The sequence below is a fragment of the Ambystoma mexicanum genome, chromosome 3q (assembly GCF_040938575.1).
Source record: "Ambystoma mexicanum isolate Mex_15411 chromosome 3q, UKY_AmexF1_1, whole genome shotgun sequence".
NCBI classification, from domain to species: Eukaryota; Metazoa; Chordata; class Amphibia; order Caudata; family Ambystomatidae; genus Ambystoma; species Ambystoma mexicanum.
In genome coordinates, this window is record NC_090926.1 from 1,104,093,815 (window position 1) to 1,104,165,903 (window position 72,089).

Consider the following 72,089-nt stretch of genomic DNA (forward strand, 5'->3'; position numbering starts at 1 on the left):
GTATACCTATGCACCCAGAATGCAGCAGACACTTAGGTATGGCTAAGGGCCTGGCTGCGTGGTCTTCGCGCCTGCACCCAGCCTCTGTCACATTTCGCAAGGCTCTTGTCTGAATTAGGAACTTTTGAGGTGAGAATTGACGGTCCAGGGTAAGGGCAAAAGTGACCCTTACAATCTGCACTCCTGTCCTTTTTTAATGTACCTCAAAGTGTACATCTCATATATGCAGGTGCTTGTGTGGGGGCACTGTGGGCGTTTCAGCGGTGTCTGATAGTGAGCACTGGGAAGAATTGCCCGTCCCCCCATCAGTCCTTCCTATAATGGTATCATGCACATGTGTTATATATTCTGCAACTGCCCTGTCTCTCATTCCCCCACCTCTCTTATTTTTCCAGCCAATAAGGAGTGCCCCCCTCATAAAGGAACGATTCGTTCAGCAGGCCCATTGCTCGTCTGCCTCTCCATCGAAGCACTTGCCCATTCATTTTACCATATATGCTGAATTATGGGTGTTGGTTTGGTGAACAGATGGCAGGTGCATTATTGCAGAGGCATATAATCTCACACTGGGAGGGGGCTTGGACCCCATACATATTTCAGATAGTACCAACAGCAGGCAGGTTTTTGTATTTCTGATGATGCCCTGATGTGCTGTGATTGTGTTTTCCTTTCAAATGCCTGGCTAAGGCGGTAACATACCTGTGTATCTTGATTTGTCCAGCTTTGCTTCCTCCATGTCATAGATCAGGAAATTCCCCAGAAAGTGTCAGCTGTGCTCGTGTGAAGTCCTCTCCTTGTCCCAGGTGACAACAGAGCTGCCCTTTTCCATCCCATATACAAAGAGCCACTGTAACACCCTTTTAGAGCCAACTCCCCTCTTGCAAACCCCAACACAATACACGCACATAGGTTGGGTGGAAAGAAAAGCAAGGTTCTGTCATCATCACGGATTTGCAGGTTTCAGTTGTTGACATAACCCATCATTAAACCTGGAGGTTGTGAAACCATTTTTATTGACCCTGGTACATAGAGGATTATCGTGTCAATGTCTTCACTTCTGGGCCTATATAAGGTTGTGCTTGAGAGGTGCTCTGCAGATTCCTCAGGCTGAAGGACACTGAGGAATAGCCCAGGTATGCTCTCACTTTTCATATTTATTTTTTCTTGTAGGAAAGTCGTTCTGCAGAGTGCCAACCAGGCTCAGAAGTGCCCCTGGCCAATGCGAAGATAAGATTTCAGAACTAGAAAGGAATACAGGCAAAAGAGGAGTAGGAAAAAAAACTACAACTTGAGGCATAACAGTGATGAGCGCTATGGACGGTCACAGGCAGGTAACCGCCTTACCTGCGTGACATTCCATCAGGGCAGTGGGCCTGCAAACCACCTCATAGCCTCCAATATGCGGGGCCTGCCCCATCGGCAGGTAGAAAAGAAGCACTCTTGCCTTGTGGGTAATGATTATTTCCATATTAAAAATGTGTTTCCTATGTGTAGCCTTGGCTTAGTGTCAGTTCAGGATCAATACAACCAAATTACTTACACCTGGCCTAGCTACACGTTGATGATTTTAAAATAATGTATACTGTATATTACTTTTTAAGAACTCATTTCCTCCTCGCCCAGCATCATTGTCATATTTCTTACGAAATATTCACCCCCTCCCAACACAGGCGCCTGCTGCCACCCATTAATCAACATAGAAGGAGGACTAATTTTCTCCATTAGGCTTTAGTCCCTTTTCACTTGGTGTTATCATTAGTTCCTGTATAAAGAGGCAGCTGCTTAGAACCTCAGCCTGCAGTGTCGAGGCCACATCAAAACGAGCGAGTGGAGGAAAGCTAGACTAGACTGTGTAGAGGAAGACTAGGACTTGTATTACTGAATATTACATGTACGTGTATGGAGCTATGGCTGAAATCTGTGAAGATCAACTCACAGGCATGAATTCTTCCAGGCACCAGGGTGTGGGCAGTGGGTGCATGGTCGGGGCTCAGTTTAGAGTTGGCTAACCACCAGGATTGGCACAGGGTCTCAGTGTTTTCATGCCTTTTTTTGGGGTCGCCAGAGAAGAGGTTGGTATCTCTGGGATTGTAATGGCCGCTGATAAAATGTATTGCACTGGTCTGTGGTGGCAGCCTTCTCCCAGCAGTGATCACAGGATGCCTACGAGGGATAGGGACAGGTCCACAACACCGCTCTGGCAGCAAACGCCATAGCTTCCAATTTGGGCATTAAATACTTAACTCTTTGTTAACGCTTGGTGATAAGAAACGAGAGGCCATTTGATATTTTCTTTCCAGAAAGCCCAAATAATGCACCATTTCAATATCCAATGATGTGCATTATTGCTACACTCCAGTTCAGGTCATTTTTATCACATGTAGTATTCTTGAACGCTGACCATCAACAGCAAGTACTACCCAGAAGATATGTGGGGAAGTGATTAAGGGGCAGACAGGTCTAAACCCAGTCGTCCCCAGTTAGTGTGCAATGCGGGGCAAATAGTGTTATCTTACTGTGGCTTATCTACGAGGTGTTAATGACAATTCTATGAGTCCTGCTTATGCCATGAATAGATGATGTTCTAATAATATAACGGAATTAATTTGTGCAGCTGTTTTTAAATATGAACAAAGGAGGAATATTTATGTTTAACCAGAATGAACTAATGTACAGGTTTACAGATGCTGATACTAAATTGCAACCACTGGGTAATTTTCAGCAGAGTCCTCCATTAGAGAGAGAGAGAAAGAGAGGGAGAGAGACAAAGTGTGTGAGAGAAAGAGAGTATGTGAGAGAGCGAGAGTGTCTATGAGAGAGAGAGAGCGAGAGTGAGAGAGTGTGTGAGAGAGAAAGTGAGAGAGAGAGAGAGTGTGTGAGTGAGTGAGGGAGATCATGTGTGAGAGAGAGAGAGAAAGTGTGTGACAGAAAGAGAGACAGTGTGTGAGGGAGTGTGTGCGAGAGTGTGTGTGAGAGAGAAAGTGTGTGAGAGAGAGTATGGGAGAGCGAGAGAGTGTGTGTGTGTGAGAGAGAGAGAAATAGAAAGTGAGAGAGAGTTTGTGAGAGAGACAGAGAGAGGGAAAGTGTGTGTGTAAGAGAGAGAGTGTGTGTGTGAGAGAGAGAGTGTGAGAGAGAGAGAGATTGTGTGTGTGTGCCACTTTTCAGCTGAGGTGGGGCAGGGGCTTATAGGTGCTGCAAGGCGTGTGGGCACCACGGGCCGCAGAACTCAAAGGGGCGCATTTTCATTGAGATGTAACATACATTCCATGCGTAACACTCTATCATATGAGTGCTACATATGGAATTTACGTTGTGGCGCATTTTTGGTTGTTTGCATGTTGGAGAGGCGGTGTGTACCGTGGGTTACCCCCTTCCTTTGCGCCATGCAAATACTACAGCATTTGAACCTGCATGTAAGTTCATTCCGTATTGCGCCTTGAAACACTCTGTGTATAGGCACATTACAAATACCCAATCAATGAGTAAATGCTGGAGCAAATGCTGCGGATGCTTATGGAATCAGCCTGCTTTTACACCATCAAAAAGCAGGCGGATTCCAAAGGAATCCATTGCAAATGCTTTCTACCATGCGTAAATGGCAGGTAGTGTTTACTCATTTTGTACAGCAGAGTTCAAAAGGGTGGTGTGCAAACTTGTATGACACATTTTTACACTCTACATTTCCACAACGCTGTGCAAAAGTGGAAATGTATGCAGAGTCAACCTGCTTACGCAGAAGTGTACACGTAATAGATCGCCTTTTTTTTAATTTACAGGCAACTAAAACTATGCTCCTAAGGGGTTTTGATTTGCAAATGTTGGCAAGTGTGGCTCAGCCTTTCATGCTTCTGATATCTGCTCAATAAATGCCAGTGTGCAGGCAATTATACCAGATATTTCCAGCCTGCACACCAGAGATTTCCTTCTGAGCATGGACGACTCATCCTTTCAGCCTTCTGAAATTGATCAAATAATAAGCACAGGCTGAGGCTTGCGGGCGTGTGGCGCACTGTATAAGAATTCTAATAAATAAATAAAGCTGGTTCACAAGAACAGCTTTTATTACCTCTCAGCTCACAGGCACCGATTCTGTAATGTATCTGCAGTATATACAATGAAATTCTTAAACACATGGAACAGTTGTCGACCATATCTGCCAGCGCTAACTTTTGATTATCTCAGTATTTCACAGAGACATCCGACTGCTACAATGAAGTCTGCCTTATGCTTCTTAGTGGTGATTCTCGCGGGGTCCATGCACGCCTCCTGTAGCTGTAAACTTTGTGACATCCCGTATATGAAGGACTATATTAAAGAAATGGGTAAGTCTTGCTGATTGTACCGACCTCTTCAACCTGTGCCGTGGAATAGCAGTGGGGAATAGGAGTGTTTGAAAAGTCTCTTTTCCATGTGCAAACTGTTTTAAGATTGAATAATTAAGCTTTATAGACCTAGCTCGAGGGCCGTACTGGGAGTTAAGGACCCTGAAAACTAAGTTAAAGGCTCCAGCGTATTATTCAAGGTGGGAGGGGCAAAGCTTAGAAAAAGCCAGACCACATCTGCTAAGTGCAGCCAGTTGAAGACTGAAGGCAGTACACCCGAAAAAGGTAAGAAGTTGTGCTGTGGCGGTTGGTTTCATGTGTGACCGGGCAGCGACCCGGGTGAGTAGGAGAGCAGAGCTGCCATGGCGGCATCCACCCACCACATGATGCATCTAAAGAGTGGGGGAGAGGGTCGGGTGATTTAGGTGTCTGGTCCAGGTCTGTGAGGCGCGGCATGGGCAAGGAGAAGAGCCGCGCTTGCAGCATCGCTGTCAGTGCGGTGCTCCATGACGAGAGGGAGCGTGGCACTGAGAGCCATAGCTGCATGGCTATCAGTGCGGCAATCTCGTGATGAGAGGGAGCGCTGCTGAGAGAGCCATGCAGCGCTGGCAGCAAAACTGTCAGTGTGGTTTTTGCGTGATGAGGGAGCGTCATGATGAGACCCAGGTTCTCAGCGCATCAAGCGCGGGAGAATGGCGGGTCTTCCCTCATTGGCTAATCTCCAGCCTATATGAATTCTCAGAGCCATACCAGCTCATATAGCCTAGAAATTGGCCAATGGGGGAGTGCCACATCACTTATTATGATCTGTCGGTCAAGTCTACTGGGATATGGAACCCACAATCATCCAGCTGTGTAAATTACTCTATTGTTAATATGAGTTAGAATTGATTTACCAACATAGCTTTCAATATCGAAATACACAATAATTACGATTATGATGTAGGTAGTGTAAGGTCACATTACAGATATGGGTTCAATTACTATGAGGATGTACACATGGTGCATCAAGAATAGTCAACCAGATATTACCTCAGATCATAGTTCTTTGTGATTGTATAATTAACACATTAAGTATACATTAGAATAAAGGTTCCATAATATGCGACCCTCGCATATAGTGCTATTTCATTTTTCTCATTAGCGTAGGATTCAGGATGGGCAAGGATCTACACGTGTAGCCATATCAATATTCGCATAATGGAGTATGCCGCGCCACAGCCCTTAGTACTTCTATTTTCATAGTATAATGCCTGGCACAGGATTTACAGTCACTTTAGATTATAAAATTCCCAAATAATGTTGGGATGGTATTTTGTTAATAGGTATAATTGATTATATTAATCTCGCTAGGACATACTACTGGTGGGAGTGGTTATATTGCCACCGTTGGGATGAAATATGCAACTCTAGAGTCCACAGTATTTTCTCCATGCCCATCGTGTAACAGGTGACATCAAAATCAGTGCCAGGGTACCGGATCCTTCTATTGTTTGATGCAGGGGATCCAAGTAGACCAACATTAGGGCTCCCAGGTCATATAGAATAATACTCAGAGGTAATAATGGAGGATCTTCAATGTGTGGTACTCTAAAATTCTAAATTTGAAAACTTTATCTGGTGGTTGTGCCTGTTTTTTGTAGCTTATCCAACTGGATTCCCAGAGCATGATTTCTGAGTGAACCACTGGGGTCTTGCATAGGTTTACCAATTGAAATGTGATACACAGCAGGTGACACACATGATAGATGCACACGCTGCACAATGGACGAATTGCAGACATTAAACCAGATAAACTGTCAACATTTGTATTAGTTTTACGTTTATTGAGTGTGGACCTAGCTTTGGGAACAGTGGCGTAGCAGCAGTGCTAGTCTGGGGAACTCTGGGGATTTTCCAGTGGTCCTCTGCTCAATGGGCCTCTTTTGTGTGGGTACTCTGTTTTCGGCTACTCTTTCCCCTTTCGCCCATGCACCCCACCACCGTTCTTCCATCTCTCATCATCCCAATGAAGTAAAGAATGTGTTATAATGCTCCTGATATGTTGTTCCTCACTGTTAACAAATGTTATATATATATATTTGTGTTGTGTATTCCTTTTTCTGTTCCCTATCTCAGCACAAATTTGCTTTAGAATTTGCTATTTTGTCCCATTTTTCAAAACACTCTTGTGGGAGGAGCCAGCATATCTTACTTAGACGGTATGGGCTTGCTCACATGGTTAATATGGAGCCACTTTGAACAATGTTTCCATGGCCACTTTTGGTTCCTAGTCCACTCCTGGGTAGTGGGGGCCCTTCCAGCCCCTGCAGTGCAGAGAGCCCCGCTGGCGCATGTCCAAGGGTGGGAGCGCGGAGCTTCATCCCTCATCCTCACTAAAGTCAGGGTGAGGGCTGCAGCTGGCGGTCGCGCAGAGGATGTGCTCCGCATCTGGCTCTTGTGTTCACATCAGACAGGAGTAATTTGTATTTAATTATTTTATTGTTCGCTTGTTAGGCGCTTATACAGTAGAAAATACTGTTTCAACAAGCCCACAGGCCTGGGAGGGAGCCAGGGTTTGCGAATACATTAAAAACACAATATTTAAGAGCAGAGGGTGGCAAAAGGTAGAAGGGACAAACCTACTATGCCTTGTGAGTATTCAGAACGTCCAAGTGCGGCAAGGAGGAGAGGGTAAGTGCTGGGGAGTCCGAGCTCATGGGTGAGCCACAGATAGAGTTCTAGGAATGCTAATTGCTACACAGACTGGGGCTGTGGGAGGTGTAAGTGTGAAGCGCCAGGGCGGAGGGTGTGCAGATGCAAGTACTGTGGAAGACAGGAGCTGGGCAGAATTGGTGTGAGAGGTCAGGGCCCGAGGATGCATAAGGGCCCAGGTCACCGATCGCAGCAACTGTGGGATTAGCAGAGGAGAGAAGAAGGGAAGGAGGAGGAAAAGAGGAGCTTCTGGAATTTGAGAAGATCCTGCTCAAGGCGCAAAGGGAGGGGAGGCTATTCCATAGGAGGCAGCCCGCTGAGGAAAGTGAACAACCACCTACTCTCTGTTTGGCAAAATGCTTTACACACAAAGAGTTGGTGCCAGAGGAACCTAGTGGTTTAGAGGAAGAGTATTTAGTGAGATAAAGTTGAAGATAGTGTGGTCCCCGGGCCCAGAAACTCTTGTGGATGATGAAGAGGGATTTGAATTTAATCTGTTCAGCAACCGGAAGCCAGTGAAGACTTTTTAGTGCAGGAGAGATGCCGTCCCTGGTCTTAAGGCCATGGATAGGTCTTGCTGCCCTATTCTGGTTTGCTGGAGGGGTCGCACAGTGGAAGAAGGTAGATTCAGGAGGAGGTTATTGCAGTAGGCAAGCCTAGAGCGAACCAGGGCTTGGGTCACATTGAGCCTCTGAGAGAAGGTGACAAAAGGGAGAATTTCTTTGAGAAGGAAGAGCTGAAAGTGGGATTTCATGGCAATGTATTGAGTGGGAGGGAGGAAAGAGAGAGGAGTCATAGATGACTCCAGGGTTTCTGGCGCGCAGGGGGAGAGCCCAAGGAGGAAGGCCATGTGAAATGTGGGAGCTGTAGTCAGGGGTGAAGTAGCATTGCTGCAGGAAATGGGTGAGAGCGCTTTTTTATTTTTTTTATTTGTGTCTGAGTTTGTGCGTGCGTGTTGGATATGATTGTGTATGTATGTATGTATGAATATATGCATATGCGTGGGTGCATGTGAATAGTGTATGCATGGGTGTTAGTCATGTAAATGAGTGTACAGCGTGTGCACATTTTCTGGGTACGTATGTGGATAACGCAGTGTGAATGTGCGGTTGCGCACCGCATGAATGCCAGAGAAGGTGTTTGGGTGATTTAACGGTGAGTGAATGCATGGGTATGAATGTGATTATGTGCCTGCAATGCAAGGGTGGCCCAGGGGTCAGGAATGCCATATTTTACAGTGCATAAAGTGCCTTGTTAATAATGCCATACCAGCCCCCTTGGGCCTCGCATCTCATCGCATGTACACATAATCACATTAATAGATTTTGTGTGTGTGCAAAGTCCTGAGCCCAGGGGTCAAACATTGTTTACAGTGCATTGATGCCCAGTAAAAAATGCCATGTCTCCCCCCTGTGCCATGTATTCACACATAATCACATTAATTGATTATGTGTGTGCATGCAAGACCCCGGGGCACAAGGGGCAGGTATGGCATTGTGTACTGGGCATCTATGCATTGCAAAATAAAACCATGCCTGCACCCTGGCCCCAGCGCCTCACAGGCACACATAACCAAATTATGAATGTGATTATGTGTACATGCGAGGCACTGAAGGAGCCCAATGGGCAGGCATAGTGTTTTGTCATTCTGTGTGCGTGCAAGGCTGGGTGCCCAGTAAAAATGACTCTCCAGGAGATAGTAAAGAAGAGGTTATGATACCATCCCTTCTCCTTATCTACTCCACAGACAGCGACACTCATTAGATGGATGTAAAGCATGGAGGCGATTATGCCATCATGGCGAGTCAAAGCACAAGGAAATACTAATGCAGAAAACAGACGCTAAACAGACTAGGACCTAGCTATAAGCAGAGCAGCAGCTCTTCCAATCCACTCTGTATGTAAGGCATAGCTTACTTTGGTGGTTTGAGACTTGATCTTAGACACGGCAGGCTCTGGGCTGCTGTGGGAATCTGAAGTAGTGAAGTGGTGAAGATTTGGATCCGCAGCCACCTTTGGGATATTAAGTGGGGTGACCCAGAAGTAGTGTATATACACTCTGAAGTATTGGCTCACACGGTATTGTAGATACATTGGTTTATTTAAGATCCATAGAAAAAACCCACCGGCTCCACCACAGTTCCTCTCTCAGTTCACTCAGTTCACTCAGATCAGCATCCTTTCTCCTGGGTTCCACATTCTATATCCCCTCTTCTATTACATCACTGTCCCACAATTAGATATAAAGGTGTTAACTAAATGCATGTTCATGTACTAAGATATTACACACCTTTCTTTTTTTTTGACGCTTCAATGAAAGAACAATAAAACATAGAATCAACATAAAATTACTTTACACTCTTCCTATTTCAATGTGTGTTTACATACAATAACAGTATTGATACAAACATTAACTACACTCCTACTTGACATAGTCTTGCAAATACACAGGTCTCCTGCTGACCCGTTTAGAGTGTGTATTGTGTTCATCACCTCAACTTGTTTTGCCACTTTCCTCACTTTCCTCTTTAGAATTTCCCACACAAATTTTACTAACATCACTCACACTCCTTTTTTCCTTTGAACACTTCCACACTTTGTTTACATTCCAGACCCTTCCATCTAAAACTTTCACTGCTCCATGGAATCTTTCCACTACTTTTGTCACAGGTGACCATTTCACCAAATTACCCATGGAAGGCAGTTTTATTCTCACTAAATCACCTACCTTCACTTCACAAACATTCACCGCTTTTCTCACATCATAGCGTTCCTTGTTGGCTAATTGCTTATTCATAATCTTCCTTTCAATCTCCTTGAAATCAATCTCCTTTTTGCACGCTCTGCCCAACCATGGTGGACAAATCCTTGTATTGGGCTTTCTACCTCTAAGCATCTCAAACGGGGATATCCCTGTAGTAGTATGAGGTGTGAATCTGTGTGCAACTATAGTGTCTTCAACTGCTTTCTTCCACTCTGTTTTATCCTTCAAGGCACACCTAGTACTATTTTTGATGACCTTATTGAACCTTTCCACAATTCCATTTGTTTTTGACCGATAAATAGAACTTGTTTTGTGCTCAACCCCATTTTCTTTTAAAAAATGTGTAATTTCTTGTGATATCAATTGTACCCCATTATCCGTAATGTTGGTAGTGGGATATCCTTCCCTCTTGAATATGTCATTATAATGATATCTCTGGAGCAGATATTTATTACCCATTTCCCTTCCACACACCTGGAAAGCATATCAATTAAAATAATGCAATATTTCAAGTTACCGTTGCTCCTTACTGGTCCCACAATGTCCAGACCCACCCTCTCCCACGGTATGGTAGGTACAGACATTAATGTCATGGGCTCCTGCCTATTAATGTATCCCTATGCAGAATCATCACATGCACACCACTCTCTGATTGCTCTTTCTATTTCAATGTCCATGCCAGGCCACCAATATTCTTGTCTTACCAACTGTTTTGTTTTTTTCATACCCTGATGCCCTTTGTGTGCTATCTCCAAAATTTTACATCTCACACGTGTGGGTGGAAACAGTTTGTCACCTCTCATTACAAATTTGTCATTCATATGAAATTGATCATGCACTTGTCTGACCGCTTCCGGTAAATACCCTTTCCTGACTGCACTACTCTTGACTCTCTCACAAATGCATTTTTTCAATTTGCATAAAACTTCATCTGATTCCATTGCCTTTTCCCACTCATCTTCAGATACCACTTCTTGAGTCACGTTAAGTACTTCTTCATCATCATTATCGCATTCATCAGAGTCTACATAATTTGTTAACCTAGACAAATAATCTGCGCACTTATTTTTAACTCCTGGAAGATATTCAACATCCAATTGTATTCCTGCAAATTTGTGACCCGTTTCCTAATCATGGCCGACACTTTATCTAAACCTTTGATTGTTAAAATTTCTGTCATCTGTCCGCACCACAAATTTGGTGCCCCACAAAAAGGTTCTACATTTTTCAATGGACCATTTTATAGCTAGTAACTCCTTTTCTATTGTAGAATAATTGCATTCTGTCGGTTTGAGTACTCTGGAAGCAAAACAAATGGGATGTTCACTTCCCCCTTCAACCTGTGATAATACTGCACCTAAACCTTGATTGCTCGCATCAGTGGTGGGAATGCTACCTTTATTGGGATTGAAAGACTTCAAAGTGGGTGCAGCATTGAGATCCTTCTTGATCTTTTTAATTCCAACTCACATTCTTCATCCCATACAAACTTTACATTCTTTTTTGCTAACTTCCTCATATTGAAACTCTTTCTAGCTAAATCTGCAATAAATGTGGCAGAATATTCTGCCATTCCTAAAAATGATATGACTTTATCTTTTGTGTCTGGACTGGGAAAACCTACGATAGTATTAACCAAATCTTGTTTGGGCTTTATGCCTGTCTCAGAGATTTCATGTCCCAAATACTGTATCTGTGATCTGTTGAATTTGTATTTCTCCTTACTGAGCGTAAGACCAGCTTCTCGAAAAATATGTAACACTTCGTACATTCTATCATCATGTTCCTTTTTGTCTTTCCCATAAACTAAAACATCATCCTGAAAGCATAGGACACCTTCCATATGATGGAATAAATTGTACATTATACGTTGAAACACTGCAGCTGCAGAGATTAACCCAAAGAGCATTCTCCTACATTGAAACAAACCTTCACTTGTAATAAAAGCTGTTACATTCTTAGACTTAGGGTGCAACACAATTTGATGATATGCAGACTTGAGGTCAAGCGTGCTTATGACCTTTGGATCCCTAATTGAACCCAACATTTCTGCTATATTTGGCAAAGGATGTCTATCAGGAATTATGCATTTATTTACTGACCTAAGATCAATACAAAGCCTAAGTTTCCCTTTAGGTTTATGGACTACAATCAGAGGCGAAACCCATTCAGAAGATTCAGCTCTCTCAATAACACCTTGATCTACCATCTTTTCCAATTCCTCTTTTACAGCACTGCTGATAGATATTGTCACTGGTCTTACTTTATGTACAACAGGAACAGCATTGCATTTCTTTCTTATTTCATGTCTAAAGTTTCTTAAACTTCCCAGTTCTACCCTGAAAACTGGATGATGTTGAAGATGTTCAAATTGAACCTCTTGATCTATAGCATACACCATTTCATCTGCACTGGGGTCTAATCTTATTTTTAATCTCCTCTGATGAGACCAGCTCAACAAAGGATGAAGACCACTTTTTGACACATATACTTTTCCCTTTGCTGTTCTGTCTTTAAATTTCATGGTCGACCAAAACCAGCCTTCTAATTAAATTTGTTTACCCCCATAGGCAACCGACTTCACATCAATATCTGTTAATGCAATAATATCTTTGAAATGTCTATCAAATATTATTCTTGGTAACAATGTATACTTGGCACCAGAGTCAATGACCATCTTGACAACTGAATTGCAAATCTGTATGTCAGCCATAGGTTTTTCTAAATTGCATCAACATCTTCCACTATATTGATGTCAATCATAAAGGTACATTCTTCAAAATCATCACATTACCCATCAACACGTTCAATGTTTTCTGCTTTGGTTTTGCAACAAAACATTTCCTCTTATGATCATTCACATCCCTTTTTTCATCTCATGCTCCATGTGTAATATCTTGCATGACTGGCAGAAGTTGCTGATAACAATTGTTTAAATGAGGTTTGAGAAAAATCTGTATATAGTATATTTGTTTATATTATGTGAGATGTGTGGTCCTTCTTGATCCTTTATATTCTTGCAATGGAATGTTGCCTCTATTAGTGGAACAGATGTGATTTTCCCAATATATTTGCCTTTTCTCTTTCTTGTAATTTTGTTATGTGGCTGACAGTAATGATATCATTGATAATGTGATGGTGATGGAAGTCTAACAATTGTTGCAATAGTGTTTTTGTTTCTTTATTAATTGCTCCGTATAATTTGGAAGCCCAATCGCCTTTAAAAAGAACTAGCAACACGTTGTTCAAGGTTGAATGTTCCTTTGTTCAGCAATAATGTCTTTATTTCCTTATTAATTGCTCTGTACAATTTGGAAGCCCAATCACCTTTAAAAATAACTAGCAACACGTTGCTCAAAGTTAGATGTTCCTTAATATGGTACTCGCATTCTTTATGATTTGCTCCGTGCACTTTGGAAGCCCAATCACCTTTCAAAACAACTAGAAACACGTTGCTCAAATATTATTATATTATATATGCAAGTGTTAAATTACAATGATACATCCGCTCATGTTCCAAATCAGTTCTATTATCCCACTTTGAATATAGATAAAATTCTCACCGGATTGCACTGCTGAGCAAGCGTTGGTCTATTGAAGACAGTTATATATCCAAGTAAACTTCCTTGGCCTTTTTTTTTTTTTAAGTGGCACTTGTGATTACAGAATCCTGGCCTTCATGAATTATGTTATGTACTTGATCCTTCACACAGGTAGTGTAATAGGTTTTCCTCTTCAGTCTTTTGACTTCATGATCTGTTCAATTGTGGTTTTCCTGGAGTTCAGTTTATTCCAATGGGTGACCAATGTTACCTGGCTTGCAGGTAGTGGTAAATCCAGTGTGAATGAACAGCTACTTGTGGGTTTGCTGTTCTAAGCCAAATAACATCCATTCCTCGTCGCCACTGAAGTATTGGCTCACACAGTATTGTAGATAAATTGTTATTTAAGATCCATAGATAAACCCACTGGCTCAACCACAGCTAACAGTTCTTCTCTCAGTTCACTCAGATCAACATCCTTTCTCCTGGGTTCCACATTCTATATCCCCTCTTCTATTACATCACTGTCCCACAATTACATATAAAGGTGTTAACTAAATGCATGTTCATGTACCAAGATATTACACACTTCCAGTCCTGGTTTGGCCTGTCTGTCCACCTGTCGTCTGACAAACGAGATAAAAGTGCACTCCTCCCTAGGGCACAGAGGTTTGTGTCTGCAGGGGGGGGGATGATCTGGAGATGTTCTTGCAGGCCTCTCGCTAGCCCCTTGGGAGATAAGCGGTGTAACAATGAGGGGCTCTGTCACAAGGGCCCGGATTTTGTTTAAGGGAGTTTTAGGAGAGGGTGGGGTTCTCTGTCTCCTATGTGCCCTAAGTGGCTCCATATGTGCATGCAATCCGAGCATCATAAAGACAACCTGCCAGACAAAAGGGGCCAATCCCTATGTATTGTGCTGTAATTTTGATTTAGGAGTGATGATTCATTTTTAGTGAATAGAAGTCACACTTATTGATGGGCCTGTATACTATGCAAATTGCCAGAAATGTAACTCTTTTATGCAGTCTGAGCCAGGTTAGCAGGGCCAAAGCTGATTAATGGGGTTCCTCACCCTCATCTAAAAGCCATGTTTAAGCAATAACCCTCTGTTCCACTGGCTAGAATGGGTGTTTATTGCTATTAGCACTCAAGGTTTTCAATCCGTAAATCTGGCATGTTAAGAGCATTGTATTTTGATTGATCCGGCATCCCGTTCATTGAATCAAAATACTTCCTTAAGATGGCTGCCATGGATCAGGAAGTCGTGGCTCCATACGGATCCCCTCTTCCATTTCCATGGCTGCCACGGAGCAGCAGCAGTCCCTCAGCCACTGAAGAAATGGGATAAGTGGGGATGGCGGTGGGAGGGATGGGATATTTTAAAGGAAAGGGAGGGTGGGGGGAAGATTGCGGGGTGGGGGAAGCAGCCATCAGGTTCCATAGAACGCGGGCTTGGATCAGTAGATTCAGCCCATGAGCCAAAGAACCTGATAGGTTGCTCCCTCTGCCTGTGTGCTAATGGCTAGTATTGTGGCAATCCCAGGCATATATTATTGAACTATTCCATCCGTGAGATTGTACGTGTCATCAGTCCTGTATTTTGTTTGTGAAGAAGAGAAGAGGGAACACGTGTAATAGCATTTTAGGTGGTGAAAGGTAGCCTCAGGTTACAGCCATTATTTGTGCCTAACGAGTAATGGAAGACGTCATCAGGGCACCTACATTCCCTGCGTTGGTCACTATTGTGGGTGTCTAGGTTGGAGATCAAGGAGTTCAAGTGGCTCCATTCAATGGAATCTCAGTTTTAACAGGAGCACATTTGATATTTCTGCTTAATTGATATTTGTGAAGTGCAATCTTCGCCCAGTGCAGCCATCTTGTTTTTGGACATCCAGTTTACTGTTGCCACGTGGGAGTTAGTGAAACTGTTTCTGCTGGTCTGGATTAAGATGAAGAGTACGTTCAGGAAGCTCTGCGTAGGTGTAAAGTGTAACACTGAAGGCATGAGTCAGGTTCACTGGTGGGAGAAGATATATATTCAGAAGAAGGTGCCCAAGAACAAGTGATTGAGGTGGACATCTTTTTTATTTTAGGTATGATCCCCTTGACTTGTGTCCACCTATTCTTTCCAAGTATGCCTCTTGCCGCATACAAGTTCTACTTCCCTGTCTGTACCAATTTTTTGGCGTGGTTTCTGTCTCTCTAAATGCCAGTTTCTGATTCGTTTCCACTTGCCTGATTCATCTGTCTCCTGCTTTATTTATTGGTGTATCCTTTTTTTAATGTACACATTTTCCAAATTATTTGTGCAATTAGCATTAGGGCAACAGTGCAAACGACATTTTTTCAATGCATTCTTGCACCATAGTAAAGTGATAGACTGGTGCAAAAATACATTGGAAGACAATCTTTTGGCATTATTTCCATTCTTTTGTGTATCTTTCCTTTGGCTGTTTTTCTTTGTTCAGTTGTGTTAGCAACACTTATGAAGCGCAGTGACATCACCGGTGATGGCATCTAGATGCTATCTGCATCATACAGACATGACAGGGTAGGAAGCGGATGGGTCCGCCTACTAAGCAAGAGAAATCCTCTGTGTGTCGTCTGTTTCCTGGAAGTGTGTTGCAGAGGGTGATAACCTGCCCAGAGAATGGACGAAAACCCCATCTTTTCAAGATGAAAGAGGGTGTGGTCAACATCAGTCTATTGAAGGATCAAAGACTGCAAGGGTTATTATGATGGAAAGCTCTGTGTGCCAGACTCTTCTCTTAGCCACTGGAAGCCCGTGTAGTTGAAATAGGCCGGATGAGACCTGCTCTCTTCTAGGAATGTACAGAACATGCAAGCTGCCTGATTTTGAATTCTATGCAATATTTTAATAGATTCTTTTGGAAGACCAAGATGTACTGAATTGAAATAATCCAGTTGGAAAGAGATATATGGATTCATCTTGGTTACTTGATGGTTGAAGGAAAGAAAGCGAAGTAGTCTCCAAAAGCAGCCCAGTTGCCCAAACCAGGAGTAGGTCACATTGTTGATTTGAATTGAAAGAGAAAGGTTAGAAATACATGTGTTCATCAAAACTGATTCCAAAGCTGCAAACAGACACGTCTGGGGTTGTCTGAGTGCCCAGGCACATCATACCACCTCAGGTTTCGAGACATTGAATTCCATGCGGTTTTCAGTAATCCAGGAATGAGCCGCACACAACAGGCGATCTGTGCTGGGTTGCTGTTGTTGATATCTAATTGGGCCTGAATTTCTGTGTCGTCGGCATACGTATTAGGCCTCACGTTGTCGTAATGAAGCGAGAAGGCAACAGCCAGTAGTTATAGGTTAAAAAGATAGAAGAAAGGGTAGAGACCTCGGGGATCCCCACAATTCATCTGATGGCAATGGGATTTTAAAAGATCGGAATGTAACAATATGATAATTATTAGATAAAGAAGTTTGCATCTGTAGCACGTTTCCAATGAGAATATAGTACATTTCTAATCCTTCCTGTCTGCTTCTGTCTACTCATGATTGGTTTCCCTTGGGTATATCGATTTCCACTTGTGTGTGTTCCTGTCCAATTGTATGTACTTATTACTCCCTGTGGGGTGTATTGTTGCACCTGGGGAGCTTCATTACCCAAATTCATGTGAATAGACATTTGGAGTCTGATTCCAAACACAGACCATGACGGTGAAACGTTTGGTCTGGTGCTACTGTAATATATAATTGTACTTTACTTCTTGTGGCATATAGATCAACAATGCCTATGAAGATAACATATTTGATATTAGTGGTGCATGCCAGTGTTAATATTTGACAAACATATAGCTATGAACTTCATTTTTATATTCCAGTCTTATTTATACTTTAGAATGTATATGAATATTGTAAATGGGCTACTGTGTGTTGCGTAAATGAGGATACAGCTCAGTTGTCTTTTTGGCAAAGTAGTCAGCTGTGGGACCAGCAGCCACTGTCACCTCAAGGCATTACTGTAATGGTCGGAATCTCACGTGCTAATGTAAATAGACTTCAGACCATCCAGAACTTTGCAGTTAGAGCTGTATGCATCATGAAGCATTGAGGCCACATCACGCCTGTACGCAGGGAGTTGCACTGGCTCCCTGTCCGCAAGATAATTCAATTTAAGGCATTCAATTTAAGGCACCTCAGCTCACAGATCAGGAGACTGCCTTTTCGGCGCACAATGCGATCTAACAAAGAGGCTTTACTGGTGCAGCTACGCTTTCTATCGGAAAGGCTTAGAGGCTCCAGTTTTAACTCATGGGCTCCAAGGGCTTGGAATGCACTACCACAGCCACTCAGACAGCTCCCATCAGTTGTGCAGTTTAATCAAGTATTGAAGACTTACCTGTTTGATGGGGAGGAGATTAGGCAGATTGAAGGAACTATATCACCTTGAACTATCATCATGTTCTGTGTCTGTGTGTTCTGTGAGCGCCCTGAGGCCTGCGGGTGTCCTGGCGCTATACAAAAATCCAATAGAATAGAATCTGAGTAAGTTACCGACTTACTTTATAACCCAAATGGCTTCATCGTGATGATTCACCTTCATCTTCTGGGCCTCTATTGCCTGATAAATTGAAAGCTGGCATTGTTTTTTTCACAAACTAAATGTTGACAATAACTCCTTTAAAACGTTTTAGTTATATTCTCATTTTATTTATTTCGGTGATTTATGACGTCAGAAACCCATAGGCTTGTATGTTAAATAAGGACCCCAACTTAATCTACAGGGATCAAATTTACTAACACTTCTTTTTATTATTTGCATGTGCTAACAAATGCAAATAATTCAGTCCTTCAGCTTCCAAGTTTATACGCACACACATGTTGCTAAACATGTATTCAAGCTGAGAGTCTGTGGGTGGTATTACAGAAACTTCCAACACTGCAAGTGCAATTGGCACTGGGGCAAGGATTGCCCCAGTGCTAATATTACAATGCATTTTTGCACCAGTGCACTGTTGGACCAGTCCAAAAATGCATTGAAAGAACAGGTTTTTTTGCATTAGGATAATGTTTGCCCTAGTGCTGCTTTGTACCGAAAGGTCCAGCATTTTCTAATTGTCTACTGCTGTAGGCAGTAAGTTGCCTGCCAACAAATTGAAACCGAGTACCTCCAATACTTAAATCTTTTTTTTAATTTTTTTAACTGTGCTTTTCAGAACAAAAAGTACATTTACACAAATTAACGAACGAAGAAGCACTATGTTATACATACAAATATATCAAGTACATTGAAGTTAAATCGCTAAAATCAAAATTTATTTAAAAAAACGATAAAAACGTTTCCTCATACTAAATACATCAACCTCCATTCAACTCTATACTAGATTTGCTAATTTGCTACTTTCATACTCCACAGACTACCCCATCAGAGTACCTTCTATACTAGCAATGTCCATTATACCTTGCACTGATACCCTGGATGGTTCTGCAAAGATTACCATTAGCATCCTAACCGGGGCAATGATAAGTGACACCTGAGCATCATCACATGCCTGCACCATAGATCATGAGTCAGTAGTTGGGAGGTTGAATGAACAAATCTCCCCAAACTTTGAATTCTCTGATCCAGAAAGAACAGGCAGCACATCACTAGATGGAAGAAAGACTCCATCAAGCCCAGACTACACATTCTACAGGCTCGCATTTCACTGGGGTTACCAAATTTTGGGCCGTTGAACTCCACTGTAGACAGGCTTAATTTATGGTCATAAGAAGATGTGAGACCACTCCTGTAAATTCTCTCCCGGAAAATGTTGTGAGAATTCACTGACAATTTTCCGGAATTCACTAGAAATTCACTGATGACTGAATTTGACCTCATCAAAAGGAACCACTTCCTGATGGATGGTGGGAGCGGTGTCTTTGAGATGGGAGGGTAGTGCCTTCCAGTGGTGAGGAGCAAGGATGGAGAGGGAGCAAAATCAAGCGGATGCACAGAATGGTCAGCGAACAGAGTGATTAAGGAGGGTGTTATAGCAAAAGCTGTGTGGATGACAGGAGCAAGAGAGTGTCATGGAGGAATGCCCAGGGGGAACGCTCATAGATTGGTTTGAAGACAACAAGTAGGAATTGAAATATCTTGCACTGGGAATCAAAAGTCTTGTGCAATTGCCTCACCCTCATTAGCAAACTGCGTGTGTGTGTCTATAAATATGGCAATAATCAGAAATGTGCAATTTTTGATGCAATACATCCTTCATGGCGCATTAGTAATTCTTCTTTTCAATTTCAGCTTCTTGCATGCAAATGGATTGCACAAGTGTAGGGACCCCTGGAGCGGATGCAACATGTCCTGACGGTGAGGACCTTTGATTATTTTCAGGCGATGCTCGGTGCAACATTCCATTTCCTAACTTGCAAAGGGCGGGAGAGGGTGCAGGGGTGTTGCTAGGTCTGGAAAAGATCCAGGGATATGCTAATGTCGGGACTGTCAGGACTCGGGGCTAACTAGCCCTTTGATTATAGCCCCTGAGCTTCAATCCAGGGCTACAACTAAAAGACCCGGGGCTATAGCCATCTCACCCCTCCTAGAAACGCCTGTGGGTGCAAGAGAGTAGTTCAGTGTACATACCTCGTGTCTGGCAGAATCAGTGAGAAGATTGCCAAATCTATCTGCATTGATGAACATACTATGTATGCACTGTGCACGACTAAGGCCACGCATTGTCAAACGAGAGGGTGAGTACATTTTAAACATTTGTGTATGTTACATCCAGAAGAGCGAGAGAGCTAGTAGTCACTCAAGTGCGGGGTTGTGAGCATGTGAGTAAAATGCATCATTTGGTGAACTTGCCAACGGAAGACAGAGAGACTGAGTAACCATGTGTGAAACCAGCCAGGCAAGAAAAGGCCATCATAAACATCACCTGGCGGAATGAACAAAAGAGTGAATGGAGTGGAAGGCATAGAAGGGACTGCAATATATATATTGCTCAACACGCCATCTGGCCACGTATCTGAGCGAGCCTCATTGGAGGCAAGTGAGTGAGTACAATGTATACAATGACTACCATGTAGAATCAATGAACAGATTGATACACATGCAGAGTGAGTGAGCAGCTGGGCAGGGGAGCAAGTGAGTACAATGTATACATTGACAAATATGCCATCTGGTAGAGTGAGCAAAAGAGTTACCTGAGTGCCAGGCACGTGAGTACTATCTATACAATCGGCTACATCCCATCTCAGCATGGTAAGTGAGCAAGCAGCGATGGAGTCGAGCAAATGAGCACACTGCATAGGCATTGATAAACATGCCACCTAGCAGAATGTGCCCGAGCGAGTGAGTAAATGAGTGAGTGAGTGAATGAGTGAACAGATGGGCAGGTGAACAAGTGAGTGCAATGTATATTCTGATACATATATTTTGTAGACTGAGTGTGTGAACAGATGTGAAGCCAATCAAATTAATAGAATACTTTCATTGATAAAAATGGCGTTTGGCAGAGTGAGTCAGAGTGCATGAAGTGCAATGTATGCACTGATAAACATGTCCTCTGGCAGACTGAGCAAAAGACTGGCGGAAGTCAAGCGCGGTTGGTCAGCAGCTTTGGAGTCGATTAAGTGAGTGAGTGAGTGAAAAGGTGAGTATGTAAGCAAGCAGGCAGGGAATCCACTGAATGAGTACAATGTATGCAGTATCTGACAGAGTGAGTGATTAATAGAGGGAGTGGGTAAGTGAGAGAGCAGGCAGAGTATCAACTGAACGAGTACATTGTATACATTGACAAACATGGCATCTGATAGAGTGAGTGAAGGGGTGAGCAGGTGGGATGGTGAATGAGTGATTGCAATGACATATTGATGGAATGCAATCTGACAGTGAGTGAGTAACTGAGGGGGCACACAGGGAGACCATCAAATAAGTACAGTGTCTACATTAATGAACAAACCAGCTGACTGAGTGAGCAGGTAGGCTGGCATGTCAGTGAGAAAAAGGCATATACTGATGGACATGCCATCTGGCAGAGTGCGAGAGTGAGTGACAGGGAAAGACCCAAATCGACAGAATCTAAAGGACCGAATGGAATGCTTGGTCGAATTTCGGGCAAACAAATATGTCGAATGCCTGGAAAATTCTTCCAAATGCCCCATTCAGTGGCATTATGGTGAACAAGGGGAGCGGGGGCTATGGGCTTGTACCCCGGACCCTTGTTCACTATGATGTCAGCAGGGGTGTCCCCCGCACCCTTTCACATAAAGGTAAAAAAAAAAGAAAGAAAAAAGAAAAGGACCCTGCAGCGCCGGTTCCCAATAACGGAAGTGAATGGGAAAAGGCATGCAGGGACACGGCGAGTCAGCGGCACACAGTGGATTGTGCCGCAGAAGGAAAAAATAAGGGGGTGGGTGGGATAGGGTTATCTGAAATGGCTGCAGGAGGAAATACTGGATGTTATTTTCAAACAAATAACATTCAGTCATTTCTTCCTTGGTCATTTCGGATATGGGCAATTCACCCAAATTCAGTGAAAGTGCCTATTGGCAGACAGGTGGGCACGTGAAGAGCAATGTATTCATCAATAAACATTCCCTCTGACACACTGAGCAAAAGAGTGAAACATGGTGCAAGCCAACCTAGTTAGTCCGCAGCTGTGGAGTAGAACGAGTGAATGAGTGACTGTCAGGGTAATTCAGAGAAATTTGCACAAAAGTGGCGCACGTGGCTGGCGCACAGTGTTCCCGTGCGAATGTCTGCGCCAGCCTCGTGCGCTACAATCGATTTGCGTGCACAGCGTATTCATGGATTCAAGCCTCCAAAAGCAGCCGTGGCGTAGAGTGGTGCAGCGACCCTGCAGCAGTGCCAGTTACGCCCCCAAGAACGCCCTCGCGCAAGGAAAAGCCATCAAAATCCCCAATCCAGCGCAAAGGGCTGCGCCAACCCTGGACCAGTTTACCGGACTGCCAAACAGCAAACGCCAAGCGGGGAACGTGTATTACGGGTTTTGCGGTAACTTAAACACGCGATTGGGCCTGGGGGAGCGGGGTACGTGTATTTCAGGGGTTCGTGGGTAGTTACACACGCGATTGGCCTGGTTACGTGTATTTCAGGGGTGCGCGGGAAGTTTCACACGCGATTGGGCCTGGGGGAGCGGGGTACGTGTATTTCAGGGGTTTGCGGGTAGTTTCACATGCGATTGGCCTGGGGGAGTGGGGTACGTGTATTTCAGGGGTTCGTGGATAGTTTCACACGCGATTGGCCTTGGTACGTGTATTTCAGGGGTGTGCGGGAAGTTTCACACGCGATTGGGCCTGGGGGAGCGGGGTACATGTATTTCAGGGGTTCGCGGGTAGTTTCACATGCGATTGGCCTGGGTACGTGTATTTCAGGGGTGCGCGGGAAGTTTCACACGCGATTGGCCTGGGTACGTGAATTTCAGGGGTGCGCGGGAAGTTTCACACGCGATTGGGCCTGGGGGAGCGAGGTACGTGTATTTCAGGGGTTCGCGGGTAGTTTCACACGCGATTGGCCTGGGTACGTTTATTTCAGGGGTGCGCGGGAAGTTTCACACGCGATTGACCTGGGTATGTGTATTTCAGGGGTGCGCGGGAAGTTTCACACGTGATTGGCCTGGGTAGGTGTATTTCAGGGGTGCGCAGGAAGTTTCAGACGCGATTGGCGTGGCTACGCATATTTCAGGGGTGCGCAGGAAGTTTCACACGCGATTGGCCTGGGTACGTGTATTTCAGGGGTGCGCAGGAAGTTTCACATGCGATTGAGCCTGGGGGAGCGGGGTATGTGTATTTCAGGGGTTCACGGGTAGTTTCACACGCGATTGGCCTGGGTACGTGTATTTCAGGGGTGCGCGGGAAGTTTCAAAGGCTCCATGGAAATACTCTCGTCTTTTGTTAGGCCCAGCAGCTGGTGGCAGCAATTATCATACCAATAGGGGAAATTTCAAACAGGCTCACACAGGCCTGGCTGCAGAGGATAACAAAGGAGATGGGAAACCCAAAAACCTTTCAGATGTAACTGGGTCAACCTAAATTCAGTTCCCACCCCTCAGTATCGATGGCAGTGTACTGTCATGTCTGGGTCTGTTGCTCCATTAGGCCACCACGCTAGGGGGACTCCATTCATAAGATGCGAGAGTGTGGTTTGGAGGAGCCAAGGAGTCTGGTCTCTCAGCAGCTTCACGTGAGACCTGCTGCTTTAACAGGAACCACACAGGGGGAACCATTAACCAGACAGACTCTTTGAACACAACAGACAGGAACATGGGTGGGATTTAGTAGCACAAGGGAGTAAGCCCAAAGGTCTTTCTGTTGAGAGAAGGTTTTGCCATATTAGTTCTCGGGCACACCTTGATCCTGTTTTCACCCCTTTACCTTTCCTGTTGCAAAGCACTCTGGTTATGACCTCATGCATACAGAAGATTGTTGGCATGCAACCCAGGGTTTGTTCATTAAGGTAGGCTTAGCCTACGCCAATCACTGGCTGATCCCTCCGTTGGCAGATAATCTGAAGACTTTACAAGATGTAATAGAGAAGAACTCAACCTTGGACCCTTGCTGAAGGTACAGTCTGACTTACATCTTCTGCCAGCGAAGGAAGGCCAGGAAATCTCTCAAGATCTATCCACCAAACTTCTTCCAGGCAACAGAGGGAGAAGTAAAACTCAGAGGTCCCTCCAGACACTCTAAAATGGGTACCCAGCCAGACCACAGCATGCCCTGCTAGGCCTTGCAGCAAGCTTCCTGGATAGGGAGTACCTGAAGGTCTCTGATCCTACAACCAATGATACAGCAGCTGCCTGAAAAACACTCTTGAGCTTTGGGCTGTCCACCTTAAAGGACGACACAAGCCCATTGAAGAAGCTGGGAGAAGTGTCTCGATGAGCATCTACCGCAGTCTGCTTTAAAGGACATTTTCAACCCAGTCGAGTTCCTTGATCTGCAGCCAACTGCAATGCTGACTGTTGTCAAGCCGCAATCGCTTAAAGACATCCGAGACATCGCCACCAGTGCTTCAGAACTGCCAAACAGCACTGAGACGATCCTGACCCCGAGCCGATGTGTAGACCAGCCTGCAGCCAGTCGTCCAGCTGCGCTTGCCGAATCCATCTTGCCGCCTGATACCCGCAGCTGTCTCACATCTCAAACTCTGTCACAGAATCCTGCAAAGTGCACTTAAGCCGACTCGACCCTGTCCGGCACCAGGAACATCCACATAAAAAGGCACATTGTGGTTCTGTCCCCCTGGTCCTTCCCAGAAGGCAGCCAGAGACATTTTAAGATCCTTTTCCCGTTTGCTGAATCCAAGAAACACTTACCAACTATTGAGGTTATAATCATACCCAACACCTTCTTGTTAGTATCCAGAGTGCATCCCTTTTCCTTCTTAGAGCTGTCTGTCCTCTGCATTCCTTTATATGGTGGGTTGTATTTCATAGTGTTGTTATATTGTCTGTTGTGTAATAATAAAGTAGATATTTGTATACAACTTTGAATGGAGACTCATTTTATCATTGGGTAATAATTGTATTTTCACTGTGCTGTTTCTAACCAACGATCCACAACCTTTAGAGGAGTTAAGCTTACCATTCCATCCACATTACCAAAATTGGACAAGGAGGTTTATAATTTGCTTGTTATTCCAATCTGTTTGAATCCCTTCTTGTGAATTAGGTGTGTGGGGCTGATTGATGGTTTAGAAACCGACATGCACTGTTGGACCATTGGTACCCAGAAGCTGATTAGTCACAGGTATAATGATTGTCTACCTTGTACCAATTGCCTTTACCATCCATACTTTGAGGTGCATGGTTCTGTAAATCTAGGCCAGTCTACCCAATCAGTATTGTTTTCATACTTGAATACCTTTGTCTCCTTATGCATATCCTCTGCTTTGCCAGTCTAAATAATGGATATGTTTCTAGTAGTACAAGACGCTCTATATCACTACTGTCATGTAACCCAACACCCTCCTACATGGACCTCCCTGTAGACCCAGGGTGGGTATGTAATATGTGGCTCCCCCGTTAGACTACAGCTCCCACGATACCCCACCATTCACTATGTTGGTTCAGAGTGATGGGATTGTTAGTCCAAAACGTCTAGTGGGAAAAGGGTTTGTTTAGGGACAATCTCCACCCGCAGAGGGATTCCTGCTATGAGGAAGAGAGTGGTCGAATATTGGATAATTCAACCCTTCCTGGTCCCTCCCTGCCCCAGAGGGAAAACGAGGAAACATTGAACCACAGCCCCAGGACAGACATCGGTGCAAAGAGCTTTGTTAATGGCACAGGCATGTTGTGCTTCACAAATGGTGCATACAACAACATAGCATTTATGCAGGCATCTAGCTTCTGACACTTTATCAAGCAACACAGATAATCATTCATATTGCCGTTTTCCGTTTCCATTCCAGGTTATAAAGCTGCTTCCTGTTCCTGTGGGAGTGCTTGTGGCTCCTATGATATTCGTTCCCAACGAACGTGTCACTGCCAGTGCCACAACATTGACTGGACATCAGCTCACTGCTGCAGGATAACTGCAACCGAATAGTACACAATGTGTTGCATTGTCTCAATTTTCTTCAATGTGAAATTGAAAGACTCAATATAAAGATAACAAATAAAACAAAAACACTCGGTATTTTCTTGGTCTTTGTCGCTGAGTGGAGTATGTTTGCATACAAGTGTTTATATTCCTCTCTCTCTTTCCTCCCCCCTCTTTCGCTCTTTATCTCCCTCTCTCTCCCTCTCCCCTTCTCTCTCGCCCCCTCTTTCTATCCCTCTCTCTCCTTCTCTCTCTCCCCCGCCCTCCCCCTCCCCTCTCTCTCTCTCTCTCTCTCTCTCCCCTTCTATCTCTCCCTTTCTCACTCTCCCCTCTCTCTTTCTAATCCCCCCTCTCGCTCTCTCTCCTCCCCCTCTCTCTTTCTCTCTCTCTTTCTCTCCCCTTCTCTCTCCTCCCTCCCTCTCTCTCTCTCTCTCCCTCTCTCTCTCTCTCTCCCTCTCTCTCTCTCTCTCCCACTCTCTCTCTCTCCCCTTCTCTCTCTCCCCTCCATCTCTCTTTCTCTCTCTCCCTCTCTCCCCCCTCTCTCTCTTCATCTCTCTCTCCCCTTCTCTCTCGCCCCCTCCCCCCCTCTCTCTCTCTCTCTCTCTCTAACCCCCTCTCTCTCTCCCCCCTCTCTCTCTTCCCCTTTCTCTCTCTTGCTCTATTTCCCCCTCTCTCCCTCTGTCTCTCCCCTCTCTCTCTTTCTCTCTCCCCTTCTCTCTCTCCACTTCTCACTCACCCCTCTCTCTCTCCTCCCCCCTCTCCTTCCCCCCTCTCTCTTTCTCTCTCCCCTTCTCACTCACCCCTCTCTCTCTCCTCCCCCCTCTCCTTCCCCCTCTCTCTCTCTCCTCCTCCTCTCTTTCTCTCTCCCCTTCTCTCTCTCCCCCTCTCTCTCCCCTTCTCTCTCTCTTCCCCCTTTCTCTTTTGCGCTCTCTCCCCACTCTCTCTCTCCTCCCCCTCTCTTTCTCTCTCTCTCCCCTCTCTCTCTCTCCCCTTCTCTCTGTCTCTCTCTTCCCCCCTTTGTATCTCTCGCCCTCTCTCGCTCTCTCTCCCCCCTCTCTCACTCTCTCTCTCCCTCCCCCCTTCTCTCTCGCCCCCTCTTTCTCTCCCTCTCTCTCCTTCTCTCTCTCCCCCGCCCTCTCTCTCCGCCCTCTCTCTATTTCTCTCTCACTCTCCCCTTCTATCTCTCCCTTTCTCTCTCTCTAATCCCTCCTCTCTCTCACTCTCTCTTCTCCCCTCTCTCTTTCTCTCTCACTCCCCCTTCTCTCTCTCCCCTCCCTCTCTCTTTCTCTCTCCCTCTCTTCCCCTCTCTCTCTCTCTTGATCTCTCTCTCCCCTTCTCTCTCGCCCCTCCCTCTCTCTTCCTCTCTTTCTCCCTTTCTCTCTCTCTCCTTCTCTATCTCCCCCTCTCTCTCTTTCTGTCTCTCTCCCCTTCTCTCTCTCCCCTTCTCACTCACCCCTCTCTCTCTCCCCCACTATCCCTCCCCCTCTCTCTCGCTCTCTCCTCTCCCCCTCTCTTTCTCTCTCTCCCCTCTCTCTCTCTCCCCTTCTCTCTCTTCCCCTCTTTCTCTCTCTCGCTCTCTCTCCCCCTCTCTCTCTCCTCCCCCTCTCTCCCCCTCTCTCTCGCTCTCTCTCCTCCCCTTCTCTCTTTCTCTCTCTCTCCCCCCTCTCTCTCCCTCTCTCTCTCCCCTTCTCTCTCTCTCTCTCTCTCTCTCTCTCTCCCCCCTTTCTCTCTCTCGCTCTCTCTCCCTCTCTCTCCCCTTCTCGCCCCCCTCTCTCTCTCTTTCTCTCTCTCCCCCCCACTTCGCCCCCATCTATCTCTCCAGTAATCAGTTATGCATTGTCTTCTTGTTGTTTGGAATCTGATAGAAACCGAATCACTGCCACTGCCAGGAAGCATCAACTGTGGCGAAGTCCCACTGTGTATATGGTGGACTCGCCACCTCAACCTGTGCAATCACAAATATAGGCTGGCATGTTCATTTAAAATGATATAGGATAATATCTAATGTGAGGGTACTTGCCAAATTATGAACTCAAGTATAATGGTGGCCAAAAAAAAGTAATGGAGAAATAATGGGGAAGTTTCCTAACAAATAACTCGAGACTCGAGATCACTTCTCTTGTTCCTAAAGGCATCATTTGGATACATGCGCTCTATAAGCTTTGCAAATAAATAAATAATTGTACAAGTGCTCCAGTGCAGTGTGCCAAAAGGTTCAATGAAAGTCTCATAATCCTGGGCAACATAAGAACCGACCGTTCAAAAACAATCTTCCAGTGTCCAGACAAAACTAACGCCAAGATTCATCTTCAAGGAGGATGCCTCTTCTTCTCCTCCTCTATCCGTGGGGAGACTTGTTTGCTCCTTTAGTTCCTTTAGCTCTCTCCTTGTTCTAAGGGTGGTCTTCTTCCCGGTGGCTCTTGAGCAGAGAGGAGGTTTGTGATCTCTATTCTCTCAGGGTCTCGCTCACCAGGGAGTTTCGCTGACCCTGGTGAGGCTTGTTGGAGAAGCCAAGCCCTGCTCATAACCATTCCTTTCCTCCTCCTATATTATCTCCCTAGACTGCCTTTCCTGCCTCTCCTCTTTCTAGACTCTCCTTCCTCGCCCCCTGCATCTCGAACCTCCTCTAACCACCATGTGCTTCCCTGCACCAAGGTGGTACTCCGGTGTCCCCCTATTCCTAGTCCTATTCTTGTCCCCTTTTCTGTTCCCTGAGTTTATGGCACTATCCCCTCTTAAGGCTTTTGCGCTTCATCCTTTCCATGGTCCTGAATTCTGTAAGAGGATTCAATTCAGCACTACAGCCAAGTCAACGCCTAGTCTAGAATACTGAATGAAAACCCTTATTGATATATCTTTATGTCCAGTTCATGCGTTCTGGATGACTACCCCTATATAACACCCCTCTCTCAGAATCCCCCTGACCCCACTGAGCCAAGAAGTAGTTCTGTTTTGCAAGTTAAAAGGTTTATTTGAGAAGTAAAGCAATATATATCTATCACACTTTAGAATAAATTAATAATTGAATAGCACACTTAATCTGATATGATAAAGATTAACAACAGAGAATCTGGCACTAGCACACTTCTTGATAATCACTAAGGAGTTGACATGAAATGGATAAGATAGCAACAATACTTCTATGGTTTCTTTATAATCAATGATGAGTGGTTATAGGATGGATAAGATAGCAACAATACTTTTATGGTTTCAAATGGATGCAATGTGGAATGAAAATGCAATACAGAAAATAACTTGATAGGATTTCAGCCAAAGACAATGTAATCACTTTCTTGGACAATTCACCCCCCCCCTTTTTATGCTATGCAAGGAAATGGAAGGAAGGCACACAGTTCTCAGAAATGCAATCAAATGTAATTCAGTTCACCCCAGCAACTTAGACTACAGAAGTTGAAAACACAGGCCCAAAATGCTTTTATATGTGCTGGCAATGGAGTGAAAAATATGCTAAAATGCTTTTAATTCCCTCTAGGAGGTTCAGGGTGAGTGAAATCAAGTTAATATTAGTCCAGGCTCACTTTAGCAATGTCCTAGGAATGATTAGCAGGTTAAACGAATTTCTGCAACGGAAGCAAAAACAAACTGCTGTTTTCACACGTGGAGAAAATTGCAAATCGCGGTAAAATTTGCGGGTGCGTCTTTCGTGATTGCGGCAAAACTATAGGGGGTAGGAATGCGGTTCTAGGTTCGTAGGAAAGCCACGATTCTAAGCTTTCCGAGGAAAGTTACTGCAAACGGTCATGGAGATATGAGCGATTAAATAAAGGTCGTTTTTCAGATTTGAAATTTTAAAGTTCAAAAAGACAAGTGCAGCTTGCAACTAGAAAATGACAAGTGACAGCTTTACAAATGACAGGTGACAGTTAGGAGACAGTTCTACTTAGATTAAAATAGCTTGAATTATATTATCTTAACTAAGAGATTGGTTCTGCACAGTCTTGCTAGGTACTCACACTATATTCTTGAATTAGAATGGGCCTCGCCACGGATCTGGTCAGGTTTTAGACTGGACTCTGGTCTCTGCACTTCACAGTGATCTGGGTCTGCTCTCTCTCTGGATTCTGAAGATTGATGGATTTAAAGTCTGGATCTTTCTGCACAGCTTTCTCTAGAGATTGATGGAGGTAAAGTATGGATTTTCCAGCAGAGCGACCCGCAGCAAATGGATTTGAAGGTCCCTATCTGTCCTGTCTGTCTGCTTTTATGTGTTTTTTTTTTATGGGTGTGTGTGCAGCATCACTAGACCCTACCCCTCTCCACTTATCATTGGCCAAGCTTTCATTTCTCCCCTGATTGGGGGAGCTAAGTTGTGTCAGAGTGATGTCATTTTACAGCCTGCAGAAAGTCCACTCCTCCTGTCAACTTGCACACAAATCTAGATTTGAACCAAATACATATTTGCAGAGGTACATATTCTTTTAAAATTACACGCACCCCTCACATATCACAGGAGGTATCTCCTGTTCAAACTCTGCTCTTCCTGACGCTTGCATTCAGAAATGGCAATATTTTGCACTTTTTAACTGGTTTGCAATTTCGGACATTAACCCAAATTTACACACATGTGCGCAAGGAGTATGGACATTAGTTGATGAAGTGTCAGATTTTTCACATGCACACATTTTGAGTAATATCCTCTTTTCCGCTAAAACCCCCCTGAATATACCACCGGTTCTAAAAACCTCTTAAAATGTGGGCAGAAAAATCACAAGAATTATGGTATCATTTATAAAATGTTCACATGTCCGCTCTATGAGTTATTCATCTTTTTAGAGTTATGTTCTGGCCCCAAAGGGGTGTGGTTTCCCCCCAGCACAAGGTTGAATTTCTGGTTTTTCCAGTTCTGCCAAGCCAGCTTGCTCTCACAGGCAGTGCTCCTCCCCTTTACTTCCAGGAGGAAGCTAGATTTACGACATCTGCAATAAACCATCTGCCTGGGTCAGGACAGGGCTTTGTTCAGAGCTCCTGTATTCTGTGGGGGCTCCCCTTAATTCAATTATCAGAGAGATGGCATATCCTTAGTGTGGCCAGCAAAAGGCAGATAGGCCTGGGAACACAGCTGTGACTCAAGTTTCACTCCTGATGAGGGTAGTTGCCAGGCAGAATTCAGTTCCTTAAGCCAGGTTTCAGATAAAATGTCACTTTTTGTTACCCAGTTTAAGTCAAGACAATGTTTACATATGCAGCTAGAATGCTGATTCTAAGTTTAAAACTATGACATTTAAACAATTGCAACCTATGTGACACTCAGAAATAGGTCACATTTAGATTTTCAGTGTCCAAAATTTACTTAAACTGCTGAAATCCACAGCTAAGCCAGTCTTGTTATAAACCTTCAAGTCACTTCAGTATATAACTTTACATTGGATCCACCTCTCAGTAAGTCTTTCTTTGGCTTGCTTTGGGTTCATTTATTCAGTTTTCTACAAAAAAGTAAAATCTGGTGTTTTAAAACGCTGGCTTTCTGATAGTGGTGAGTACTGGTACTGCACCCCTTTTTGGGATTTAAGAAAATTAATTCCCAACAGTTATGGGTTTGCTTTTGGCAATCAGCATTGCCATTCCCAATGGTTTCAGACTACTGTGTGGGTAGTCCAATGGTGGTTTTAGGCAGTGTCCTTCTGTGCCCACAACATCGGCAAAAATGAGTGGCAGCCTATTCTTCATGCATTTCCCTGTGCATTTTCTGGGAAGCTCTGGCCATCATGATGTTTTCCATGTCAGTACTGCACAGTTTTGAGGTAGGGCTTGGATGCGTGGATAAAAACATCCCACAATTCCCTTTCTTTCCAGGTGACCACTCCTGCAACCAAACCTCTCCCTCTGAATATGAACACTCTGTACAGATCTGCTTCTTATCCATCGATTCCTCAAACTTCTTTCTTCTTCTGATGTCTCTCTTCTGATTGCTCTATCTGATGCGACTTTACAATGGGACCCCAGCTCGCTCTTTCCCTCCTACCCTCTGTCCAGCCTCTATGTGTCCCCTCATCTAATCATCTTGTGAGGCAAAAAAGTTGGCGTCATCTTTGACTCCACTCGCTCCTTCTCTCGTCACATCTCGGACCTTGCCAATAAAGCCCCCTATCAGCTGCACCTCCGCAGAGGCATTCTCCCTTTCCTCACCTTCCCCCAGAAATGAAATGTCTCAAGTGCGCTGGTCCTCCCTAGTCTGAACTACTGCAACAGCCTTTTCCTCAATCTTCCTATGTCCTCCCTTCGCCCCTTTCAACTAAACCAGATTAGAACTGCAAGACTTATCATTGGCCTCAAGCCCAGGGAACACATCTCTCCAGCCATATAATCTCTCCACTTGCTCCCGGTTGCTGCTAGGCTCAAGTTTAAGACCATCTGCATCATCCACAAGGCTTTCTGGTGCCTGCGACCCTGCTACATCCAACTCTCTCCCTAAATACCTCCATGCTAGAGCCCTTCAGTCTTCTAGCTCCAACTCTGCAGATCAGACGCTTCTCTAAGCAGAGAGTGGGGGTTATATCTCTCTCCTTCATAGGAGTCTCCCTGTGGAATGGTCTCCCTGCCTCTCTCAGGCTTGAGCCGGATCTCCTTAATTTCCGGAAGCTCCTTAAGACCCTCCTTTTCTCTTGTTCCTTCCCTCTCCCCCACCCGCATGCTAAAACCCCTGTTTGCTGCAATGACTGTCTGCCTGGCTTCCCTCTGAGATCTAGAGGGCACCAGCCCCCCCGCCACCAAGTCAACTACCTATCTCACCCTTAGCATGTGGACACTCAACCCTCCTACACCCCATGCTGTCCCTGGCACTTGCCCACTTACTGTCCCCTTAGCACTCGCCCATCCGTTTGGCCCTCTTCAATCCCTCCTCCACTCCCTCTTTTTCACTTGCACTCTCTCCTCTTGCCCTGTACTCCCCTTCACACCCTACCACTTTTCATTTCACACAAACCGGCACTCCCCCCTCTCCCTCACACTTCTTCTTACTGCACCTGCACAATATGAATGTCACAACGCCGAATAGGACAGTTATTGTTATGTTTCTCCCTTGTCCCCTCCCCCTTTTATGTCTTGTGGCACCTTGAAACACCATTTTTTGTATAGGCGCCTTACAAATATCCAATAGATTAATAAAATGTTCCTGTTTCCCTCTTTCGGCTTCTCAGCACCTTATTTCATTCTCCAAGGTAGCACTCAACCCTCTCTCTTCACAAGCGGTTTCTTCTCTTCTCTCCCCACAAGCAGACTTCTGCTCTGTCTGTAAGCCCCAGAATTCCCTACTGTTCCTCTCAATTTAATACTTCACAGGTGGTATCCATTCAAGCTGTCTATAACTTGATTTCCTTCTCACTCTGCTACTCTGTTTCCCCTGTTTGTTTCAAGTCTTCCTTCTGTTACACCCTTTCACTCACTTCCCGGATGGCAACCTTTATTACTTACTTAATTACTATCTCAGTTACAGAACCACTAGAACCTCCTTTATGACTACCAAATCGAACGTCACAAAGGCAAAGGAGAAGCTCCGCTCTACCACCACCTTGCAATGCCCTACAGTGTGCCCTAACCCACTTAACACCTGCACAAGGGCATCTAGCTCTACTATAGCAGCTCAAGCCAACAGTAGCTTCAGTAAAGATAATCAAGTAATACAGGGAGCACTCATCCACGCTAGGACCCACCATGCACATGCCATTGACATCGCAGACTGCATTACAACAAACGATCTATCTTTATGAAAATTACTGAAACGTGGCTCCACCCTGCAGCTGGACCTGCCCTGGCGTTAGCCATCCTAGAAAATTACACGATCTCCAGATCCGATAGATCCATTGTCAAAAGAGGGGTGTAACTATTATTGCTAAAAATACCCTCATCGTTAGAGAGCTACCAAACATCCCATTCCACTCTGGCAAAACCCTCTCAGACAAAATGACCTTATCACATGCTGCCACTCTAAACATTCACCTGATCTATACATCCCCAGGCCCGATACTATCAATTGAAGATGACATAGCCCAACTTCCCTCGACAAATACCAAGCTTAGCTCCCAAAATCTCCTTCTGTGGCACTTAAACATATCATATACAGTTAGCATAAGACTTAGGTGCTATACAGAGTCCGATTCTGGGCTACAGAATCCAAAGTACAATGGTTTATTAGATCACTCTAGCTAAAATGATCATACTCTGTGCACACTTTTGAGCATGAGACATGCAAAGCAAATATATTCAATTACATTTAGGTATAAACATGTTTTTTTAATGCAAAAGTAAATAAAGAGTTTGTCATTACTCTCAAAAACGTTTTATAACAGTTTCTTTCGTGCAACCTACTACTCTTAGGTTGAATAAGGTGTTAATAATACATGAACTATTATGAAATCTCTCAGAGGTTATATTTAAATATCATACATTTACTGTTTTTCTTTGTTAGTTCATTGTAAATTCCAAATTCAAAAAATGTCCCAAGTTGACAGAAAACTGTTTGCTTGGATGATCTGTTTTTCTTTTTTTCTTCTTATTTAGATGCACAACGCTTTTCGGGCAATCTCAGCCCTTCATCAGGTGCGAGCAAATTTATCTATTCCAAATTTTTGTATCTGAAAATAAACATATATCTCTATTTAATTCTTGTGCCTTTAATTTTCGTGTGTTATTTACTTAGAGGGTTGCCTTTTTGAATCATTGTACCTGAAATACTGTGGAATTCTCCCTTCTTCCAATGTCTAATTCTCTTCAGTGGAGCTTCGCTGTTTTGTCCTCTTGAATAAACAAGTGTCCTCCATGCATGTTGTACCCAATCTGCAAAATGAATGGTGCATTCGTTTTAAATCTGAATTTTTTGAGTATACATGTGCGGGTTTTGTGCTGGGAACAGTCGCTACATCATAGCGCTGTGCCGCAGTCACAAAGCCCTGGTTTAGTCATTTAAATGTGTTCTCTGTTAAACAGCTTCTTGCCGCCTCACCTGTGTAGGTGTATTGTTGCAGGCCAGAGATTCTCAATGTGCCGTGTGTAGAGCCGCGTTATCTGTACTGCGGTTCCGCGGCGAGCCGCTCCCTTTCTTCTCCTGCTTCACTCGTATTTCTCCGTCCGTCCGCTCACCCGTCCTCTCTCTCTGGTTCACTCCACACTGTATCACTCGCGTCACAGTTGCTGTTCTGTCTTTTGTGTTTGTGTTTACTGGAACTCAACGAGTCTAGTCCCTTCTTGCTTTCTGCAGGGTATGCGTGTGTAAGAACCACCATGTTCTCCTGGGTGCCATCTTGGAATGGCTTAGATCGGTCCGTGTTTCATTTATGCATTACCATGGTTTTGAAGATTACTGCATTTCACGGATTTCTTCATCGAGCGAGGTTCTCTGCTTCCTGATGAACAATGTTTGTTTTGTTGAGTCGTGCAGGTTAAATCCACATGCTGAGTTTTTCATGGCCCCCTTTAATGTTCTAGGCTTCGCTGGTACCGAATAATAATATTAAGTCAGGCGGGTTAGGTCCACATTCAGACTGTTTTACCAGGACCCCTTGCGTTGACGGGGGCATGGCCTGCGGAAACAATGTTGTTTTAAACGTTACTTTCCAGAGAATATTCTACTTGATTCTTGATGTGCAGATGTCATGCATGGGCTATGTTTTCTGTCAATTGTTACAAAAAGCAACTCAAGTCCCAATCCGCATTCATTCCATTTGGCTGCATTGAATCTAATTTATCAATCCAGTATGTTTCTCTTTGAAGAAGTATTTTATTTATATCGCCTCCTCTTCTTGGTATTTGTATCTGTTCCAGTAGGATGAATCTTATTTGTGAGATGTTATGTCTTTCTTTCTTGAAATGTTGAGTCACTGGTGATTGCCGATTATATACATTTTCCCAAAAATCCACAAAAATGTACCTAATCCACCGGGAAGACCAATTATTGCTGCAAATAATAGCTTACTTGAACCATTAGCGCAATACATAGACAAGGCGATACAACCTTGAGTTCACAAGTGTAAAACATACATAAAAGACACAAATGATTTTCTGAACAAACTAAGATCAGTTGAAATTGATGATGAGCACCATATCCTATTTACAATGGACGTTGTAAGCCTCTATACCAACATCACACATGAGGGCGGTTTGGAAGCCATGGAATGGCTACTGCTGAAACCAGACACTGATTGTCAAGCTGATAAATTGTTTATTTTAAAATTATTGAAAATTGTGCTACAAAATAATTTCTTCATGTTTGAGGACAAGTATTATATACAAATATCCGGAACATCGATGGGGGCCGCAATGGCACCCAGCTAAGCCAATACATATATGGACTTCCTAGAGGAAACTCATATATTCAATGAAGAGAGATAGACGAATACATTGAAATGCATGTTTCGTTTCATAGACGGCATATTTGGAATCTGGAATGGTTCGAATGAGGAATTAGTTACTTTTTTCCAACATCTGAATGACATGGCGCCCAGGATCAAACTAACCACAAAAACAAGCAGAGATGCTATTGAATTTCTGGATGTACAAATCTACAAGAAAAGAGGCAGATTGGAAACCACAATATTTACCAAATTAACAGATAGAAACAGGATCCTACATGCAAATAGTTTTCATCCACGCAGAACAATAGAAAGCATACCTTTCAGCCAATTTTTGAGATACAGACGGATAATCTCGGAAGAAGAATACGCCAAAAAAACACAGGAATTGAAAAGCAAGTTTGAGAAAAGAGGTTACCAATCATCCACCATCACAACAGGTGCTGAAAAAGCTGCAAGAATCAGCAGAGAAGAAGCGTTGTTATCCAAAGAAAAGGAGAAACAAGAGAAATTAGTGTATGTGACCACTTTCTCCCAACAAAGTCCAAAAATCCAAAAAATCATTAAAAAAAATTGGTCAACCTTGACCTTGGCTCCAACGATGAGAAGACTCTTCCCAGAACCTCCGCTCTTCGCATACTCTAAAAGTAAATCGATGAGAGAACACCTTATCAAAGCAGACTTTTCAGTGGAAAGACACACGCAGGACACATATAAGGGCACAATCCCTTGTCACAATTGCAACAACTGTAACAACTTGATCACAGGAAATTCGATAAATCATCCACATAAAGGTTACAAAATAAATCTTTATCATTTTTCAACCTGTGATTCAAAAAACGTTATATACGGCATCAGATGCCCATGTGGACTACATTACGTGGGAATGACAGTGAGAAAGGCCAAAACAAGATGGTCCGAACATAAATCAAATATCAGGACAGGAGCTATCAAATCACCAGTGACTCAACATTTCAAGAAAGAAAGACATAACATCTCACAAATAAGATTCATCATACTGGAACAGATAAAAAGACCAAGAAGAGGAGGCGGTACAAATAAAATACTTCTTCAAAGAGAAACATACTGGATTGATAAATTAGATTCAATGCAGCCAAATGGAATGAATGCGGATTGGGACTTGAGTTGCTTTTTGTAACAATTGACAGAAAACATAGCCCATGCATGACATCTGCACATCAAGAATCAAGTAGAATATTCTCTGGAAAGTAACGTTTAAAACAACATTGTTTCCGCAGGCCATGCCCCCCGTCAACACAAGGGGTCCTTGTAAAACAGTCTGAATGTTGACATAACCCGCCTGACTTAATATTATTATTCGGTACCAGCGAAGCCTAGAGCATTAAAGGGGGCCATGAAAAAAACTCGGCATGTGGATTTAACCTGCACGACTCAACAATACAAACATTGTTCATCAGGAAGCAGAGAACATCGCTCGATGAAGAAATCCGTGAAATGCAGTGATCTTCAAAACCATAGTAATGCATAAATGAAACACGGACCGATCTAAGCCATTCCAAGATGGCACCCAGGAGAACACGGTGGTTCTTACACACGCATACCCTGCAGAAAGCAAGAAGGGACTAGACTCGCTGAGTTTCAAAAAACACAAACACAAAAGACAGAACAGCAACTGTGACGCGAGTGATACAGTGTGGAGTGAACCAGAGAGAGAGGACGTGTGAGCGGACGGACGGAGAAATACGAGTGAAGCAGGAGAAGAAAGGGAGCGGCTCGCCACGGAACCGCAGTACAGATAACGCAGCTCTACACATGGCACATTGAGAAACTCTGGCCTGCAACAATACACCAACACAGGTGAGGCGGCAAGAAGCTGTTTAACAGAGAACAAATGTAAATGACTAAACCAGGGCTTTGTGACTGGGGCACAGAGCTATGATGTAGCGACTGTTTCCAGCACAAAACCCGCACATGTATACTCAAAAAATTCAGATTTAAAACGAATGCACCATTCGTTTTGCAGATTGGGTACAACATGCATGGAGGACACTTGTTTATTCAAGAGGACAAACAGCGAAGCTCCACTGAAGAGAATTAGACATTGGAAGAGGGCAGAATTTCACACTATTTCAGGTAAAATGTTTCAAAAAGGCAACCCTCTAAGTACATAACACACGAAAATTAAAGGCACAAGAATTAAATAGAGATATATGTTTATTTTCAGATACAACAATTTGGAATAGATAAATTTGCTCGCACCTGATGAAGGGCTGAGATAGCCCGAAAACGCGTTGTGCATCTAAATAAGAAGAAAAAAAGAAACACAGATCATCCAAGCAAACAGTTTTCTGTCAACTTGGGAAATTTTTTGAATTTTCAATGATCCTAATGACATCAATGCCATAGCACTGGCCAATACTATCTCGGCACTTGGTTTCATGCATCGGATCAAAAATGCTACACATACCAAAGGTCGCACCCTCGACTGGATAGCTGAACTTAACTGCAACACTGACATAACATCTAATGCCTACTGCCTATGGTCAGACCACCACATTGTTACCTTCAATATCACCAAGTTTCCAGGGACCAACAACCCCCCATTACAGGCACCAGCTGCCCCATCGAGAAACAAGAGAAACATCACAGCAAATAATATACTACCACTACTACTCCCAATCACAGCTTACCAAGACCTAGGCAACGACGACCCATCCACCATGGTCGATCTTTACAACATCACTGTACTGGCAGTCATCGACAAAGTCGCACCACACTCCATGCGTAAAGTCAAACCAGTAGCTCACCTTAATACCTTAATTCGTGGTTCACGCTTACGCTAAAAATGCTGAGAAGAGCCAAAAGAACAGCTGAGGCCAATTGGAAGAAAATACCAAATGACCTAAACAAAGTAACATTCGCTGCGGCAGCTAAAAATGATAAACAGGGTGTTCTCCAAACGAAAATTTCCACATACAATGACAGAATAAATACACCAAGTCTGGTACGTAGAACTCTTTGCCATCCTGAGAGAACTAGACTCCCCACCACAAGAAACCTGCAATAATGATGCAAACTTGTGCACGGACATTCATAACTCAATCGCTGACAAAATTGGATTCCTTCAATCTAAAATTGAAAAAGATACCATGAAACTTGCCCAACTACCTCTGCAGACTCCTACTCACATGAATAGCAACTCAGCTCCTAAATTCGAACTCACCCCTGTCACCAACACTGAAGTCCTAAAAATTATGGCCAGTCTCAAAACAGCGAAAAACTATAAGTTGGATCAGTGAAACGGGTTAACTCTGGCAGAATTTAGAACATATCATCTTTTATTTAAATTGTTTTATTACAAAAATATATCATTAATTACATAAGAATTCTAAAAACATCAACAGTTCATCATCTCTTTCATACCTTCATACAATCCCCATTCTGACAAATCTATCTAAAAAAACATCAAGTAGTACCCAATGCTTAATTTTTAGTAGAACATTTGTTATTGCTGTTTGTTAACATTTTTCAGCAATGACCCAGTCCATAATTTCAAGTGTCATTGTATAACTGGTATGATGTTTGACCAGATATCGTATTACTAGAGAAAAGCGTCGACACGTGTTTCGGTCAGAGACCTTCTTCAGGACATTGGGCAGGAGGACACTTCTCCGCCCTATTATATACTTGTATGGGCCAAAGTTCAATCTAAAAACAATAAGAGAAACCAGAATGTCAACCCTATTTCTTTTTAGAGGTGACGCATTAGTGTCACATTTGTGTCAAAATTAAATCGAGACAATCGCCTTACTCACCCCCAAGAAGCAATTCCTAGGGTCGTGAGAAAGGACCCACGGGATTAATCCTCCACTGGTCTCGGTATTTATATCGAGCCTGTGGAAATAACACATACCAAAAACACACTTAATATTTATTCCATGAATCAAAACGAGACTTGTAACTATACTACTGTCAAGCTAAGAATGATATATAAAAAGGCCACTTACACCTATCTGGTGGCACAAGGAGCAACTCGTGCGAGGACTGCACGGTTATGTAGGTCGGACGTGCACTGGTATATTGCAAGCACTAAATCCTCACTGGACCCATCAACAACTGCAATAAAATTAGAGATATACGGATTAGCCCCCGTAAATCACACAGTGTCACTTTGTTTTCCCATATATGATCACCATCGTGCTGGACTCATCTGTTGTCAACATTCAACTCAGAGTACCGATACTCTAGCCTTCTTTCACAAGCTGCTTACCCCCGTGAGAACAGCATACTCGAAGTGCCATCACTGACAACATCTCAGCCTACTGGTAAACTATACCACACTCATATAAATAACATGAGCTACATGTTGTTTTTAACACTACGTATGCCCTCGCCATACTGTCATCGTTTAAATCATGCCTATTATCACACATACTTCTTACCTCGGTCCAGTCAATCGACAACCATCAACAGGAGAACCACTATTCCGGACGGCGTTCAATTCGCGCGTAACTACCGACTCAATCGGGAGCAATGGACATAGAAAAGGGGACCAGCTAATATCTTCATGAGTAGACACAAAAAAGGGACTCTCTCCGGGCAAACCACTAGTGTCATGCAACCAAACTGTGTATCCAAAACGTGGGTAATCAATGGGTACGTATATCCACTCATTTTAGAAAAGTGCACGCTTCATGGTTCTGTGTCTCGAACCCCAGCTGATCAACAATGGTCGATCATGTCCGGGCGGGCTCTAAAATCGTGGTGAATACAGGATGCTTGGAATATATTAGCCCTTATCCTACTGTAACACAGCTTGATTTTAGGAACTGGGTGCTTTGTTGAAGTACTGTGTCTAGCAGATAAAGATTGTCATACACACAATTTCTATGACGCATCATTTTAGGAACTGGGTGCTTTGTTGAAGTACTGTGTCTAGCAGATAAAGATTGTCATACACACAATTTCTATGACGCATCACAAAGTAAGTTCATAGGTCATACATCACCGGCTAACTAGAGGGCTGACTAAGAAAATTCAATACTATTCATAAATGAACCTGTATTATTCATTATCTGCGGTGTATACATCAATAGCAAAGATGTTAATTGCTTATAACACATGTTGATTGGAAAAAATGTAAAATGTTAGTTATTTATAACAAGAGTGTTCCACTCTACTGAAACATTCAGTCCTTCTTTGACAGTATGCAGAGTGTGAATCCATTTCTGTTCTGTACGATGTAATATTGTACTGATATCCCCCCCTCTCATATTACTCCTAATATGTTGGAGTACGAACCATCTCATTTCTGTATCTTTATGTTTCATTTTCAAAAAATGGTCGACAAGCGGTTTATCTGCCACACCATTCCTGATACAGCTCCTGTGTTCTGATATTCGTTGTCGTACTTCGCGTGTAGTCTTACCAACATATAAGAGTTGACAGGGGCAACTGATAATATAGATCAAGTTTTTTGTCAGGCAATTAGTGTGGCAGTTCATCTTCCACACCTTTTCGCCATATTTGAATTCCTTTTTGGTTACTGTTAGAGGGCATGCTACACACTTGCCACATTTATAGTGGCCCAATATGGGGGACAGCCCCCACTGTGTATTAATAGTGGTAGCTCTCTTCGGTTCTCTATACGTATGCACTAATCTCTGTCTTAGATTCTGATTGCGTTTAAATGCATACATTGGTTTCTGAAATAATGACCCCGGGTGTTTTACAAGATTCCAGTGTTTATTGATTATTCTCTTTATGTCAACGCTCACTGGATTAAAGGTTGTAACACACACTAACCGTTCATTCTTCTGTTTTTCTCGAGGGGTAAGACAAATTTCTCTGTTTGTATTTTCCGCTCTTTTGAGTTGGTCTTTCACCAACCTTCTCGGGTACCCCCTCTTTTGTAACCTTACTTTTAGTTGTTCCGCATGGATCTTGAATTCATCTCTTACAGAGCAGTTCCTTTTAATACGTAGGAACTGACCGTAGGGTAAGTTCTGCCGTAAACTCGCTGGATGGAAGCTATTAAAATGCAGTAAGGTGTTTTTATCTGTGGGCTTTCTGAATAGGGTAGTCGTGAGATGATTCCCAGTTTTTTTGATCACAAGATCCAGGAAACTCACCTGTAGATAACTATGTTCAATGGTGAATTGAATGTGAGTATCACATTGGTTCAACCAAGTATGAAATTCATGAAGGGATGCAGCTGTCCCTTTCCAAATTAGAAAAACATCGTCAATGTAACGGTGCCATATATTTAGATGGCCACTTAGAGTGGGATGGCTAGTAAGTAGATTATGTGGTCCCACAATAAACTTCTCCTCATAATCAGCCATATATAAATTGGCAACGTCGGGAGCAAAAGTGGCACCCATGCTTACCCCTCTCTCCTGTTTATAGAGTTGGTTCTTGAACAGGAAGAAATTTTCAGTCATTGCCAGCCTGATACATTCCTGTATAAACTCAGTAGGGGGCAAATGAGGTCTCGTTCTTTGATTTAGAAAGTGGCCTAGCACTTGTAGACACTCTTGTTGTGGAATAGCCGTGTATAATGACTCTACATCCATGGTCACCAAAATATCACCCTCCTCAATTTGGACTCCTTGGATGATGTTGATCATATGGGTCGAGTCTCCACGTTTTGGATACACAGTTTGGTTGCATGACACTAGTGGTTTGCCCGGAGAGAGTCCCTTTTTTGTGTCTACTCATGAAGATATTAGCTGGTCCCCTTTTCTATGTCCATTGCTCCGGATTGAGTCGGTAGTTACGCGCGAATTGAACGCCGTCCGGAATAGTGGTTCTCCTGTTGATGGTTGTCGATTGACTGGACCGAGGTAAGAAGTATGTGTGATAATAGGCATGATTTAAACGATGACAGTATGGCGAGGGCATACGTAGTGTTAAAAACAACATGTAGCTCATGTTATTTATATGAGTGTGGTATAGTTTACCAGTAGGCTGAGATGTTGTCAGTGATGGCACTTCGAGTATGCTGTTCTCACGGGGGTAAGCAGCTTGTGAAAGAAGGCTAGAGTATCGGTACTCTGAGTTGAATGTTGACAACAGATGAGTCCAGCACGATGGTGATCATATATGGGAAAACAAAGTGACACTGTGTGATTTACGGGGGCTAATCCGTATATCTCTAATTTTATTGCAGTTGTTGATGGGTCCAGTGAGGATTTAGTGCTTGCAATATACCAGTGCACGTCCGACCTACATAACCGTGCAGTCCTCGCACGAGTTGCTCCTTGTGCCACCAGATAGGTGTAAGTGGCCTTTTTATATATCATTCTTAGCTTGACAGTAGTATAGTTACAAGTCTCGTTTTGATTCATGGAATAAATATTAAGTGTGTTTTTGGTATGTGTTATTTCCACAGGCTCGATATAAATACCGAGACCAGTGGAGGATTAATCCCGTGGGTCCTTTCTCACGACCCTAGGAATTGCTTCTTGGGGGTGAGTAAGGCGATTGTCTCGATTTAATTTTGACACAAATGTGACACTAATGCGTCACCTCTAAAAAGAAATAGGGTTGACATTCTGGTTTCTCTTATTGTTTTTAGATTGAACTTTGGCCCATACAAGTATATAATAGGGCGGAGAAGTGTCCTCCTGCCCAACGTCCTGAAGAAGGTCTCTGACCGAAACACGTGTCGACGCTTTTCTCTAGTAATACGATATCTGGTCAAACATCATACCAGTTATACAATGACACTTGAAATTATGGACTGGGTCATTGCTGAAAAATGTTAACAAACAGCAATAACAAATGTTCTACTAAAAATTAAGCATTGGGTACTACTTGATGTTTTTTTAGATAGATTTGTCAGAATGGGGATTGTATGAAGGTATGAAAGAGATGATGAACTGTTGATGTTTTTAGAATTCTTATGTAATTAATGATATATTTTTGTAATAAAACAATTTAAATAAAAGATGATATGTTCTAAATTCTGCCAGAGTTAACCCGTTTCACTGATCCAACTTATAGTTTTTCGCTGCATAATACCTGAAGGATCAGGAACTATAGTGCAGGTCTACCCCTTTGTTTCTTTCTTGATACAGTCTCAAAACATCAAGGTGTCAAGGTGATGCCTGCCAGGGGGCAGTTATCAAGGACTGCGCGCCTGACCTAACCCCCTTCATCACAAGTTTATTCAATGCCTCCCTTGAAAGTAGTATTGTACCATCTAACCTCAAAAAGGCATGGGTACTACTAAAAAAAAATGTCCTTGACCCTAACATACCAACCAACTATAGACCTAGTAGAACAGTTCCATTCTTTCTCAAAATACTACATAGAGTTGTGTATCTTCAGATCCAAAACTATCTGAAAGACAACAACTTCCTCGGCCTACGTCAATCAGTCTTCCACCCCAGGCATGGCACAGAAATAGCACTTTTGGACTTGAAAATTCAAAACGACGAGCTCAAAGATAAACTGGCCTTGCTCCTACTACTGGACCTCTCGGCGGAGTTCTACTTGGTCAATCATAAATACTTTGTAAACATCTCACCTTAGCGGCCAATTCCTCACCAAAAGATAGCCAATGGATACAATCCTTCCTAATGGACAGAGCTATGCAAGTATTCTCGCCTAGGGTAGCAGCACATCCAAGCCCAGTTACATGTGGGGTTTCTCCAGGTTCCTTTGTCTCTCTGGCACTGTACAGCATCTTTACGAAACCGTTATTTGACCACCTGGATAATATGGGTATCACCTATAGTAACTATGCTGATGACACCCAAATCCTCATCCCCATCACTGGTTCACACGATATTGATTCAGGCTCTCTCAATGCTATTTATCACACAATCTAAACTTGATGGCCCGCAATGGCCTTTGCTTGAATGATGGAAAGACTCCTCCTCCTAGGTTCGCAACTCTGCCTTAACAAACTTGCTGACTCCTTTAAATCCTTCAATATAGATGGTAACACTATTGAAGTATCCAAGGAAGTAAATCTAGACTCTGTCTTAACTTTAACCAAACAAGTTAACGCAACAGCGTCAGCCACTGCTTACACTTCCAAGTTGATCAATGCATGCAGACCTCTTCTTTCACCTGACAGTTGTATCACTCTAGCCAGAGCACTCATCCTGTCGAGATTGGATTACTCTAATGCACTTTACACCAGAACCAAGGTCCAAAACATGAAAAATCTACAGGTAATTCAAAATAACGCCCTCAGAGCAGCCCTAAACATACCTAAAAACTCACACATCTCCATGACAAGAAGGAGCGTTCACTGGCTTCCGGTACAAGAGGGCATCCTCTTCAAAACCTTCACGCTGACTCAAAAATGCATTCACAGAACGGCCCTATCTACTTGGCCGATATAGTTTCCAGATCCCAAACCAACACACCTGCACGTTCTGCTCACTTGCACTTGCTTTCCACACCTAGTTTCAAATTACAGAAAGCCGTAGGCAGCAGCTCCCCATTCATAACCGCTAGACACTGGAATACCTTGCCTGCCAAACTCAGGTCAGAAGACTCGTTCTGGACTGTCCGAAGACAGCTGAAAACGTGGCTCTTTTCGCAAGAAACACGTAACTAAGCCTCCTATATCAACCTACTAACTAGTAACACAAACAACACCATAGAGTACGCTGGCTCTACCTACAACACAGCTCACATTATTGTCCTTTCTTCTGACCCTATCTTGTAACAACAGTTGTACTATACCATATTTCTTCATGACTTACTGACACCTGTGTAACCATGTTGACCTGGTAACTTTCACCAATTTTCTAAACAACTCTGTAATGATACTACCTTTTGTAACTATGTATGATCAATTCTGTAAGAACATTGGATAGATGCCTCTGGGTTAGTTGCACTATATAAATTGCTAAATAAATAAATAGAAACATTATCTTTGACTCTTCCTTCAGGTTGGAACCCTTCTCACCCAGCACCCAAGCAATCTATTTCCCTCTCTTTGGCTTTCTCTAAACTCTCAGTTGATCCATGTTTTCTTTTACTTTCTAAAGTGTATCCTTGTCTCCCTCACAAAGATGGCACCATTCTAACACTCTTTCCAAGTAACCCTTTTCTCTCTATTCAAAACCCCTGCTTTACTGTTTCTCTCCCCTGTTTATCTCATAAAGCTTGTACCCTTCTCCCCTGATAAATCTAACTCTACTGAACCCAATTCCTCTCCACTCTCTCATGCTATCTCAATCTTATCTCTAACCAGGACATCCTCCATTCATAACTTTGCTGCTTCACTTTCAAGTTGACCTTCTCTGGTCTAGGCTCTCTCCACTGTCCAGCTCTCCCCTGGTTTTCCATTTCACTGACAAACTCCAGACTTGGAGTCTCCCAGGATCTACTTCCCTCTCGACTTTCTCCAGGACTGACAAACTCTGGTTGGGCTGGCTGAATCCTCACTGTTTTCCAAATCTTGATACTTTCTCTTGAAGCAATGCTTCTTCGCAGTCCAAGTTTTCATCACCCCCTTCAGGGTGTCAGCTGATTTGACATGTTCATCCACTCTCCAAATCAGGTAGCTGCACTGCCCATTAGAATTACAATAGACCTATTGTCCCACGTACTTCTTATGATTATTTGGATGCCGAAACTTTGTTCGCTCAGGTGCTACTATGCTGGCCTCTATTCATTTTCTGACATCTTCCTCTGTCAATTCCTATGTTCCAAACCATGTTTTGACATCGATTATGATTTTCAGTCCTACTACTTTCTTTGCTGTCTTCTTACACTGTGCAATTATTATCTTGATCACACAGAGTCCAAACATCACCATGAGTAATAGTGCTCCAAGAAACTTGAAGATATTTGCCATCAATTGTGGAATCCAAGGGAATATGGATCCAAACCAACTGTCATCTGCAATGTGCTCTGTCTCGTCTTTCATCTGGGTATGCAGATCCGTCAACAGCGTTATGGCCTCTGTCAAGGTAGCATTCTATTCATCATGAGAAGGTGTGAATGTGCAACATGATGGCCCAATTGTGGTGCAAACACCTCCTTCCATCGCTGTGATCATGTCAAGAACATATCTCTTCTGGAGGATCATCAGTCATACGGCCCTCAACTCTTCATTGATAGCGTTGATTCCCTTTATGGTGGTGTTCATTGTCTGCAGGACACCCATCTGGTAATTGGCAACTATTTGGCATTGGCCATCATCTGGATTCCAGGCATGAAGATAGTTGTGAACATTGAAGCAGTCTGGCTGAACAACCTGTGCTCATTAGGAATGGCCTCAAAGACTTCTATTGACATACCCGAGAAGTAGTTCTCTCTTCTGGTGCGATTGAGAAATCCAAACGCTCTTCTCTTTCTCAAATGGGCATCTACTTTTTCAAATTCTCCAATGTTCAGGTCACTCTGAGGAATCACTAATGCTGGAACATGCATGAGCACCAAGGAACACATTCCTCCCCAATCCTTGGGCAACTTCCGGGGCCCTGTAGGGACACTGAGAGCAATGATATACAGAGGAAGCTGTAAATAGTGGCAGGGGATGTATTTGGAAAATGCAAACATCATGAATGGCTGGTGCACATTACAAATGGAAAGGCACACATTCTGGCAATGGCACGTTTTAGAATGGTCTACTTCAGGGTAAACAGGTTGTCTGTCTAGTTTGCACTATGTACATGGATACTAATCTAAACTAATCAATTAATGACCCTTCCCAATAATTGGTAACCTGTCATTAACAAAGCAGTGCAAAAAAGGCTTAGATGAGATGTCAAAAGTAAGGTGCTTCTCTACCATGGAGAGAAAATGTGCAAATACATTGTACTGGCTGTGATGTCACTAAACAAATGGCGAGGTTGAAATATGCAGTGATCCAAAAGTACCATTGTATGCGCAGGAAGCGATTGTTGCAGATAGGTTGGCAAAACTCTGAGGCCATCTCTGGGGATGTGTCCAGTCAGGAAAGGAGGCAGGACCTGTTGATTTACAGGGATAGCATTTAAATTCAAGACACAGAAGGGGTGTAGTCAGACGAACAACAGATGAGCAGGAGACTGGCAGAGCAGAGCTGCAGAACTTACTGGGAGAGCAGTAGATTGTAGGAGATGGGGGAAGCAGCTATCCTGGCATAGAAATCATGTCCTCCCTGTGGGCTGCTGGAGTGTGTGGAGGTCATGACACTGCATTTGCTGCCAAACCGACACAGAGGGGTTCCAGAGATAGCAGAGCTGGACTCTTCCATGTGCGAGGTGAACATGCCAGTAAATAAGTGAGGGCATGCTGGAATGGATGTTGTTTTTTTTAGTTAGCCAGAAGGGGATCAATGTCACAAGTAAATACATTTCTAAAAGTTACAAGATTTTGTTATTGAGCGTGATTCCTGCCAAGTCCCACGATCCAAAGTCGGAGTGAGCTGACTTCAGTTCATTCTATCATCAAGTTGTGTTTATTTTTTAAACTTTTTTTTCTGTTCCTTTCTTGATTTCTTACTGTTTTTCTGCTGTCGCACTGACAAGTATAGTTCATGTAATGATTGCTGTGTACAAATAGTTAGTTATCCGTCAAGATAAATTCACATTAGAAAAATAATTTCGTATATGAAACATTTCATGGCATTTGGGACATTGTATTTAATCTGCTCACAAAGGCAAAAGTGTGATGGTAAAGGTTTTCATGAGAATGATCTATTGGGGGCTCTGTAGTTTGACAGCATGTGAGTGTGCAGTATTTCAGTTGACATGTTTATAGCGGAACAGATCTGCCATCAAGGCATTAGCCCAGCCTCATAGATAAGTTGCTAAGAACAACAAGTGACACTGTCAATCTCGAAGTGTAACAAGTCTGGTAACTTTTCTTTAGGGAGACCCCGAGAAGTAATACTGGTGTTAGGGTATTTTGAGGGGTGCATCATCACTCTATATCAGGGCATTACCAAAATAGCACTATACCATCATTTTACCACAGTAAAAGAATACCACGAGATTAGGTGTATCTCCCCAAACCTAATCTCTAACATATTTTAGTGCGTTGGCCTGTGGAAACTTTAAAGCAGTTACTGGGCATGGCAGTGCAATGTATTGAGCGCAGCCATTCTCTGCACTTATTTCTGTGAAGTAATATTATAGCATTGTCCACAGTGCTATAATGGCACAAATTGAAGCAGATTTTTCTGAACTGCTGAGCTACCTTGAGACAAAGCTATTTGCCTATGGGGTGTGGTCATCAGAAAATGCAGTTTTATGGCAGGACCGAATATGTAAAGAGGGGCAGAAGGAGTAATTGCAGGACATTTTGGTAGAAGGGAGTATTGTACAAGTCTGCCTGCTGAGACTTTTTAGGGTTTCAGCCAAGACTGTAGAAAAAGATTACATAATACGATTATGCATGAAGCTTTGGTTTCTCTTAAATCGGTCTTTAAAACTGTAGGGAATTATTTTGAAGTAATTCAGGCCAGTTTGGATGATGCAGTTGAGCAAATAAAGTGTCTAGAATTAGAGCAATCTAACACAGAGATGCAGTCTAAATATAAGGAAATGGATAAGCAGTTGACTCAGGAAAAAAGGCAGTTTGAGGAGAGTGAACAGGAATTGATGCAATTAAAAGGGGTCATAGATGCAATAAGACAAGACAAGAATGATACCATTTTGGAAATGCAAACATTTAAAAAGAATTACTACATTTAACAGAGTTGAGATTAGCCCCAGCTCTGCCGGAGGGAACAATGTACCAATAGTTAGGTCTGTGGCTAGGCCTCATTATAGCCCATTATGGGGATTTGATTCACCCGTCGGCAGTTACCATCAGTCCTGTCCTGAGAAAAGAAATGAGTGAAATAATAGTGCACCCCAAAATACACCAAGTAGCCCCATCAAAATAATGAAATCAATCAAGACTTTGATTAAACCATTCAAAAAGGGAGGAGAGTGCTGCTTAGGAGACCATTTAGAAACAGTACATGATATATTTAAAGTCCTTCAGATACCTAGGGAACAGTATAGACAGTACTTTCATCTAACACTTGACTCTGCTGCTGCTAGTGTCATTCGGGGCCTCAATAAGCAGGATAATCTGTCAAGGGCAGACTTTGAGAAAGAGGTTAGACATCATTTCTCACCTTACCAGTCGATGCAAGAGGCTGAGAAAGCAGCGTATACAATGACAGCAAAGCAGATATGTCACCTCACCAGTTCCTAAAAGAATTAAAAAGAGTCTTTCCCTGTTTTGATCTGCCTTTTAGTCCTAATTCTGCATAATTTAAGACTGCATACTTTTATGGTCTCCAAAAAGACATTATATAACAATTAATTCGCGAATTTGACAGAGAAAAACCTTTAGAATGGATCGTAGAAGAAGGGACTAAACTGTATGAGGTAATCTATTGTCAGAGAGAGAAGGGGTCTAGGAATAGAGACAAAATCAAAATCTAACGATTCCACACCAGCCATAATGGAGATAAAATCTGCAAAAATGCCACTTGAATCAGCACAAACTCAGGCAAGGAACAACATGACACCTAACCAGAGGGGCGTACCACCACAGAGGACGCCACCCCAAGCCCCTAGGTTCCAATCAGTTGATCCGAGCAATAGAGAGACTTACATTAGTCCTAGATATTTGGGTGATAGCCCTAGGGTTGGATTCTGACAAGATATGTCTGGCATGAATGACAATCAAAATCAAATGTGCAATGGCCCATACCAGAAACTGGGGGCGCAGAGCAGGTTTGACCCTAATACAGTGGTATATGGGCACTAAGAAAGACCACAGTATGTGGATAGGTCCATTGAAAATGAAAATGAACACAGGTGAATTCCCACCAAATGAACGACAAAATAGGAATTATGTCTTGCACCGTTATAGCCAGTCACCACCACCAGTCGACCACAGTCAAAGAATGGTCATACCGCGTTCCCCACCTCCTATGGCCCATGAGTTCAGAAACATCTCAAATAGAAATCAATCTCCTGAGAGGTGCCAGACTAGGCCCAATCAGGGTGAATTTAACCAATATTGGCCTATGTCGTAAAGAGAGGAATCCACGGACATGGACAGATTTCAATGCCTAGAAGCCCAAGCTAAAATGTTGAATGAGCAAATAGAAACGCTCTATGCGGGCCAAAAACAGCAGCCAAGTAAAGGCGCAGAATGCCATAGGAGTGATCTTGTGCGTTCTGACAACAAGTGACTATTTAATAACCTATGCACTGGTAACAATACAGAAGCCCATGAATAATATTTGTGTAACGGTCCTGAATTGCTTGCTGACCCAAAAATAAGAATACAAAAGAATGAAAGTGAGACAAGGGGGGATTCTCACACACATAAAAATGGAGTGTAGTTCAATATAGAGTTGAACCAGACTATTGAAGGGGCTGCTTGTGAAGATCCAAAAGAGAAAATGAACAAGAAAAACCTAATGAACAGAGAGACTGATATAAGGAGAACAGTATCTATGAAAATAAAACGCCTGATAAAGAGGTAGGATTAGTTGTTAGGATATCCTCCCTTGACAGTCACAATACTGTTTAAACGCAGACAGAAAAAAGGATAGCTCAAAAGGAGGGTGCGATCAGTCACCTGAGGAGAGGCAGAAAAGACAGGCACCATGCAAAACATAAGTAGGTGTCCTGAGCCAGAAAATAATAGGCTGACACATGGTACTTGGGAAAAGGCTCAGTCACAACAGTCACAAGGTAGTCTGATAGTCCCAGGTCAGAGGGGCAGTCAGTTGCCATAGTGCAGATGGGTTCTGAGTACAGGAATATAGACCAAGAAATACAAAACAAAGTCAGCAAAAAGGAGGGGAAAATATAATTTCATATGCCCATGTACCCATGTGTTTAGCAAGGAGTGAAAAGGGGCTAACGAAGGTGAGTCCTGAAATCAGCAAAAATTCACACTTTTTGTGTGTGCTGGAGGAAGTTGAGGATGGGTATTATGCTCCTATCACTGTGGAAGAACGATGCAATGCATTTGCAATGATTGACATGGGTGCACAAGCCATGCTCATGTCCAAAGAGTTGGTAAAGAGTATCAATGAAGGGAGATCCCCCCAAAATTACATAAAGGTGAGACAAAATGAAGGCCCTCTGCACAATTTCAATGGTGAGGAAATACCTATCGAAGGTGTCACTGAGATTGACATAAAGATAGGGAAACACCGGATGAAACAGGAAGCATTAATCACATTTCTCAGTGAAATACCTTTGCTAATGGTAGCAAATTGTCTGAAGAGGTTGTCACCCCTCATTGATGGGGTAATTGGGGTCTTATGGTCCCTAGCCAAAAAACTATTGAGGCCTAAGGAGGTGATGCCACAAAACAACAGTGTAAAAGAATGCCATAATGTGGCTAAATCAGATGATGCAGTCGAAGTATATCTTCAGAATGGTTGTGTGCCAAGTGTCACTGTCATTCTCATGTGTCAGGGAAAAATGGGAGGTGAAAAAGAGTAGCAGTCTCTGGAGATTTATTTGGACCCTAAGAAAAAATGGCAAATAGGAGTAGAACACATTGCGCTTTTATTTAAAGGAAGAGAATTGCAAGCAAAATGTTACTCCAGGGATAAACACAGGAAAACACATTGCAACACTTTCTGAAATATGCATGGAAGATGGACAGCCATGGATTCCTATCATTGGAAATGGACATTCTGAAGTGATAGAAGTCATTTTAGCACTTGAGCAGGAAAGAAGTTTCATTAATGAGAAAGTACTTCAGCAAATAATTGACAGGGAGGAGATCCCGAAATTCAGAATAAAGAACCAGCAGGACTATCCATCACAACGTGAGTGGGACACAAAATACATTTTATCTGGGAAATGACATTATGCACAGAATGTGTATGGTGTTAGATGTTCTCAATCACAAGGTTTGGTCCAGGTTGGGAAGGCCTGCACCTGAATTTGAAGACAAGCTTATCAATGTGCACAGATGGTACCGTATGCAATTGAATTACAGGTCAGAAAGGACATTACCACCCCCGCATTTATCAGAAAAGTTACAATAGAGCTACAACACAGAAAGGGACAACAGATGAAAGATTCTGATGCATTTGCGTGCCTAAATGATTCCATGAGGCAGCAAGGGCTAGAATGTGAATATACGCCACTGGTAGAGATTTGGGATGGAACCATTAAAATCCTGGTGGACAACAAAGGATGTCAGGACATTAGAGGAGAATTCAGCATTAGGAATGGCAATACAAAAATCTCATTATACTGCAGATTTCAGTAATGCAGTGATTGGGAATATTCCTTAAAGATATGTGAATGCGCAGGGTGAGTTGCAAGAGTCTTTTTGGATTCTCAACCTAATGGAATATTTAAAATTCAGTCTGTGTATCATTATTGATCAAGTAAAACAGTATACTGTCACCAAGATAAATGCATCCCATTTGAAAAGAAAAAATAGAAACAGCATATTGAAACTGAAGTCAACATTCCAAAATATTTAAATGTGTCAAAGAGATAGAGCCACATGGTTAGAGGAGAGTACAGAGGTTCCTCCATTAGAGGACTTCCCAGAATTTTCAAAAATTTAAAAGAGCAGGTTCAGGCTGCAGACGCATGGCCAAATGAAGAAGAAACGGGTCAGTGAGGGAAATATTTATGGAATTTAAAGAGGTTTTTGCAATAGATGCATATGATTGTGAATTAATAGATCTGCATGTTGCCACATTACCAGAGGGACATGGTAGGGAACCAGTATTTGTGCGACAATATCGGTTGCCACAGGTGTGTTTAGAATCATCAGCGGAGATAATTAAGAATCTAGAATCCAGAAGAATCATTAGACCCATTCATAGCACATCAAATACTCCCATATTGGGTGTGTTAAAACCTAATGGACAATGGCGTTTGTGTGCAGACCTACGAGAGTTAAATAAGAGACTACCATGGCCACTCCCATCTATTGATCAGGGTCTTGCACAGGTCCACGGGTCAAAGGTATTTACCACATTAGATCTTACAGCAGGATACTGGTGTGTGCCACTGTCCGAAGATATCCAAAACCTGTTTGCATTTTTTTTTTATTTGTTGCTTTGCTCTGCTGCTGGATTCCTCCCTGGGCAGTGCAGGACCCTCCAGTGTTCCTACTTCATGTCAGTCCGACAGTCGCTTCAGGAACCGTGAGCCTGCAGGAACTGCCAGGAACATCTGCCTCAGCTACAGCTTCTTCTCCATTTAAAGGTACTGTGCAAATCCGGTTGTTCGTTTCGTTCAGCCGCGGTAAAGGTGTGTGAAATCTTTCTCCAGTCCGAGGGCTTGTCCTTCACTCTTTAAAATAGCTTTTCTGCCGACCAAGTTCGTCCGGAACTCTTGGCAAAGACTTAAGCGCGAACTACCCTGAGCTGTGTGACTTTTGTCCTATTGACTTTGGCCCTAAGCCTTTTTGATTTGATTCCATCACTACTATAGTTCCTCTTTCTAGATTGCCCTGCTTACCTACCTGTTGGTGCTGTTCAATTTCTGCCTAACTTTCTTTCTCTCCCTTTTTAATTTCTGGAGTGCCATTTTGCTCCCACTTCATTTGTGAGCTTAACTTGTCTGGAACCTATTGGGAGTGGTGTGGTGTATTAAGAGTCTGATTTTTAGACTGCTTTACTTTAGTGAAATGTTATACAACTGTTGTGTAAATAAATGTATATTCTTTTACTCAGAAACCTTGAGTCAGTGTTTGTTTGAATCATAGTAATTGCTGTCCTTTGTGTAACTATTGATACTGCTCACTTGCTCTTGAGATAAGTCTGGCTGCTCAGCCATCGCTACCACTTTTACTGTGTAGTACAGGCTTGTACCAAAGGTGAATTTGTACTATCACTTGTAGTCTTAATTGTGTGTGATGTTCCCAAAGGGTACTGCATATAATTCTGCCTAACACAGCCCATACCACAGGGGACCCCCATCACCCGTGACCATACCTCGCAGCTAGCCCATCACCCATGACTATGCCCCGCAGGCAGACCACAACACAGGGCACCCCCAACACCCATGACCATGCCCCACAGGCAGCCCACACCCCAAGGGACCCCCCAACACCCGTCACCATGCCCTGTAGGCAGCCCACACAACAGTGGACCCCCAACACCCATGACCATACCCCGCAAGCAGCCCACATGGCACCATACACCACAGGAAGGGCCCGCCTCATGTCCCCCCACCCCCACCAGTGACGGCAACTTGCAGGCAGGCCCTGACTCATGTCCCCCCACCCCACAAGTGACGGCAACCTGCAGGCAGGCCCCGACTAATGTCCCCCCACCAGTGAAGGCAACCTGCAGGCAGGCCCCGACTCATGTCCCCCCACCCCAACCGGTGGCGGCAAACTGCAGGCAGGCCCCGACTCATGTCCCCCTTCAGTGACGGCAACCTGCAGGGAGGTGCCAACTCATGTTCCCCACCAAACACATTGTCCCAACATTTAAACATGTAGCAAATGTCCACCCAAATGCCACCACAAGCTGCCCCCGCCACCCCAGTGCAACTCAACACCCATCCATTGGCCCCACTCCCCAGTACATGCCCTATGGCATGGGAATCACATATGCACACATGCATGCACCCAAAGACATGGCCAACATTGCTCCACAGCAGTGACACATGACAGAGCCAATGACGAGCGACACATGCCTCAAACCATTGAGAGCAGACACAACTTAGAATTCAATGAATGACATTGTATTAAAATTCCAATAACACATCAAATGAAAAATAAACATGAAAATGAAAATGAAATGAATGAAAATGAAAATGAAATGCAAATCAAAAAGGAATCCGAAAATCCCATAAAAAGCAAGTCCAGAAAGTGATCCATGTCCAAAGTCAGTCCTCCTGTTCCAAATGTAAATCAAAAAATAAACCATTAATCCATGGTGAAAAGAAAAACAAAGAAGAAGCAACGAAATCCAACGATATACAAGGATGAAGGGTCCATGATCCAAATAGTCAAAGCAAGATACTCCAAAAATCAGATAAAAAAGAAATTATGTTTCCATGGACTCCAAATAATAAAAAAATAAAGGAAACCTAACTCTACAGAACTATATACAAGAGTGTCGGACTAGTCCTACGACTCACCTATGTTACCAAGAGTCTGGCCAGGGCATCATCAAACTCTGTGTCACTATCCCAGAGGCGGGCCTCAGCTCTATCCTCAAGGGCTCGCAGGGACTCTGTCATGCTCCTCTCAAACTCCTAGCGAGTCTCCTCGAGGACCTCCACCGCCTCTCTCCCCGCCGACGCATGGAGTTCTCTGCCCTGGCCATGGTGAGTTGTGCCCTCCTTGCCTGCTGCCGCTCTGCATCTATTCGCTGACCCATCCGCTGCCACACGGAAGACACACTTGTTCCTGGGTCCTCCTGCCCGACGGCCGATGCCTGCCCCCATGGTGTTGTTGGCCCCAAGTCTTAGCGCCTCCTACGTTGAGCCTGCCGCTGCCTTGAAGCCCTTTGCCTGCTCCACCAGGACTGCCTCCGGGATGATGACAACCCCTGGGGCAGTCGTGCACGTGCCCTGCTCGAAGGTGCCTGCACAACCTCCGTTGCCAGTGGTCATGTTGCTGGGGTGACCACCTCTGCTGAACCTCCGACTCCCAACTGTGGCAGGGATGTGATCTCCACCAGACTGGCCGCGGTGGCTAGGACTGGTCCAGAGGGGGCCCTGGTGACATCTGGGCTGGAAGACGGCAGGGAGAACGACTGGCGCATAGTGGAGGAAGAGGAGAATGGGGTAGCAGCAGGGCCCAGCACATGTAGCAAACCCACAACAATGAGCCTTGCTAGCCAGTTAAGGATGGCACAGACCTCTTTGTGATGACATGTATGGTCCCACCAGGAACCACGCACGTCTTCATGAATGACGGCTGTGCACATCGTGACACCGACTAGCACAGGCTCAACCCTGTCACGGATTGCGTGGTCCGCAGGTAGAGGAAGGTAAGTTGACGTGGACTCATCCTCTACCTGCAGACATCACCCATGTGGGGGTCTGATGCGGCCTCCTCATCCACCTCGCCCACCACAGACCTGGATGACTCTGCACCATCTTCCGCATCAGATTGCCACTGTGGGGGCTCACCTGTCCCTTCAGTTGCCGAGGAGCCCACGTTCAACCACGCCTTCTTGAGCATCCCCTCAGCAGCTGCAGCCGTAGTCGCGGACGCGGCACCAGTCCCCTCACTCCCAGAAGATGTCGTAACCTGGGAGGGTGACTGAGCCTTGCGTCCCCGCTTGGTGGAGGCATCCCCGCTGCTTTGCTCCACAGCACCGTCTCTGCCCTCTTCCTCCAATCGCGCTGTAGATAGAAGAGAGACTTTGAACACAGGCATCAGTGTACAGAACAAATGTCTGCCAGACACAAAGCAAATGCACCTGAGTGGCACTGTCAAATGTCATAACCATCATCCTCCTCCACAACACACGCGTCAGTGCAAGCAACACACATGCACAACAAGCATGGCAAGTGCAACAGACATTCGCATCCATGTCCAAGGCACTGCAGTAACATCAGAAGGGGGGCTGAACCTCAAATGCATCATGGGACATGCACATCACATGCACACACACCACCGGACAGTCATGCATCTGGCCATGTCTACCTCCCATCACAGTGCACTCATGAACAACTGTGCCGCATCAGTCAATCACACATCGTGCGTGATTCTCATGCGTCATGCATCCATGGCGTTTTCCAGTCACACACTCACTACTCAGACACATGCACATGTACATGTACATGTACAACATGCATGTCTATGAAGGTGACAAAAGCATCCATGTCTCACGCCCCAACCATGGCCAAGTCCAGACACAGGCATGCTAACATGTGTGCGTCGTCACATGCTGGTTCACATCATGCATTGCAACACAGACACAATTGATATGGAACATGCTTGACTGGACTCACATGCACCACTGTCATGGCGCTGCACACAGACATCCATACATGAGGCATGCCAGACATAAGGCCAAGGTGCACAGTCCAGCCACACATCAACATGCAATACGCTGGACAAGAACACATGGACACTTACCACTCGACTCCAGATGAAGCTGCAACTGTAGGACCTGGTGATAAAGCGCTGGGTGTATGCGCTCCAGGACCCTCATCTGGTTATTGCTCAACTGGCCCCGGCACCCCACTTCTTTATCAGCCGCAACGAGGCGCCAGGCCTTTCTGAGGGTCCCGGACCTGGAGCCCGCCCAGCGCTTCCAGATGCAGTAGTAGTCGTGGGGTGCAACCCCTGCGCATTGATGGCACCCACGTTGTACGCCCAGATCCTACTCTGTCCTTCCTTTTCGAGGCGCGATGTTGAGAACAGAGCATCATAATGCCCCAGGACTTGCTCCACCAGGATGCCAACTTCATTAGGACTGAAGCTGGTAGCCCTCTGCCTCTCTGCCGGGGGTTGCCACTGGCCCCAGATGTCGCTTGGTCTGACATGGTAACCCCCGAGGTAGGTGTGGGTGGGCAACTGGGTCCTGGGACCGGGCTGTGGAGCGATGGTACAGCAGCCGGGCGTCTTCTGTGTCAGCAGAGGTGGTCTCAACAACAGGATCCCTGGCGGTGGCTTCTGTGTAGGCACCAAATTGCAGGGCACATGAGATGGCAGCAGCAAATGGCTGGTAGGAGGCAACTCGGGGCTTTTTGGGGGCAGGTAAATGGCTTTGTGGGCAGGAGCGTGGTCTTCGCGTAGCCAACTTGATGCAGAGTGACTCTGCACCTGTGTCATGATCTCTGCTTCCAAAAGGTCAGGGTTTTCCCAACTCCCTTGGAAGCAGATCCATAACCCAGGTTCCGAGTGCCAACCAGTCCCAATTGGGACCTTTTGGACCCAGTCCTGGCGCCGGTGGCACCAGGCTCATAAATATGCCCAGTCCCAGCGCTGGAAGCGCCGGGCTCATAATGCTTGGGTGGACTTACCTGCAGCAGACCATGCTGCTTACTTGCTTGCCAGTTGAGCCTCTGATCCTCTTCTGTTTGGAACTACTTTTCCTGTTGGGTGGGGCAGGAGCCACTCCCTAGATTCAGAACACTGGAACTCTTCTGGAAAGCAGGAACTCTTTTCTTACATAGGCGTGGCTGTGGAAGGAGACACCTAAGCACTACAGGAGGCTATTTAAACCACACCCGATGGATGAATCTTGCTTTGCGTTATTCTGCATCCTCTGCAGCAGAACGCTCATCGTGTCTTCTGCATCTGATCCTGGGCCTAAGGAAAAAGGCTTACCATCCTGAATCCAGTCTTCAGCAACACCTATAAAGACAAGAAAGAACAGGTTAGAATTACGGTCTTCAGTGACAGCTCTTCACTTACCTGGTCCATCGGCTGTCACCAACGCCTCGCGCTGCATTCCGGCATCTGAAAGACAAAGGCTTACCTACTCTTCGTGCGCTCCGGAGGTCTTCACACTGCATTCCGGCATCTGAAAGACAAAAGCTTACCAACTCTTCGCACGCTCCGGAGGCCTTCGGCGCTGCATCCCGCATCTGAAAGACAAAACAAGGTGCGTTTAAAGACATTGGGGAACTTTAATACTCACGTGCCATTACTCCTTTCCACATCTAACCCAGTGGGTATTCCGGCACCCTGCAGCCGCTCCGAACTTGTACCTGCAAAATAAAAAGACAGTTAGAGCGCATAGTGAAGCAGGCAACAAGCGCTTACTTACGTGCTTCCAGGCGCTTCTATTCATCACACGGGCTCCATCTTCAACTCACTTCAGCCCATCATCCGCCATCGCCGGAACCCTGCAAAACAAGAAACATCATTACTAAAGACTTTAAAGACATTAGAATTACTCGAAACTTACCGTTCGTGCAGTAAACGACGGACAGCAGTCCTCTAAAGTCAAGAGGCCTGCTCCCCTTATCCAGTGAAGAAACTGGTTACAGCACCCTGCCCCGAGGCAGATGGAGAGCACGGCGTTCACTTACCTAAGGTGAGAGCGTTAACCTTTGGGGTTCTACAGGAGAAGAGAAAGGGAAGAAGAGAGAGACATTCAATAACCCAGTTCCTTAATCCCATATATTTCTATCTGCAGACATCTTACCCTTCAAGTCAGACATACAGTGCACAGAGGTACAGCCCAAAGAGCCAGCCGTGTGTTACACATCACCTTTGAAGATACGGTATACGCCCAGTCAAGACCGGCGCCTCTACGGGAATCAGGTGAGCATTACAGAACGCAAAGCCTACCACAAAACTCCCGTCCAGGTGCTATGGAAACCTCGGATACCGACCAGCTAGCCCAGTTACTTGGGGAACTAAGGGCAGAGGTGCATGCAGCCCGTCAGGAAACGAACGCTCTAAGAAGGGAACTGATTATTTCCAAGGAGCGAACAGATGATCTCGCTAGACAATTGCTACAGTCACAAGCCGGACAGACCCCGTTACCCGCATCTGGGGGAAATCTTCCTTCTACATCCTCTATGAATCCAGTGCAGATCAACCTACCTGGGAATGTACCTCTGGCTCCGCCCGAACGATTTTCTGGTGACCCAAAGAGGTTTGCAGTATTTATCAATCAGTGCCGGTTGCATTTCTTATGCCGGCCAGCAGCCTTTCCAACTGATCAAGCTAAAGTAGCTTTCGTGCTTTCGTACCTTAGTGGCAATGCGGCAGACTGGTCGATCCCTCTAGTAAATCAAGATGATCCGGTCCTCCATGATTTTCAAGCTTTTCAGCTCAGTATGGAAAAACTGTTCGCAAGACATTCACAGGGGCAGGCCTTGGACAATGAGCTTCTTTCGTTGCGACAAGGTACTCAAGACCTTTTGGCTTATATTGCGTCTTTCAACAGACTGGTAGTGGAAACTCAATGGCCTGAGGACAAAAGGATTACGTTGTTTTATAGAGGTCTACGTGGAGAGCTCAAAGATGTGTTAGCCCAAGTAGTGAATCCCCCACAAGATTGTTCGGACTATATAGACTTAGTCGTTCAAATAGATCACAGACTGCAGAACAGGAAGGCCGATCGTTCCAAGTTTGATGCTCGAGTATTTTCCAAACCGCCAACTCCTTCCAAAGGAGTAGACTCCGGGGAACCCATGCAAATAGGGGGTCTGAAAGGTCCTCTAACACAAAAGGAGCGGGAAAGGAGAAAACAGTTGCAATTATGCCTCTATTGCGGAAACTCAGGGCACTTTCTTCGAGACTGTCCGGTGAAACCTGCCAAGAAGGCAGTAGGAGCTGCAGTTACCAAAGTTACAAACTCTGAGCAGGGAAACGACCTCGCCCGACAAGAATAGAGGTCCTCTTGCCGAGCGTGAAAACCAGTTCCGTGACCTCGCATTTCGTGATACCTATGGTCCTCATTAGCCCTGATAATCCTGATCGATTACATGCAATTGAAGCTTACGTCGACAGCGGTGCCATCGGCAATTATGTGGATCATGAAATGGTTTTGAGGATGAATCTAACTCTTTGTCCCAAGGCTGTAAAGGACGTCATTACTACGGTGGATGGTACGGAGATAGCCTCCGGGCCAGTAACGCATACCACTCAAGAGGTGACGCTAGTAAGTCAAGATGGACACCATGAGAAGATCGTGTTCGATGTGATCAAGGCCCCTCAGTTTCAGATTATTCTAGGAATACCTTGGTTAGAGAAACACAATCCTCTGATCGATTGGCGAGCAAGAACGGTCCAGTTTCCAGAATGTGTCTCTACTTGTCACCCTCCACCTGGTGTTGCACTGGCAGCAATTTCTTCAGATACTCCCCAGTTACCTCCCAAATACCTAGAATACCAAGATGTTTTCCGGAAGGATCAGGCTAACTCTCTACCTCCTCATAGGTCTTATGACTGCCAGATAGACCTGATACCTGGATCTACTCCTCCTTGTAGTAGAATTTATGCCCTCACCGAGCCTGAGAACCTTCACCTTCGACAATACCTGGATCAATACCTGGCAAATGGGTTTATTCGTCCTTCCAAGTCCCCTGCTTCTTCAGCTTTGTTCTTCGTTTCAAAAAAGGAAGGAGACCTTAGAACTTGTATAGATTATCGCTCCCTGAACCAGATCACTGTTAAGAATAGATATCCGTTACCTTTGATCCCTGAACTCCTGGACCAAGTCAGAAAAGCATGCATATATACAAAGCTGGATCTTAGAGGAGCTTACCACTTGGTACGAGTAAAAGAGGGCGATGAATGGAAGACGGCCTTCCGCACCAAGTATGGGCTATTTGAATATCAGGTCATGCCCTTCGGACTTTGCAATGCCCCGACCGCCTTTCAATATTTTATGAACGATGTCCTCAGAGAGCTCATAGATGTGTGTGTTGTTGTTTACATTGACGACATCCTCGTTTATTCTTCATCGGAATCTGAACATCGGAAACACGTGAAAATGGTCCTCGAAAGATTGCGTCAACACAAACTTTTCGCTAAGTTGGAAAAATGTGTTTTCAACGTGACTGAAGTTGAATTCTTGGGATTCATATTATCACCTGGCGGAGTGCGTATGGATTCAAAGAAGGTTGATGCAGTTCTCAAATGGCCATCACCATCCTCCGTAAAAGGTGTGCAAAGCATGTTAGGCTTCGCTAACTTTTACCGCAGGTTTATCCCCGAATTCTCTCGAATAGCCCAGCCCATCACTGCCTTGTTAAAGAAAAACAAACGTTTTGAATGGTCTACCGAGGCGGAACAAGCTTTCCAGGATTTGAAGACTAAATTTATCTCTGCACCAATCTTAAAACACCCTCGCCCCGAACTCCCCTACTTCGTGGAAACTGATGCTTCAAGCCTTGCCATGGGGGCAGTTCTATCACAAAAGGACCCGGTAACCAATCAGTTGCATCCCGTGGCATTTTGGTCCCGCAAATTCTCGCCTCCTGAAATCAATTACACGATTACTGACAAGGAACTTCTGGCTATCAAGTCTGCCTTTAAGGCTTGGCGGCATTATCTGCTGGGGGCCCGACACACCGTTACTGTGATTACGGATCACCGAAACCTGCAATATTTGAAAACCGCAAAAGCCCAATCCTCTAGACAACTCCGTTGGGCATTATTCTTTGCGAGTTTGACTTCATAATTACCTATCGACCTGGTACAAAGAACGGTAAAGCTGATGCCCTTTCTCGGATGGGAGTGGAAGAACACTTGATCAACCCTAAACCTGTACCAATCATTCCCGAACAAAGAATTCTGGGTGTAATCGCCACAGAATCCATAGAGGAAGTTAAGGATAAAGCCAGGCAACTTGTAACTCCAGCAGACATACAGAATTGGCATCTGCAGGGAAAGGACTTTGCAGTAAAGGACAACTTATTGTATTTCCAAGAACGATTATACCTACCCAGCACAGATTTACAGAAAAAAGTAATCTCTTGTTATCACGATTCTTTAATGGAAGGACATCCCGGTATGGCCAAGACCTCAGAAAAGATCAAGCGCTACTTATGGTGGCCGTCTTGGAAAAAAGATATCAGAGACTTTATAATGTCCTGTGGAGTATGCGCCCAAAACAAGAGTCAAAAGGAAAGACCAGCAGGCCTCTTACGCCCTATTGACATCCCACCTCGCCCTTGGCATACGCTTTCTATGGACTTCATCACTGATCTACCTCCATGCTCCGGATACAATACGATTCTAGTAATCGTGGACTTATTCTCCAAGATGGCGCATTTCATTCCGCTCAATGGCTTGCCAACAGCAGCAACTCTGGCCCAAGAATTTCTCGAAAACATCGTCCGACTGCACGGTTTTCCTTCGGTTCTAATTTTGGATCGAGGTAGTCAATTTATTTCTCATTTTTGGCGAAGTTGCTGTCGGTCGGCTCAAATTGATGTGAGACTATCGACCAGTCACCACCCTCAGACCGACGGACATACCGAGAGGACCAATCAAACTCTGGAACAGTATTTACGCTGCATGCTGCAACAAACTGAAAAAACTTGGAAAGACATCCTTTGGATAGCCGAATATGCCTACAATAACTCTGTCCATTCGGGAACTGGGAAAACCCCGTTTTTTCTTTTGTACGGCAGTCACCCTCGAACCTCGGAGTTGGATCCCCTCCAAGATCTTGAAACACCAGCAGTAGACTACCTGCATTCTACAATCACCCAAGCCTTTAAGGAAGCTGTTTCTCACCTTCAAAGGGCTAAAGAACAATACAAGAAAGGAGCAGATCAACATCGGAAGGAAGCCCCTCAATATCAAGTAGGGGATCAAGTCTGGTTATCCACCAAATACCTACCTCTAAAAGGGCCACGCACATTCAACCCAAGATACCTTGGTCCCTATTCCATCACTACCATAGTAAACCCAGTAGCGGTCAAGTTGGACTTGCCCCCGCACATGAAGATACATCCGGTCTTCCACGTCTCTCTATTAAAACCCGTGCAACCTCAAACCCGACTAACTAAATCTCCAAAACCTATCCTAGTTGATGGAGAGCTCGAGTTTGAAGTCAAAAGCATTCTGGACTCCAAGATCTCCAAATCTAAACTATTTTACCTAATTGACTGGAAAGGCTACGGCCCCCAAGAGAGATCATGGGAACCTGCTGAATATGTCCACGCTCCTCGCCTAATCAAAAGATTTCACCGAACATTTCCTGACAAGCCAAAACCCCCGGAGAAGCCCGGTTTGGGAGGGGCCTTGAGGGGGGGTACTGTCATGATCTCTGCTTCCAAAAGGTCAGGGTTTTCCCAACTCCCTTGGAAGCAGATCCATAACCCAGGTTCCGAGTGCCAACCAGTCCCAATTGGGACCTTTTGGACCCAGTCCTGGCGCCAGTGGCACCAGGCTCATAAATATGCCCAGTCCCAGCGCTGGAAGCGCCGGGCTCATAATGCTTGGGTGGACTTACCTGCAGCAGTCCATGCTGCTTACTTGCCTGCCAGTTGAGCCTCTGATCCTCTTCTGTTTGGAACTACTTTTCCTGTTGGGTGGGGCAGGAGCCACTCCCTAGATTCAGAACACTGGAACTCTTCTGGAAAGCAGGAACTCTTTTCTTACATAGGCGTGGCTGTGGAAGGAGACACCTAAGCACTACAGGAGGCTATTTAAACCACACCCGATGGATGAATCTTGCTTTGCGTTATTCTGCATCCTCTGCAGCAGAACGCTCATCGTGTCTTCTGCATCTGATCCTGGGCCTAAGGAAAAAGGCTTACCATCCTGAATCCAGTCTTCAGCAACACCTATAAAGACAAGAAAGAACAGGTTAGAATTACGGTCTTCAGTGACAGCTCTTCACTTACCTGGTCCATCGGCTGTCACCAACGCCTCACGCTGCATTCCGGCATCTGAAAGACAAAGGCTTACCTACTCTTCGTGCGCTCCGGAGGTCTTCACACTGCATTCCGGCATCTGAAAGACAAAAGCTTACCAACTCTTCGCACGCTCCGGAGGCCTTCGGCGCTGCATCCCGCATCTGAAAGACAAAACAAGGTGCGTTTAAAGACATTGGGGAACTTTAATACTCACGTGCCATTACTCCTTTCCACATCTAACCCAGTGGGTATTCCGGCACCCTGCAGCCGCTCCGAACTTGTACCTGCAAAATAAAAAGACAGTTAGAGCGCATCGTGAAGCAGGCAACAAGCGCTTACTTACGTGCTTCCAGGCACTTCTATTCATCACATGGGCTCCATCTTCAACTCACTTCAGCCCGTCATCCGCCATCGCCGGAACCCTGCAAAACAAGAAACATCATTACTAAAGACTTTAAAGACATTAGAATTACTCGAAACTTACCGTTCGTGCAGTAAACGACGGACAGCAGTCCTCTGAAGTCAAGAGGCCTGCTCCCCTTATCCAGTGAAGAAACTGGTTACAGCACCCTGCCCCGAGGCAGATGGAGAGCACGGCGTTCACTTACCTAAGGTGAGAGCGTTAACCTTTGGGGTTCTACAGGAGAAGAGAAAGGGAAGAAGAGAGAGACATTCAATAACCCAGTTCCTTAATCCCATATTTTCTATCTGCAGACATCTTACCCTTCAAGTCAGACATACAGTGCACAGAGGTCCAGCCCAAAGAGCCAGCCGTGTGTTACACATCACCTTTGAAGATACGGTATACGCCCAGTCAAGACCGGCGCCTCTACGGGAATCAGGTGAGCGTTACAACCTGCAGAAACAGCGCATTAGCGTGGAATTCGAGCAAAGGCCCTTAAGCGCATAAGTTATATGGTTCAAGGAAACGCAGGTGGAATAAAATGCAGTACAGAAATAACTTGTTATGATTTTAGCAAAAGGTAATATGATCACTTTTTCTTTTGACAGTTCACTCCCCCCCTATGCAATACCAGAAATGGAAGGAGAGCACACAGTCTTCAAGAATCCCACACATCACACTTTATAATGCAATACACAGTTCCAGTTCCCCCAGCAAGCTTAGAGAAAACAGGGATGAGTTTTAAACACAGGCGACTTACTTTAATGTGGTTTGCAAGGAAGTGAAAAGGTGCTAAAATTGCTTTTTATTCCCTCTAGAGGTTCAGGGTAGGTGATGGCTACTTTATATTAGTTCAGGCTCACTTTAACAATGCTCTATGAGTTATTACCAAGTTGCAAACGGATCTTAACAAAAGAAAGAATGGAGCTGCTATTTTGACAAGTGGAGAAATTGAGTGCGTGAATCGCGATTGCGGTAAAAGTATAAGGAGAAGGAAGTCGGAAGTCGGTTCTAGGCTTGTTGGAAGGCTTAGATTCTAAACTTTTCAGAGGAATCCCGTTCCTAGCTCAAACGGTTCCAGAGATACGGACGATTAAATAAAGGTAGTTTTTCAGATTTAAAGTAAACTCAAAATGACAGGTGATAGCTTGCAGCTGCAGAATTGACAGGTGAGAGTTGTGCAGCTTAAAAAATGACAGATGACACGATTTCTAGGAGGCAGTTCTACTTAGGTTAAAATAGTTTGGATTAGATTATTTTAACTAAGAGATTGGTTCTGCACAGTTCTGCTAGGTACTCACAATATCAATTTGAACTAGGCCTCGTCACGGATCTGGTCAACACGTCCGGCTGTGGTTCTGTCTGCTCGGCGGGTCAATCAGGCACCGGTTCTGCTCACAGCGATCTGGGTCACCTCTGCTCTGCTGGTCTAGCCTCTCTGGATTCTGATGTAACACTGCTTTCTGGGTACTGCTACAGGTTCTTGCAAAAATTCTTGGCAAAACTTCAAACAGCTCGCCCGGCTGTTGAATAGTTTGGTTAGTTTTGAGGCCTGCTGAAGAGGATTCAACTGGTGGATACAGGCCTCTGTGCTACAAATTCTGGAGTTAATTTCTGCTACAGGTTCTGGAGATTGATGGATTTGAAGTCTGGATCTCTGGATGTGAAGTCGTCGGTCAGCATGCTCCGCAGCAAATGGAATTGAATGTGTCTACCTGTCCCAGCAGTCTCTTTTTATGTGTTTTGAAAATGGGTGTGTGCCTGGTCATGGCTAAGCCTGCCCCTCTCTACTTGTCATTGGCCCAATTCTCCCCTCTCCCATGATTGGGGGAAGGAAATGGATTGTCATCATGATGAGGTTTGTTTATGGGTCAGAGGATCCTCCCCTGGTCAGTTTGCCCACAAATCTATATTTGATTCAAATACCTCTTTCCCAGATGTACAATTTGTTGAAATTACATGTACACATTATATATTCCTTATGGTCCATGCTTGTCCGCCTCTGATCTTCCTGGGGGCTTGCATTCAAAAATGACAACATTTTGCGATTTTTAACTGGTTTTGCAATATCGGACATTTACCCAAAATTGCACACATGTGCGCAAGGAGTATGGACATTAATTGATGAAGTGCCAGATTTTTAACATGCAGATATTTGGAGTAAGACCCTATTTTCCGCTAGCAACCCCCCAGAATACACCACAGGGTCCTAACGCCTCTTACAATGTGCACCGAAAAATCACAAGAATAATGGTATTACTTATATAATTCTGACAAGTCCGCACTATGAGTTATCTATCTTTTTAAAATTATGCTCTAGTCAAAAAGGGGTGTGGCTTCCCACATCACAGGGTGGAATAACTGGTTTATCCACTTCCCCCAAGCCAGCTTGTTCACAGAGGCACAGCTGCCCCCCAGTTTCTCCCAAGAGGAAGCTATTTTACGACACCCCCAAAATAACATTTGCCTGAGTCAAGGAAGTTGCATTGTTCTGTTCCTTCCAGTTCCCAGGTGCTCCACCCCTAATCTAATCAGAGAGGTGAACTCCTTTTGGCAAGGTGCAGCAGGATGCAGCTAGGCCTGGGAAGAGTGGCTGTTGATCCAGTTTCAACTCCTGTCGGGGGTAGTTGTCAGGCAGAATCCAGTTTCATTAAGCCAGGTTTCAGCTAAATGTCACTTTTTGTTCCCAGTTTTCTACATTCAAATCAAACTGACAATTTGTACCTATACATTAAATAATTACTTCCTTCAAGTAATTTCAGAATATAGTTTTACATTCTTCCACCTCTTAGCAAGTCTTTCCTTGGCCTGGGTTTGTTTCATTTGTTCAGTTTTACACAAAAGTCTGGTGGTTTTAAAACGCCGGCTTTCTGATAGTGGTGAGTACCGGTAATGCAACCATTTTTGGGATTAAGAAAATGAATTCTCCACAGTTCTGAGTTGCTTTTTGGCAATCAGCATTGCCATTCCCAATGGTTTCAGGCTACTGTGTGTGTAGTCCAATGGTGGTTTTAGGCAGTGCCCTCCTGTACTCACAAAAGGCAAAAATGGGTGGCAGCCTATTCTTCATGTTTTCCCTGTGCACTCTCTGGGGAGTTCTGGCCATCATGATGTTTTCCATGCCAGTACTGCACAGTTTTATGGTAGGGCTTGGATGCATGGGTAAAAACATCCCACACAGTGTCATCTGCTGTCACAATCCCCCAGGTTGTGGAAGCTGCAGGTGCAGCTGGAGCTACCAACACCCAGGCTCGTGGTCATCCACCGCAGGCTGTATTGGCACAGGCACAGGAAGACTCCCAGTCAGATTTCCTTGTCGGGAAGGCCAAGGATCGTGTGGCTAAGGTTGCTGTGGCTAAGCCACGTGTGTATGGGGTAGTAGTGACATCTGCTGCCCCAAGCAGCTAGGTTGTGGCAGCTGCAGGGGCAGATGCAGCTGACACCACCCCGGCTGTGAGTCAGCCAGCCAGGACTGTGTTGGTCATGGTTCTTGGCTGAGGCATTTGTGGCACTGGGTCTTGGTGACCACACCCAGCAGCCAATGTCTCCAGTCAAGCCTTCCGCCATCGTGCCATTGCCTACTCCCATTGGTCAGTCCACCTGCGCCCCTGCCCCTACTGACCAGAGCGGCAGTAGCCACTCAGGGTTCGCACCACCTACCAAGAGGAGGAAGCGTGTTCCTGCGCAAGTGGCTGGGACACCAGACACGGCCCAGGCTTCCGCATTGTCAAGGAAGAAGAGTTTCAGTTGAGTGGAACTCGACGCAGTTGTGGGCTACGTGTCGGGACACAAACACGAAATGCTGGTGAAGGCAGGGTGCAATACTATGCCTGACCAGCGTAAGGCCCATTGGCAGTGCATCGTGGAACGTGTCAGCACAATGGGATTTGAGAAGCGCACAGCTAATGATTGCTATAAGCGTTGGTCTGACCTCCAACGCTGAGCAAAGAACAAGCAGGCTTCTAATTACGCCTCTACTCTGGTGACTGGCAGTGGGCTACCACCCGAGGACGATGAACTCACTACGCACGAGGAAATTGCTGCAGCGTTCATCAATGAGGGTTAGATCGAAGGAGTGGGAGACGTGATGGATTATGATGAAATGTCCGGTGACTGTGGGTGCGTGTGTGTCTAGCCCATGTGCATTTTCATTGGGTGATGTGTTGTGATTGACTGCCAGTTCAGGCTATGTAGTTGTGACTGCCATGTGTGACTCATGCGATGCTTGACTTATATGTGCTTGTTGTAATGTCTGTATACAGGCCATGTGCTGCACACAGAGCCAAATCTCATCACCACACCTGCACCCTCCTTACATGCCAAACACTCGGCAGCCTCTCCATATCCTTGCTCCCAGACATGTTTGCGGACAGCCTGTGATGATATTCCCCTCAACACTTGGCCAATGTCGTCACATGGCTGACGTCTCTGTGATGTCACCCTGCAAGCTGGTCTTCCTCAGGGGCATGCTTCCCTGCCTCTCTATATGTTGGCTGTCAACATTGTGATGCCTATGTGTGTGGTATATGCTGTTGACATGTGTGCTCATGTGTTCTTTTGTTTTTTTTGCAGGTGATGAGGCACTGAGGGAAGAGGAGGAGGAGGAGATGGCAGAGAGGGCGGAGGGTTCAGGGCTGGCTCTGGGTACACCTCTGAGGATCTGTATGCCGCTGATGCCGAATCGGATATTGATCCGTTCAGGCCGTTGCAGGTGAGTGATTCTGCAGTGGATGCTGTTCCGTCCAACACACCTGCAGTGGGGGTATACCCCTCAAGGGGCCAGTCAGTGTTGGAATGTCCACCTGTGGTGGTGATTACGGATGCATGGCCACACTCCACACCAGTTGCTCCTGTTCCTGGGGCAGCAGATCAGCGGAGGAATGCAGTCCTGCAGCCAAAGGCAGCGCCAGCACAGCAAGGACCAGGGATCCTTGGTCCCCACAGGTGTGGTGTCCGGCAACGCCGTGGCTGTGCACCACCGGGGAACACAGTGTGGGAGAATTCCATGTATGCCAGTGCACAGCAACAGGGGGCATCATGTGAGGTGATGGCTCAGGGCGTGGACTGTGTGGCCGATTCCGTTCTCCCCCTGAAAGGCAGGTGGAGCTCCAGCGGCAGGTCACGTGGCCCATGTGCCGCTTACACAGGCTGGACACGTCGGCCACCAACAGGGACCGACGGGTTGAACTGGAGGCTCTGCGCACATCCATGGCTGCTGAGGCAGAGACCCACAGGGAAGCCCTGAGGGAAGATAACATCTCCCTCACAACTACTCTGGCTACACTTGTGATGAGGCAGGGTACACGGGCGGAACAGCGGATGGAACAGCTGGAACGTACCATCTCGGCTGAACTCCATGCAAGCCGTGAAGAGGTCTGTCTGTCACGTGAGGCCTTGCAGGCAGAAATATGTGTTACACGCGAGACTTTGCAGGAGGAACTCTGTGCTACACGTGAGGTGCTGCATGGGGACCTCCATGCCATCTTCCTGCAGGACCAGGCTTACAAGACCTGCATGCTTGCTGCCATGGAGGGGCATGGCGGGGCTATGCGTGGGCAGGCACCCTTACCACACACACCTCCTTATATTCAACCCGTGGGTGACAACAGCGACAACTGATCTCTCACTATGGCCTAGCCGTGCAGAACAGCAACAACTGATCTCTCACTATGGCCTAGCCGTGCAGACCATGAGCCCATGGAGGATTTTTTTTATCTCAACATCAACAAATGTGGATGTTGAGATGCACCCTGCACCTCCTCCCTCCTGGCTGCCCCCGCTCCCCTTATCGACCATGGCCATTTTTATTTTATTTTTCCTATTTTTGTCCATTGTGCATTCATATAACAGTGTGTTGCTTTGTGTGGCAGCCAAAGGAATCCACTGTGTGTTCCGGCGGGGCCCGTACAGGCTTGACTCGTGATGGTGTTTGTGGCTTGGGGTCCGGACACATTTTCCACTCCTGCTTCCCCTTTCCATGGGCTTGCAAGGATGGCACTGTGTGACAGTAACTTACACAGAGGCATTGGGCTTCCATCATATCTGTGGCCAGTCTTAAGTCCAACCTGTCTATACACCCCTAGTGGGGATTCATGATGGCTTCTCCAGGGCATGGTTGGCTGCACTGGCGCTTGTATATTGTTAAATGTGCATGCTTTCATGTTGCAAATTCATGTATTGCCTTGCATGTCTACATTGTTGATGCACTTCATGCTGCATGCGGTACCATGCCCCCTTTAGCTGTCAGGTACACACTCAAGATGGAAAGTGGACGTGTGGTGGAAATGTCGCATTGAGACACGTGTGCTATTGTGATTGGTCACTGTCTGACATTGTCACTGTTGGGTCC